Source organism: Myxocyprinus asiaticus, chromosome 16 (assembly GCF_019703515.2).
Source record: "Myxocyprinus asiaticus isolate MX2 ecotype Aquarium Trade chromosome 16, UBuf_Myxa_2, whole genome shotgun sequence".
In the NCBI taxonomy this organism is placed as follows: Eukaryota; Metazoa; Chordata; class Actinopteri; order Cypriniformes; family Catostomidae; genus Myxocyprinus; species Myxocyprinus asiaticus.
Window position 1 is genome coordinate 9,698,477 of NC_059359.1, and position 61,520 is coordinate 9,759,996.

The window sequence follows — 61,520 nt, forward strand, 5'->3', positions numbered from 1 at the left end:
GGACTGGAATTTTATTAGTGTTAACAATTACTAAAGAAATGTTCTGACGAATTATATTAAAAAAATTTTACGGAGCGGTCGTAAAGCGCGTGCTACTCTCTCATATCGAAACCCCAATACTTATATACTTTTTAACTACAAATGTAGTTAAATGTATTTTAACTACAACGAGCTTACGTCATCCCTCTCATGAGTGCAGAGAGAAGTACGGAACATTTGTAGTTATAAGTATATAAGTATTGTTTTGTTTATCGGAACTCGACAAAGTCTCATCTCCCGACCTGATATTTTGATTTTTTATTCAATAAATATATTTGTTTGACAGGGAAGCTGTGCACAAACAGGAATATATATATTCATTTATTTAAATAAAAGGGCACTTTCTCTCGTGGAAGAAAAAGGGCAAGTGCTCAAGCCCCCTTTGATGTCTGTGTGTGCATGTGCCTGACGTGGGGTAACCTCCTCGTGGTCGCTAATGTGTGCTTCTTGCTCTCAGTAGGGCACGTGGTGAGATGTGCGTGGATGCCACGAAGAATAGTGTGGGCCTCCACATGCACTACGTCTCCGCGGTAACGCGCGCAACAAGCCACATGATAAGATGCGTGGACTGACTGTCTCAGACGTGGAGGCAACTGAGATTCGTCACTATGCCACCGCGAGGACTTAGAGCTTTGGGAATTGGGCATTACAAATTGGGGAGAAAAGGGGAGAAAAAAAAAAAAACACCTGCCTAATAATGTGTAGGTCCCCCTCGTGCCGCCAAAACAGCACCAACACGCATCTCAGAATAGCATTCTGAGATGCTGTTCTTCTCACCACAATTGTACAGAGTGGTTAAATGAGTTACCGTAGACTTTGTCAGTTCGAACCAGTCTGACCATTCTCTGTTGACCTCTCTCATCAACAAGGCATTTCCATCCACAGAACTGCCACTTGCTGGATGTTTTTTGTATTTGGCACCATTCTGAGTAAATTCTAGAGACTGTTGTGTGTGAAAATCCCAGGAGATCAGCAGTTCAGAAATACTCAAACCAGCCCATCTGGCACCAACAATCATCCATGCGATTATCTAGCCAATAATCTGCCAATCATGTGGAAGTAGTGCAGGGCATAAAACCATGCAGATACAGGTCAGGAGCTTCAGTTAATGTTCACATCAACCATCAGAACGGGGAAAAAATGTGATCTCAGTGATTTGGACCGTGGCATGATTGTTGGTGCCAGATGGGCTGGTTTGAGTATTCAGATAACTGCTCTGTACAACTGTGGTGAGTTGGCGCTGTTTTGACGGCATGAGGGGGACCTACACATTATTAGGCAGGTGGTTTTAATGTTGAGGCTGATCGGTGTTATATATACACAGAGAAATAGGCCTCAGATGGAACAATGTGACCTTTTTATGCTGATGCTTGCTTATCTGCTTTGTATGTTTTCGGAACTGTCTTGAGCACAAAATGTACTTGATAAGAATGTACCTTTGTAAGCGAGAGGAAACAACCCCATATATGGAGGAATGAGGGGGTTCGAGGGGGGGGGTGTAACCAACCTTGTTTGACTAGAACCATATAACCCCATGCTTTCCTTTAATAAATCGAAGAACTGCTTGTGATATTCTGTGTCCATGTATTTCCTTCCACCGGTGAATTCATCTCCTGATCGAAGAGTGACTGTGAGGAAGGCAGAATAAAGCAGCCGAATCATATTTTACTAACAGTCCTGGTGTCAGAAAGTGGGGTATCTCTGGACAGGTAAGATCTTTTTATAATTTATCTGCCTGTCTGTCTGTGAGATATCTATTAAACATTGTTATAGAACGATTGCAGTTAAACTCCTTGTATCTCTACGATGGTCGGGATCTGTCCGTGACACAGTAGCGGGTGTGTCACTAGTCATAGATCGATAAATTCACAAAAAACGCGGTTAGATCTCACGAGAGGTGAGGATCTTTGTTATTTAAGACTGTTAAAAGGGCCAGTCCTGTGGATGAAGTGCGGCGGATTCCACTTACAGTCAGTAGGAGTTTCACTGCCGCATTCACTCTTCGTGATAGGAATGAACCTTTATAAAATCAGAAAATTGTTCATACCAAAAACCAAAACACGAGACATTTTTGTTGTTTGAACAAAATGAGACAAACAATAAGTAGACCAATATGAGGCGAAACGCCCATACATTGGATGTTTAGAAATAACAAAGGTTTTGGAAACTAGCCGTTTGTCAGTAACCTGGCCAGATGGTCAGAGGGAAAAACACAATTAGATCCGTTTCCACGAGAGGGGTCGTTCAAAAAGATAGATTTAGAAAACACCAATTCAATGGTGAACAAAGGATGGGGCAACCCAGAATGGGATTCTAAATATATGAAAAATAATTTGAGGTGACTGAGAAAGAATTAATTGACGAAGTCCCCAAATTGGCTAGCACGCACGATCTACCGGAAATAAAAATGGAAGAAGCCAAATCCACAAAATTAAGATCACAAGAAAAAGAGGAAGATGGTAAGATAATGTTAAAATGAACACTAGATTTTAAATGGGCTAACCCACAGATGTTCCGACATATGACAAAATTTCTAATCAAATTATCACACCGTAAACAAGATCTTTTGCCAGATTTGTTCAAAATGTACACTTTTGTAATCATACAAGACTCTCCATTTTGTTTACTGGGCTGAGATCTATTGCATAAAATTGGTGCACAAATAGTTTTTGACAATGCTTCTCTGCAACTCATGTTTCCTGCTGTGTATTCAGTCACTGTGCCCACAGGAGGTGTGGGGGAGAAAGTGAGTGGACAGCAACTGCTGGAGGATGATGAAGCAATAATTAACCCCAGACTATGGGCTCAGCACAAAGACGAAGCTGGCTTTATAGATGTGAAACCATATACAGCTAAATTAGCAGTTACCATTCCAGTATAATGTAAGCAATATCCACTATCGATTGAAAAAGAAGAAGGTATTAGGCCAATCATTGAGCAATTGATTGCTCAAGGTATTTTAATACCAACACACTCTCCATAAAATACTCCAATAAATCCTGTGAGAAAGGCTAACAGAACTTGGAGATTGACACAAGAATGGTTTAATTGTGTTGGGCCTCATGTATTCAGATAGAAGACAAAGGCAGGCCTAACACAGTCGTAAAAACCTAACTCAGGCCCCCACATACCAGGTCATAAATTATACTGATAAAAATCGTGCCAAAATCAAACAAAGGGAGTCCAAAACAGACTACAAATCCCATGAAGCCTTGCTCACTAAAGGATCGAACTCTCAACTCCTATTGGATGAGGCACACAACAGAACGTCCCTCAACCATGACATCATCAGGGGTAGAAATACCTCTGAAATGCTTCCGGGATTTGCTTCCAGCAACTTTGTTCACCGTGTATAGACGTAGCTCATCGCTGCTCTGAGGTACAACCTCGTGGCACAAGGAAGTAACGTCCGACTTGAAACTGTGGCCATACAATCTCCATCTCGCTGGACGAGTTGAGATTACTCTGTGTTCAACCGAACACTAACGGATCCGAAGGAGACCTCCGAGCAATCCGCATCTTCATCCGTTTGCCTGCAGAAGTGAAAAGATTAAAGATTTCTCTTCCATCTTCAATCAAGTCGACATTTCTGAAGTTCTCCGCCAGCCCGCCGAGAATCAACAGCCATGCCTGCCAACAGAGCAAGGAAACAGCCTCCCGTCATCACACAAGCCTCAAGGAACCGGGTCGGAATTAAGGACGGAGGGACACACATTCTACCTGTGTCCTCATGCGATTCAAGTAAGAGGTTTACGTCTGGGCAGAGATAGAATATTATAGGGTGTTATTCTTGTGTTTCAAGGTTTTTGCTTGTACAGTTTACGGACCGCCATGTCCGCTCATTATTAATACTCAGGGTATTAATTATCACGAATTTGCTTTGCTGTATTGTGGTCCAACCAAATTGGACTGTTGTGCATTTTCACCATCGCGGGTGAGACCGACAAACTGAGTTAACCATTAAAGAGTCAAAGAACGCGGGACTTTTACAAGCCGTCCACCGCGTCTCTGAGCGATAAACTAACAGCTGCTTTCTCTCCCACGATCGCGAAATCAGCTTTAGGGCCATCACTTTATTCTCTCTCTCTCGTACTAACCACACACACACACACACACACGCGACCCCTCACAAACACACACACCCTCATGTGTTATAGGATTATTTTGATTTCCATATCTAATCATATCACTGTTTAGTTTGTAGTTGTAAGCCGGAAGTTTATTGACTGCATTGTATTAATTATTAATTGATATTACTGCATAAATAAACTTTGTTTATATTACAAAGAGAAGTGTTTTGGTTTGTTTTGCATACGCCTGTGTCATGCTGACGTGATGTCAGTACTCAGATTCAAGCCTTCATTCATTGTTTTTTTCCTGAAAATCGATATTCTTCAGATGTCGATTTTCCTAAGAAAACAATCTAATATTGAGACTGTTATACTATCTGGTTATTAGTCCCTGATTCCAGGGTGGTGCCCCGTCAATGTTAATCCTTATTAGTATTCTATTAATTTTTGATAATTGATAATTATCTTTGATGATTGTTGAATTTGAATGATCAATATGCTAGTGTTAATTTTAATTAATATTTCATCGATGTTAACAATTAAAGATTATCTTTGATAATTGTTGATTTAAAGGATTAGAAAGAGCTAACATTGATTCTCATCAATGTTCTATTGATTTTAATAATTAATAATTGTCTTTGATAATTATTAATTATTGCTAATAACCAAACCCGCTCCTAAACGTAGCACACTACGTTTACTGGAGCCCCATATGAGGTTTTAAAGAGTTAGATTCAATTAATTAATTTAAACATTAATTAATAACTAAAGAAATAATTATTAATTATTTCTGATAGTAACACTGATCTAAACAACCAGTAAAGCCCTACAATTGAACCACTTTCTCCAATAGTCCCAGATTTACAAACAGTTATTAATTCAATACCATCAACACATGGTCATTTTACTGTAATTGATTTATGTTCTGCCTTTTTCGGTGTACCTGTTTCGCCTGTGACCCAGCCATTGTTCGCATTCACCTAGGGGGGCCAACAATATACATGGACGCGATTGCCACAAGGGTACAGAGATTCGCCGGCCGTCTTCTCAACTGTAGTGCACTGTACATTACAGGATGTGAAACTGCCACCTGACACATGCCTGTTGCAGTATGCCGATGACATCCTGGTTACTGCTGAAACATCAGAGGTTTGCAGAAAATCAGAAAAGCATCAATTATTAATTGAAGCTACAGTGGGTCAAACAAAAGGTTGAATACCTTGGACATGTGCTAACAAAGGGGACTGTATGCATGTCTGCAGATCAAATCAAGACAATTCAACACTGAACAATGATGATACAATCCAATGAAATGGACTTGGCATTTAAACATCTGAAGTAATGCCTTGGGAAACCACCAGCGATGGATCTTCCAGACTACAGCAAGCATTTCCATCTGTATGTGCACGAGGCTGGGGGGACTGCTGCTGCAATCCTTGCCCAGGAACACAGGGGTTCTTACCGCCCGGTGATGTATTTATCTAAAACTCTGAATTCAGTTGCAAAGGACTTCTCTGGTTGTCTGCGAGCAGTGGCTGCAACAGCGATGATGGTACAGGATGCAGAACAAGTTGTGCTTTCACATCCTCTGACTGTGCACACAACTCACCAGGTAGGTGCTATTATGCACAATATTTCAACACAACACATGTCTGCACAAAGATGGTCTGGTTATGAAGCTATTTTAACATCTATTGCTAATTTGACTCTAAAACCAACTAGTGTGGTCCATGGACCAACAATCCATCTGCTTAATTTGTTGGTTCAGGGCACTTTCGAGCATGACTCACATGATTGTACGGAGAGAATTCAGGTTTCCACTGCATGCAGACCAGATGTTTCTGCATCCGCTCTGCAAGAGGGGAGACACTGGTATGTAGATGGCTCATGCTATAAACCAAATGACAATGTGTACTGGTGTGGTAACGCAATTACAGAGCAATCCAATCAAATTATTGAAGCATACTCATTACCATACAAATCAGCACAAGCTGCTGAACTAGTAGCGTTAACAAGAGCCTGTCAGTTGGCAAAAGGCCAATGCATAAATATATACACAGATTCAAAGTATGCATATGGGGTAGTGCACAATTTTGCAAAATTATGGGAAGAAAGAAATGATAAAACTTCGGATGGAAAACCAGTATCACATCACAATGTGGAAGCTGATTTGATTAAAACAGCACAGCTGTCTTCCAAATAAGCAGTAATCAAAGTAGCAGGCCATGCCACTGGTAACTCAGAAGAAGCAAAGTGCAACAGGCTTGCAGATGAAGTAGCAAAGTGGGCAGCAAAAGTAATTCATAGCCCACACATAGGTGAATGGGATACCAAAGTGGGCATTGTACCAATGATGCATTCCACTTTGACTAGTGATCTAGACATCAAAATTTTGCAAGCCAACCCAACAGCACACACCTTAGAGCACTGGGCAGCCAATGAAGTATCAGATGATAGGGGACTGCTAAAAGACAAAACAAAAAGGATTAGCACTAACAAAATCAGCAGTAGTGCTGTTGTGCAGACATTATCATGGCATAGCACACATTTCAAAAGAAAAGTTGATACAGATTATCAATGAATTGCATTGCATTGCAAATATAAGGAAAACAGTCTCTTTAATTCTAGACGCGTGCTTAGTGTGTGCACAAAATAACAGCAACAAACCAAAAACACACGAATCATTACCTCATCCAGAGGCTCCATTACAACATCTGCAAATTGATTTCACACATATGCCGGCATGTGGCAATTTTAAACTACTCCTGGTGATTATAGACCGATTTTCAAAATGGCCAGAAGCCTTCCCGTGCAGCAAAGAAAATGCACAAATCGTGGTAAAAGTTTTGACAAAAGAGATAATTCCACATTTTGGAATTCCATCGGTCATTGAAAGTGACAATGGAACTCCGTTTGCTTAAAAAATAACACAACTCTTAGTTAAGGAGCTAAACATTAATTGGTATTTCAACATACCCTGCCATCCACAATCGGCAGAGGTGGTAGAACGCACGAACAGAACAATAAATGATAGGTTGACTAAGGCATGCCTGGAAACAGGCTGAAAATGGGTAGATATACTACCAGCAGTATTAACAACAACAACAACAAGACTGTCTCCATTTGAAATAATAATGGGAAGGCCTTTCCCGACCTCTTGGGTCAAAGGCCACACATGCTCTTTGTCCACAGGTGATTTGAAGGTGGTAGTAGCTGATTACATGGATTCCCTTGTCAAAACATTGAATAACATAAATAGTGATGTTTCTCTTTCTCTCCCTATGCCCACAGAAAAGCACACTCACCCATTTGTTCCAAACCAGTAGGTCCTAGTGAAGTGTCTGAAACCAACGAAGTTCGGTGAGCTCAAGTAGCTGGGTCCAACAGCGGTTCTGGCGGTAACCAGGATGGGGGTACTGACAGATCTGCAACCACAGTGGATACACCCAAGACGCGTGAAGCCTGTGCCTGGGGAGAGCCTGACTATTTTGAAAAAGAATGGTGAAAGTACTGGAGGAGCTGAACACGCAGCGCCAGTGCCTAACCGGGAACGTGAAAATTAGAAGGGATGAAGAATGAAGTTATTTATTATATTGTTCTGTCTTATGACAGTAGTCGAGACTCATATATCTAGCGGTAATGAGACATGGATAGATGATGGTGATGCACCACATAACTATGCTACCAATTTGTTGTGGAAACTAGTTAAATTACTTTATGCTGCATAGTGCATCTACACCAGCAGTAAAGGTAACCCCATAACACTTAATAAACAAGGAACACAAGTGATAGGAGACCGATATTGGCAATGTGGTCATAATTTGTACACTGCTCTGCAGGAATTATGGACAGGTAGATGTGCCATGGTAGAATTACGTGACCACACCATGGTGGTCTGAGCTATTGAGAAAACAACAAACAGAAGAAGAAGAAGTCTAAGCCGACACAATACCACAACGAGAGAACACAGATTATGGACAGGAAATTCTTTGGAGCACTGTTCCAACAAGTGGGTGTTGCAATAATACAGAAAGAAGTTGAAATGACTAGATATGAACTGATATCATTCATAAATTCGACAAAAACAACGATTGACGCAGTACGCCAAGAACTGAAAGGCCTAAGACTAACAGCGCTACAAAATAGACTGGTCTTTGACCAGTTAACAGCTGCCAGTGAAGGAGTATGTGTTATCGAGTTGCTGTACTTTAATTCCAGAAAACAATGAAGATGGACATGCCATAGAAATGGGCCTGAAAAACATGACGAAGATAGCAGCGGACTTGACAGCGAGAGAAACTGTAGATGATGACAACGACTTATTGACATGGTTAAATGGTTGAAAATATTTTTTCTTAATGCTTTAATACCTATAGGAGTAATTTGATTTGTTATAGCATTACTGATTTGTTGTGTGATTCCATGTGCTAAAGCATTGGTCAACAGGACCATTGATAACTCTTTGAATGCTAATTACGCTCTGATAAACCTTGAAGATGCTGATGGAACTGGTTATGGAACACATTGGGAGGAGTATGATGTTAATGAGTAAAAGATAGAATGTAAGGTAAACAGGATGTGATTTTTGAATAGCCATCTGAGGAACTTGTCTCTTTGAGACAAAAGTGGGCAATGTGAGAAATAGGCCTCAGATGGAACAATGTGACCATTTTATGCTGATGCTTGCTTATCTGCTTTGTATGTTTTCAGCACTGTCTTGAGCACAAAATGTACTTGATAAGAATGTACTTCTGTAAGCGAGAGGAAACAACCCGATATATGGAGGATTGGGGGGGTTTGAGGAGGGGGATGTAACCAGCCTTGTGTGACAAGAACCATATACTGCTTGTGACATTCTGTGTGCATGTATTTCTTCCTACCGGTGAATTAATCTCTTGATCGAAAGGTGACTGCGAGGAAGGCAGAATAAAGCAGCCGAATTGTATTTTACTAACAGTCCTGGTGTCAGAAAGTTTTATAGTAACAAATTAGCAATTTAGCATGATTACTCAAGGATAAGGTGTTGGAGTGATGGCTTAGGGAAATGTGGCCTGTCTAGATTTGATCAAAAATTACTTTTTCAAATAGTGATGGTACTGTTTTTTACATCAGTAATGTCCTGACTATACTTTGTGATCAGTTGAATGCCACTTTGGTGAATTAAAGTACTAATGTCCTTCCGAAACAGCAACATCTGTACATTATTCCAAACTTTTGGCCGCCAGTGTATATATATATATATATATCTATATATGGTAGTGAAGTGTAAAATCTACAGGCACCAAAATAACATCCTGTAATGCCTGAAACATGGTCACTGTGTTTGTTTATGGTGAATTTCTGGCAACCACACATGGTACAACAACACATCCCTCTGTTTTCTGTTGTTCTAGGTCAAGCAAACAGAAAAAAAAAAATCAGCAATTCTGTAATTAGCTGTAAGCACAAAGCAGAAGGAGGACACATCAATTCTTATTCAGTCTATTCCCACTATTTGCATGATTTAACATTTGGAGATGACAGGAATAAATAGCAGCTCTCTTCACCCTGTAATTGCGGCCACAATCACCAGGCACTGCCATTTACACTTAACCAATGCTCCATCTTGTTACTGCGATGTGCTTGACATTAAACACCAAAGCCTGATAAGCTTGCAGCTTGCTGGTCACGTTGCAAGTCCATTGAGGAGGTCGAGAGGAGGGGAGACAGGATGTGAGGAAAATGAAAATTTCTTCCATTTGACTTTCTCACATAGCCACAAACCCTTTGCTGAAAGCCAAGGCCCAGAAATAGTCTTTACACTAGCAATGTGATTTTGGCTCTGCAATGTCTATTATTTCATATATTGGCGAAGTTATATTTTTCATCTTTCAACAAAATAATGGATTGTTTGTTTCTTTGCCCGGAATAATTTAGCTCACATTATATATGTGCATTCCAGTAACTTTAGCATCTGGCTGGAAATTTCTCGCTCTCTTTATTTCTCTCTCTCACTCCAAGACCATAACAGCAGTAGAGAGTTCATTAAGGTGTATAAAATCTGCTATTATAATGAGCTGAGATTCATACCTCGGATTATTGTATATGTAAGGCAATCAGGCATTATCGCAAAACAAACCCCTTGACACCTTGAGTGACTCGAGACATATTACAGCGGGTCCTGGTCACCTGTTTATTTTGTGATAATAACCGGCTGACTGTTCATTATTCAGCCTATTACAAGGCTGCTTACCAAATAAATCAATGGACAAAATGTTTATTTGAGTTGAAATTATTTAATTATGTCACAAGAAAGAGACTGCAGAGTGACACAGGAGATATTAAATTAGCATGGCTATGTAGAAAATGGGTTACCCGGGACAATGGTCAATTATTCAGTTTAGCGCCCATTAAACAAAGATATTTGATCGCAGAGTGCAGAGGTAGACTTCTCAAAATACAGAGGTACAGAGAACGTGCAATAAAAGTTATTATTTAAATAATTAGATAATAGTAAGTTAAACTGTTTAACTGACATGCTGGTCATTTTAATTTAAGCTTTTTTAAACCTCAAAAGAAAAAGAAAAAACGTAATCTGTTGGTTCACTTACTAGTATTGTTAATTCTGGTTTTAAAAAAAGAGCTCTGACCTACTACTGCAAAGAGAAGAAAACATTAAAGCATATGGAGCTTGAAATAAGAAAGTTTTATATTTTCTGGTATAACTCTTTAAAACTGGAAACTTATACAGGCAGACAGATGCCGCCTTTATACTGAATCAATTTGAAACCAGTTTCATTCCAAGCACATTATGTGACATAACATCTGTAAGGAGAACTTAAGTTGATACCACCAGAATGCTTTAGATTTCTGCCCTGCTCAGTATCATCGCTTTAACATTCTGTTATCTTGCAATAAAGGCTAAATCAACATCAACCGTATCGTCCTGTGGCAGTTCCTCTCGCAGTCACTTTCAGTCTGGCTTTTTATTGTCGTGCCCTTAATTGCTTCTTTAAACATAGATTGGTCCGAATAAAAATTGTTTGGACAGAGAGACGCCAATGTCCTTGAGGCCAGACTGAATCTATGAAATGAAAACGATTTGTGAGAACTAGTTTGCATTAATGAGCTTTAAAGAGCATACATTGAATAAATTAAAGGAATGAGCTGAGTTTAACGCTCTATGGACAGCATCTGAGTCGGTGCATTACCAAAGGAAATAATTTTGACTCGTCCCTCACTTTGTGACTAACAAAAATCATGTTTACAGTAATGCACTTACAATGAAAGTCTATGGGTCAAAGCATTCCATAGAGTTTAAAAGCAGAAATGTGAAGCTCATATTTTTGTTATTATGCATTAATTCTTCAGTAAAAAAAAATGTGTGGCTGTAAAGTTGTTTAAATTGTGCTTTAAGTGTTGAGACTACTTTTCTATGCCAATAAACTCCTTGTTATGCATTACTGGTGGATTTCCTGTGGATGGAGTTTACTCTATATAAACAGGACTTGCAGGTGGTTACGTTATGTGCCTTTCTGTTGTTCTTGTGCATATTGTGCAACATATATTGGTTAACAAGCTTTAAATGGCTTGCAAGCGATTCATCATACTATTCTCATGTTAATGCATATGTTAAAGTATGGAATGCCGTTTCCTACTATTAAAAATAATAATTCAGCACACAAGTAATTATTGAGAAAGCATGTCATTAATTTGAGATACTATCTCATTACTTCAAGATATTATCTCATTATTTTATGTTAGTATCTCACTCAAAATAATTACATACTAAAAAATAATGAGATACTCAAAATAATGAGAAAATATATCAAAATATTGAGATAGTGTCTCAAAATATTGAAATACTCAAAATAATAATATAATATCTCAAAATAATGATATGCTAACTCGACATAATGAGATGCTTACTCAAAATAATGAGATAGTAACTTAAAATAATGCGATACTAACCAGAAATGATATAGTATCTCAAAATATTGAAACACTCCAAATTATAATATAATACCTCAAAATAATGAGACAGTATCTCAAAATATTGAAACACTCAATAATAATATAATATCTCAGAATAATGAGATACTTGAAATAATGAGATAGTATCTCAAAATATTGAAACACTCAAAATAATTAGAAAATATCTCAAAATAATTACATACTAACGTGAAATAATATATCAAAATAATGAGATATATCAAAATAATGAGAGTTTAGTCCGGTACAATGTCTGTTCTAATAGACTTTAATTGTAAATGTAAAATTTTGTTTGTTTTTATATATACTGAAAATTAAGTAAAAAATCAGTTGGGGTTGTTTTTAGGAGACTGTGGCTTTGATTGTCCCTGCTTGGAATACCAGACAGAATGTGAAAGTGGGAAATAAATCCACTGAATTCTCAAAGGCTGTGGTCTCGGCAGCATCGGGCTGCTGGACGCTCTGTGGCTGTCCATCAAAGTGGCTGCCAAGATTTTCAAGCATCTGATATTTGGGTAGCTTCAATTCAGGCCACACAATGACAGATCTGTGTCCTTGTTCACAAACCTTAAAGAGCAAAGCACTGGGAAATATTGGACTTTGAATTGAGATCTTGATTTGCACACCTTGGCAGCCTTGTCTTGTTATGGCATTTATGTGCCTTATCCTGTCCACATTTTAAATTTTTCCTTTGCATAAACGAAAAGCCAATTTTGCACCCATGTTCTCATTAGAGTCGACAGAGTTGGGGTAGTTGTGAAACGATAACATTTAGCAGCTTTGTGTTAGAAAGCGAGGGGCGAGAGAGAATGAGAACGAGAGAAGTCTATCAGTGTGTTGATATTCTGAGACCGACCAACTGAAGTGAGTCATTTAACTAAACAACAGAATTTCAGTGTGTTCTGTGTGTGTGTGTGTGCGCGCATGTCAATGTACACTGCCGGTCTCTTACTCATTCTTTTTTATTTATTTTTTTCTTCACATTTTAGAATAATAGTAAAGTCATCACAACTGTAGAATAACAGAAATGGAACTGTGGGAATTATGTTGTGACTAAAACAATCCAAAATAAATAAAAAATATGTTAAATTTTAGCATCTTCAAAGTAGCCACCCTTTGCTTAGAATTTGCAGACATGTACTCTTGACATTTTCTCAACCAACTTCTTGAGGTATCACCCTGGGATGCTTTTTAAACAGTATTGAAGGAGTTCCCATCTATGTTGGGCACTTATTGGCTGCTTTTCTTTATTATTTGGTCCAAGTCATCCAATTCAAAAACATTTTTTTTTTTTTTTTATAAAATTTTAGTTTTGTAATGAAATAAATTAATATCAGTCAAGTGACCCCAAACTTTTGAATGGCAGTGTATGTTGTTTTGGTCTGAATGTTTGCTAGTGTGTCTTCACATTACTGAATGATGGTACTAGAGGGCCCATGGTCACAACAATAGGAGTCATTCTCAGTCAAAGGGATATTTCATGCAAAAACAAAAATTCTGACATTTACTCACCCTCATAATGTTCCAAACCCATATAACTTTCTTTCCATAGAAAACAATATGATGTTTTGAACAGTGCTGAAGCTTTTAAACTTCAAAAAGGAAGCAAAAACACCATGAAAACATTATAAAAATGGTCCATATGTTGGAAATTTAAGTCATTATTCACTGACAATCTTCACACGACGCCCTTCATAAGAGAAGTGGCGATATCCAATTTGTAAATGAACCCTTATTTAGACTGATCTTTTCAATGAATTAATTTGTCCGATGAGGGTAAGTGATGGCAACACTTTTATTTTTGGGTGAACTGGCTTTCTGTAACATGGCTTGTAGTGAAGGCTTTCATTTTTAGAGCAAATGCTCTGGATGTCATGACAACACATTGACATGCACCTGTTTAGTGCAGATGTGCATATCTTTTTTATAAAGCTAGCTTGGCTGAGACTTTACAACTGATAATATGTGGGTTACATAATGCATGACTCAAACTTTCATAATCTCTGACCCTCAGAATCTTGACAATTGCACACTTATGGCAGCCCCCATACAGAAAACTGATATATGGCAAATATGCAAAACACAAATGAAATATATGTTCATATATGGTTTTCAGTGATATAAAAAGTCATATACTTGTACATACACTGATGAGGCAAAACATTATAACCACTCAATGGTGAAGAGAATAATGTTGATCATCTCCTAACAAAGCCACATATCAAGGCCTGGGTAGATTAGATGGTAAGTGAACAATCAGTTCTCATAGTCAACGTGTTGAATGCAGGAGAAATGGGCAGGATTAAAGACCTGAGCGACTTTGAGAAGGGCCAAATTGTTATGGCCAGATGACTGGGTCAGAGCATCTCTGAAATGGCAAGGCTTGTGGGGTGCTCCCGGTCAGCAGTGGTGAGTACCTACTGACAGTGGTCCGAAGAAGGACAAACCACAAACTGGCGACAGGGTGTTGGGCGCCCAAGGCTCATCGATGCCCGAGGTCAACAAAGGCTATCACGTCTGGTCCGAACCGACAGAAGGTCTACAAAGAAAATTTTAATGATAGTTACGGGAAGAATGTGTCACAACACACAATGCATCGCACCCTGCAGCGTATGGGGCTGTGTAGCCGCAGACCTGTCAGAGTGCCCATAATGACCCCTGTCCACAGTCGAAAGCACCTACAATGAACACGTGAGCGTCGGAACTGGACCTTTGAGCAGTGTAAGAAGGCTGCATGGTCCAATGAGTCACGTTTTCTTTTTCATCATGTGGATGGCCGTGTACATGTGCCGTTTACCTGGGGAAGTGATGGCACCAGGATGCACTGTTGGAAGACGACAAGCCAGTGGAAGGAGTGTGATGCTCTGGGCAATTTTCTGCTGGGAAACCCTGAGTCCATCCATTCATGTGGACATCAATTTGACATGCCACCTACCTAAACATCGTTGCAGGCCAGCTACACCCCTTCATGGCAATGGTATTCCCTGATGGCAGTGGCCTCTTTCAGCAGGATCATGCGCCCTGCCACACTGCACACATTTTTCGGGAATGGTTTGAGGAACATGATGAAGAGTTCAAGGTGTTGCCCTGGCCTCCAAATTCCCCAGGTCTCAATCTGATTGAGCATCTGTGGGATGTGCTGGACCAACAAGTCCAATCCACAACAGCTCCACCTCGTAACTTACAGGATTTGAAGGATCTGCTGCTAATGTCTTGGTGCCAGATACAACAGGACACCTTCAGGGGTCTTGTAGAGTCTCGGCTGGTCAGCGCTATTTTGGAGGCACATGGTGGACCAACAGCATATTAGGCAGGTGGTCATAATATTTGGCTCATCAGTGTATATTCAACATTTATTTAAAAAAACATAAAATTCTGTCACCATTCACTTTCATTGCATCTATTTTCCATATGATGAAAATGAGTAGTGACTGAGACTGTCATTCTACCAAACATTTACTTTTGTGCTCCACATAAGAAAGAAAGTCATACAGGTTTAGAACAAAATGAGGGTGAACAAATGATGACAGAATTGCTTTTGGGTAACCTATCCCTTTAAATATATTTCCAGATATATATTAAGAAGGCTCTATGAGCAAGAGAATGTCAGGCAAACAGAGAGATCACATGTAGTGCAGCTCACATGTCTGAGACAGATGGAGGAGGGTGATTAGGAGGAAACAAAAGAGAGATAGTTGTGATCCAGTGAGGGAGAAACTAATGCAATATATCTGTAGTATATAGTATATCTAATATATAATCTATGATCTCTGTGGGGGTTGAAGTTGCTTTGCAATAATGGATCAATTAATATTGTCATTTGTTGCATAATTAATGGGCTAAATGTACTGCAGGGGCCTATAATGATGATGATAAGTCATGCTTATTAAGTCGATCATTTAAAGTGATAGTTCACCCAAAACCTCTGTCAATCTAACAAATTCTGTCATTTTGTTCCAAACCTGTATGACTTTCACTCTTTCATGGAACACAAAATAAGCTTTTCTTGTTTTTCTTTTATCTTACTTTAATTGTAGAAAAAAAGATGAGGAGTGAATGGTAACTGCTTTACTTTTGTGTTCAGAAGAAAGTCATACGGGTTTAAAAAAGCATGAGGGTGAGTAAAGGATGACAGTATTTTCATTTTTGGGTGAACTACTGCATTAATTACATGTTTATTGAGCCATTCTGATCACTGAACCTTATCAGAGAGTTTGGTTTGTTAGGCCTTGGTTTGCATCTCTCTTTCTCTCTCACACTCTTTTCTCTCGCCTGCCCTTTTCACAAGAGCATTTGCAGTATTTTTTGAAGCACATGGACTGGAGCAAAGACACTGACAAGATTTGTTCTCTTTCATTAACCTTCAGTGCGTTCCATTTGCAAAAGAACTCAGTCGAATCATTAATGCATCAGGTATTTTGACAAGAAAGCAGGCTTTCTTTTAGCCTAGTTAGAATTAGTCATGAACGTCTGAAAGAGTTAAAGTCACATATAGAACAAAGTGCTGTACTTTACATGTCAAGGTTCTATTATGCACAGACAAAACTCAAGTGATACCAATCAGCTCTTGCCATGAATATTTTTCTCAGCCATTACTATCTGCACATCTTATTCACAAACAGTTTCTTAAAAAACAAAATAAAAAACAGAACAGAATGATTTCATGACTTTTGGTTCTATTAATGGTTCTCGAACGTGTATTCTTCCGCTAATCCACAAACATGCCTCTTATGAGTCGGTTCTTTTGAATATACAGCAAGAAACATACAGCACTACCGGTGTAGTCCGATTACCCAACAAATGACTATTATGAGTCAATTCTTTCGAATCTACAGCACAAAACATATAGCGTGACCAGTGTAGTATGATTCGCTCACAAATATGGTTGAGAACCGGTTCTTGTTCAGAACCAGTCCCATTCTTTTACAAATACCAGAATTGTATGATCTTCATGATGTACGGTTCCGTTAACAGTTCTCCTTCGTGCAATTTTCCGCCAATGCGGCTGGAACGCTGTTCTGAAATACTTTGACACTGTTTCCAGTAGCGCATTTCAGGAGCAGCATTGCCCTCTACTGACTTTATAGTGTAAAACACACAGTGCTACAAGTGTAATTTGCTTTTTCTCAAGAGCCGGCTCTTTTGAATCTACAGCGCACATACGAAACATACAAAAAGACCAGTGTAGTCTGATTCCTGAACAAATTACTCTTATGAGTTGGTTCTTTTGAATCTACAGTAAGAAACATACTGCAATGTAGTCGATGGTTATGGGAGGGATGTATCACAACACACAGTGCAGTCACTGCTGCGTATGGGGCTGCGTAGCGCATACTGGTCAAAGTGCCCGTGATAACCCCTGTCCACCATCGAAAGCATCAACAATGGGAGTGTCGGACCTTGGAGCAGTGGAAGAAGGTCACCTGGTCTGATGAGTCTGGCTTTCTTTTGCATCACATGGATGGCCGTGTACGTGTGCGCCGTTTACCTAGGTAAGTTATGGCACCAAGATGCACTGTGGGAAGATGACAAGCCAGTGGAGGGAGTGTGATGCTCTGGGCAATGTTCTGCTGGGAAACCCTGAGTATGGCCATTCATGTGGGTGTCAATTTGACACGTGCCACCTACCTAAACATCAGACCAGGTACAGCCCTTCATGGCAATGGTATTCCCTGATAGCAGTGGCCTCTTTCAGCAGGATCATGCACCCTGCCACACAGCACACATTGTCTGGGAATGGTTTGAGGTACATGATAAAGAGTTCAAGGTGTTGCCCTGGCATCCAAATTCCACATATCTCAATCCGATTGAGCATCTGTGGGATGTGCTGGACCAACAAGTCCGATCCATGGCGGCTCCACCTCGCAACTTACAGTAATTAGAAGATCTGTTGCAAATGTCTTGGTGCCAGATACCACAGGACACCTTCAGGGGTCTTGTAGAGTCCATGCCTCGGTGGGTCGGTGCTGTTTTGGTGGCATGCGGAGGACCAACAGCATATAAGGCAGGTGGGCATAATGTTTTGGCTCATCAGTGTGTTTTACTTCATATCATCATCGAACGGTTAAAACAACTTCTTTTACTGACCTCGTGTGAATTCTACTCATAAAATGAGGCATAAAGTCAGTGATAACACATATTAATGTCACATTAGTTAAGGTTTTACTGAACGTCCTCATATTCTAAATGCCTCTAACACCTTCTAAACGCCTCCCACAGCGGTGTGGCCGGTGTCTGAATTTTCGGAAAGTGTATAACGTTGCTCGGCTGTTTAGAACTTCTTTTTACCCCTGAATGAAGAATAAATAAAAACTTCTAATGAAGTACTGTATATCGGGGCCTTTATGAGTTGGATCTTTTGAGTCTACAGCACGAAACATACAGCAAGATCAGTGTAGTCTGATTCCCAAACAAATGACTCTTATGAGTCAGTTCTTTTGAATCTACAGCAAGAAACATACAGCAAGACCAGTCTAGTCTGATTCCTGAACAAATTACTCTTATTAGTCAGTTCTTTTGAATCTACAGCACGAAACATACTGCAATGTAGTCCGATTCCCGAAAAATTACTCTTATGAGTTGGTTCTTTTGAATCTGCAGCATACAGCGAGACAAGTGTAGTCTGATTCCTTCACAAATTACTCTTATGAGTTGGTTCTTTTGAATCTGCAGCATACAGTTAGACCAGTGTAGTCTGATTTGTGAACAAATGGGGGCATGTCACTTTATGTCACTTATCTCTGAATAATTCCCTGTAATATGTGATTTCGCAGGGAGAGAAAACCGCTAAAGTGTCCACCAGGTCATCCTTGTAATTATGGAGATTGTAGCAGCTAATCAAAATACAAATCATCTTCACTTCTGGTTTTCATTGCTATCTGCCCTTGCTTCGACAGTCACCTCCACCCACCCCCTACCCCTCTCTCTTTCTCTCTCTCCCTCTCCAATATACTCTCCATCTCGCTTATTCAATTTTAATGTCTCTGGCTACAGATGGAAGAAAGAGTTCCATATCATTCAAAGGGACCCCTTGAAGGCTGAGACTGTAATAGAGCTTTTTCCAGCATTTAGGCATGCACAGGCTTTGTGATGGGGTATTTAGGCTTGATTGAGAAGGACATGAAGCTGCAGTAGGGGCCACATTTCCCTGTGATGGAGAGAGGCTGTGCTCTTCGCTGTGTTGTTGAATGAATATCATGACTCCCTGAGTTTAAAAAGGCATGGTAATAGCAGGATTAGACCAACATCTTTGGGAGGCAGATTTGTTTTGCCTCTTCAAATCATTGTGTTTAAAAAAAAAAAATATTTTAATTGGTTTCCAGATATCTTTATACATTTGATTTGGATCACACCAAATGTTTCCATTTTCCAAGCAACTATGACACTGTACCTGTTCTCAAAATTATGCATTTTTACAATTGCATTTAAATGTAGGATCTTAACTGATGCTTCTTAGAAAAGATAAATAACGACCACATGAAATCAAAATTGGACTTTTGTGGCTTTTAGTCCATGTCTTTGAGGGCATCTGTATGGTAGTGTGCTCATAAATGCTTAACTAAATGTACTGAATGTCCCAGGGGTTGTTTTTTATTCAAACGAACAGATTTCAACATTTTTCTTTTTGTTATTTGAAAGTCACATTAAACTGACTTGGAAATTTTTCACCAGGTTTTTATCATTTATTTTTTGTACTTTTCAAATGCCTTATATGGACAGATTTTACTGTTTTAGCCTTGTCCTTTAGACTTTCAATTTTAACTCTAAAATCCCATTATAAAAATACCAATTATTACATGTTTAAAACTATGATAATCTAAACAAATAGTGGGGGAAAAAAGACATAAACCACTTCAGTATTTATTGTGTGAAAATTATTTCTATTAATATTCAAAAACATTGACTGTCCTGCAGTTGTCATGTCATTTCCACCACACCAAACAATTTGTGATTTACACTGTCAAGCTCCAAAAAGGACCAGAAAAGTACCATAAAGATATAGCAAAAGTTGTCCATATGACTTTGTTTTGTGTACTTCCATATAAGTCGTTATTTGCTAATAATCTTGCCAATAGAATATAATATATATTAACCCTACAAAATCTCTATATTAGCCTACCAAAACCAAAATAGGCCATTGAATATACCATAATCCACAGATTAGTACCTCAGACAGTTTCCTTGTTTCAAATTTGTAGTGTGATGTCAGATTTATGTGGAATTACCTTTTAACTTGAACTGTAATGGAAAAGTGAAATACACCACACAAAGCCCTGAGCTCAACACAATGCTGTAACATTAATCACAATAAATGTCCCTGGACCTTTGGATGCTTTAGCCCTTTTAAAATGGTTTGTGTCAAATGGAAACTACATACACAAGAGCTGAATGTCAACTAGTAAAAGAGCATGATAAAATAGAACTGAAAACTTTGCACTTGGAGAGCTGTTACATTAATCATTCGGCAGATGCTTCAATCCAAAGCGATTTACAGTTCATTCAAGAAATTCATTTTATCAGTATTTGTTTTCCCTGGAAATCAAACCTATGACCTTGGCGTTTCTAGCACCATGCTCTACCAGCTGAGCTACAAGAAATAATTCCTAGGAGCTGTTCTGCACTCTGATAATATTTCAATTCTTGGAACGTGGAAATAAACTACAGTGTGCGTGAAAATTCGCCGCTGGCAAATATTAATCTTGCAAGGGGTGTCCCAATAACATTTTTTAGAGAACAAGTACAAGTACCGATACTTCCTTTTCGGTACTCACCGATTCCAATACCTGTTTTGTTTTTTTGTTTTTACTGAATTAAGAGCTTTTATACAGAATCTCACAGCATGAACTAAAAAATACAACATTGGAGTTATATTTTGTCAAATAAAGTGCTGCACACACAGAGCATAGCAGATGAGAGATTTTGCTTAAATATAAGATCATCATTATTATAACAGCAAATATTACATTTATGCATTTGGCAGATGCTTTCATCCAAAGCAACTTACAGTGCACTTATTACAGGGACAATCCCCCTGAAGCAACCTGGAGTTAAGTGCCTTGCTCAAGGACACAATGGTGGTGGCTTTGGGGATTGAACTGGCAATCTTCTACTTACCAGTTTGGTGCTTTAGACCACTATGCCGCCACCACAGCCTAATAACTAACAATTTTCTTTTGGAGTGTTTCTGTGTGTTTTTGATGGTAGCTTCTCAATCCGGAAAAGCAGGTTGCTACCTGACCCAGAGTAATTATTAAACCACAAACGGCTGCTATTTCATTAAATAAATATGTAGTCTCTATGGCCTTAGTGAATTAGCGCTGTGCTAGCTGTCATCTGCTACAATCAGAGCGCACAATGCTCATGGTGGTGTTTTAGAGCTCCTTGGTATGAGCAGCTGGCTTCACATTTACATTCACACATTCTTAAAAAATATCTATTCACTTTGAAGTGCGCAGCACATGGAAACTATATATATTTATCTCATTAAATCACAGCCTTTGCAGGTCATTAAGACACTCCCTCTGCAACTCTATTTGACACACCATTTTAGCAGTGGTAATATGACACACAAAGTATACTGATATTAATGTACATTGTTTAAATATTAAAAATAATAATAGTGAAAAAATAAAACAATTTGCTTGATTTACCCTGTTAAATTAAGGTTGAAATGTGTCACAACAGTACCTATTATCACAGACCTTCTGCTCTGTGACACCACTGCCATCTCTACAGAGGTAGTTCATACAGTTGAAAAGCTGCTGAGATCAAAAACAGCTGAGATCAAAAACAGGTAATCAGAGATCATTATAGCTTTGCACTCTGGTGACCACCTTGCACTCTAAAGCATCATTCTGACCCATGTGCACGTCCCTTGATGATCATCCCTGTCCCATCAAAGTGCAGCCCTCTCTGGGCCCCTGCAGAGTTCGGCCCCGTGGTGTCCAACTGTGGTGTCTCCTGTCTTTTCTCAACCTTAATATGTGGACAATGGAGCAGAAAAAACAAACAGGTTTATAGTGACAGTGGCCAGTTTTATGTACAGATGAAATGAATGAAACACAGCTGTTTTATGATATATTTCCACAAAAGTATGTGTACCAAAGGCATCTATTTGCTTTTGTGCACAGTAGCTAACAAATTATGGTGTGTTCATATTGTTTATATATATACAGTGGTGTGAAAAAGTGTTTGCCCCCTTCCTGATTTCTTATTTTTTTGCATCTTTTTCACACTTAAATGTTTCAGATCATCAAACAAGTTTAAATATTAGTCAAAGATAACACAAGTAAACACAAAATGCAGTTTTTAAATGAAGGTTGTTATTATTAAGGGGAAACAAAATCCAAACCTACATGGCCCTGTGTGAAAAAGTGTTTGCCCCACCTGTTAAAACATAACTTAACTGTGGTTTATCACACCTGAGTTCAATTTCTCTAGCCACACCCAGGCCTGATTACTGCCACACCTGTTCTCAATCAAGAAATCACTTAAATAGGACCTGCCTGACAAAGTGAAGTAGACCAAAAGATCTTCAAAAGCTAGACATCATGCCGAGATCCAAAGAAATTCAGGAACAAATGAGAAAGAAAGTAATTGAGATCTATCAGTCTGGAAAAGGTTATAAAGCCATTTCTAAAGCTTTGGGACTCCAGAGAACCACAGTGAGAGCCATTATCCACAAATGGCGAAAACATGTAATGGTGGTGAACCTTCCCAGGAGTGGCTGGCCGACCAAAATTACCCCAAGAGCACAGCGACGACTCATCCAAGAGGTCACAAAAGACCCCACAACAACATCCAAAGAACTGCAGGCCTCACTTGCCTCAGTTAAGGTCAGTGTTCATGACTCCACCATAAGAAAGAGACTGGGCAAAAATGGCCCGCATGGCAGAGTTCCAAGACGAAAACCACTGCTGAGCAAAAAGAACATTAAGGCTCGTCTCGTTTTTGCCAGAAAACATCTTGATGATCCCCAAGACTTTTGGGAAAATACTCTGTGGACTGACGAGACAAAAGTTGAACTTTTTGGAAGGTGTGTGTCCCATTACATCTGGCGTAAAAGTAACACCGCATTTCAGAAAAAGAACATCATACCAACAGTAAAATATGGTGGTGGTAGTGTGATGGTCTGGGGCTGTTTTGCTGCTTCAGGACCTGGAAGGCTTGCTGTGATAAATGGAACCATGAATTCTGCTGTCTACCAAAAAATCCTGAAGGAGAATCTCCGGCCATCTGTTTGTGACCTCAAGCTGAAGCGAACTTGGGTTCTGCAGCAGGACAATGATCCAAAACACACCAGCAAGTCCACCTCTGAATGGCTGAAGAAAAACAAAATGAAGACTTTGGAGTGGCCTAGTCAAAGTCCTGACCTGAATCCTATTGAGATGCTGTGGCATGACCTTAAAAAGGCAGTTCATGCTCGAAAACCCTCCAATGTGGCTGAATTACAACAATTCTGCAAAGATGAGTGGGCCAAAATTCCTCCACAGCGCTGTAAAAGACTCATTGCAAGTTATCGCAAACGCTTGATTGCAGTTGTTGCTGCTAAGGGTGGCCCAACCAGTTATTAGGTTTAGGGGGCAATCACTTTTTCACACAGGGCCATGTAGGTTTGGATTTTGTTTTCCCTTAATAATAATAACAACCTTCATTTAAAAACTGCATTTTGTGTTTACTTGTGTTATCTTTGACTAATATTTAAACTTGTTTGATGATCTGAAACATTTAAGTGTGACAAACATGCAAAAAAATAAGAAATCAGGAAGGGGGCAAACACTTTTTCACACCACTGTATATATATATATATATATATATACACACACACACACACACTCACACTCACTTAGCACTTTATTAGGAACACTATGGTCCTAAGAAGAGTGTATATATTCTTTAAAGTACCTTGGAGTACCATACTAATTCCATGGTATATGACCATGGTCCCATGTCCATGAGCAAAGCATTTTACTGCAGGTTGCTCCCTGTGTGCTGGAAGTCACCCAGATAAAAGCATTTGCTAAATGACTACTTATGAATATGATAATCATTTATTTCCATGGAATTAGCTGATACAATAATGGTACTGCCACTGTCCATTTTTCTAAGGGAAAGTAGAACAAAGGAACATCTTTCTGTTAAGGTTACACAAATACCTAATGAAATGTTAATGATATCTCAAGTATAAGCACACACATTTATTTAAATATCACAATGAGAGGTTGAACATGTATAAAGGAGAGAATTTTAAATGGTTTTCTAGTGTTAGTTGGCGAGATAGTGGTTGCCTTGCAATTAAACATTCAACCTGCTAATGCAATGGCTGCAAGTTCTATTCCAAGGATGGAGGATACAGCAATTGAAGGGTTTCTGAGGTCAAAATCCAGTTCTGTCACCATTGTGCCCTTTAGCAAGGTTCCTGCAGGGGCAGAGCTTGCCTTTTATGTTTGCAAGTGAGATGGTTAGGATAGGTGCAAGCTCCAGAAACAGTACAACCTGGCAGATTGAAAATGGCCTAAAATTGTTCATGGCATATTTATTTATTTAGCTAAAGCTGCATTTTACCAAATAATACACACTACCGGACAAAAGTTTTGAAACCCTTGACCGAAATGTTTCCCATGATCTTAAAAATCTTTTGATCTGAAGACGTATGATTAAATGTTTGAAATTATATTTGTAGACAAAAATATAATTGTGCCACCATATTAATTTATTTCATCATAAATCTAAAAATTTAATTAAAAAAAATAAATAAAGTTTTTGAAATGGATGACTTGGACCAAATAATAAAGAAAAGCAGCCAATAAGTGCCCAACATAGATGGGAACTCCTTCAATACTGTTTAAAAAGCATCCCAGGGTGATACCTCAAGAAGTTGGTTGAGAAAATGTCAAGAGTACATGTCTGCAAATTCTAGGCAAAGGGTGACTACTTTGAAGATGCTAAAATATAACATAGTTTTGATTTATTTTGGATTTTGTTTAGTCACAACATAATTCCCATAGTTCCATTTATGTTATTCCATAGTTTTAATGACTTTACTATTATTCTAAAATGTGAAAAACAAATTATAATAAAGAATGAGTATATGTTTCAAAACTTTTGACCGGTAGTGTAACTATATATTCAAAAACCTTGAACAATAATGGCACCTATTGAAGCTATATGAAGCAATAGTTCCAAACACCTTTGCAATGATAAGTCTGTACTTTCTGTTATTAAACAGTAAAAGTTCAGCTCAATCGACAGCATTTGTGGCATGCCACAAAAATTAATTTCGTCTTGTCCCTCCTTATCTTTATAAAAAGCAAAAATCAAGGTTACAGTGAGCCACTTACAATGGAAGTGAATGGGGCCAATTTTATAGGAATGTTTTATAAAACAGAAATGTGAAGCTTATAATTTATAAAAGCAATGACATTAATTCTTCTGTTAAAACTTTTGTATTAATTGAGCTATAAGGTTGTTTAAATCATCATATTTAGCGTTGTTTTAGGGTTTGTTGGCATTACATCATCATGGCAACGAAGTTGTAAAATTGCCTGTAACTTTACACAGAACAGGTTAGTAAATGATTTTATGACACTAAAATAATGTTAAAACTTATATTGTTTCTTTCTTGTGACTATACTTTTGAAATAGTGAGTATTTTAACCTTTACAGATTGGCCCCATTCACTTCCATTGTAACCCAGATTTTTACTTTTTTTAAAGAAAAGGAGGGACAAGTAGAACTTAATTTTTGTGGTAATCAACATTATACCACAAATGCTGTCGATTGAGTTTAACTTGTATTGAACCCGGAATATTCCTTTAAATGCATAATGCAAACTAACTGAACAATTAGCCTACTAATGTAAAACATTTATGCTGCGTATCCTATTGTACAGTTGCATCACAAAAGTCAGTCGTATAATTATTCACAACTGCATTGTAACAACAATTGTATGTGATGTTAAGCAGCATTCCATGTTAAATGCTTTGATGAAATGCGCGTTATTTGCTCGCTGCACACATTTGGAAAGAGAAAGTGGGGACGGGTCATGTGTATCAATCACGCGTTCGCTCATGCTTCTGTGTTTCGCCTACCAATTCATCTGTCATCACGCGCTTTGTTTCAGCATCCCCATCAGCACACCTTCATCTGATGCAGGCTGCTCCTGCTGCTGCTTGCGTTTAAAAGTCTTTCCATCGATTGGAGAGGGTGAATGGGACTGGACTGGATGGAATAACCAACACGCTTTGCACGACGTCATAGGACGTGATTATACACTGAAACGCGTTAAAGACCTTCAAGTCGTCGTGATATTGTCTGTTTATATGCTCGGAGACACTAAATATCGGCGCGCGACAAGAAAACATCGGCGCGCGCTTCTCTTCAAATGAGCTCAGATTGGAGAGTCACTGGAGCCTGTTTAAAAGCAAGCAAGGACCTAACTTTATATAAGTGAGTTGCAACCTAAATATTTAATTTTTGCTTTGTTTTGTGTATATATTTCAAGAATATGACAACTTACTGACGCGCTTTGGCACACTACGATTCTCAATCTAATTGTAGGCTGATTATTGATGTCATGTTGAAGAAAGGTTCCCGGAATTTAAAGGTAAGGGTTTCCCTTTATGGGAAAACATTGTGCACAACATAAAACAAACGTTCTATTTCTATATATATATTGCTTTAAAAAGAAAAGAAAATCATTGCTCTATTCTAGAACTAGAGTTACACTGGTAGTTATCCTACATATTTAATAAATGGTTATATTATTATATATTTATATCATTTTACCAGTTCTAGGCTATATTACACATTCTATATATTATGCACTCGTTTATTCGTTATTGTGGTTACAAAGTTCTCCCAATTTACTTAAACTATATCTCGCGCTGCACCTTTCCTTACTAGGATGCAGGACAGTTGTTTATCCATCTCTCTGCATGTGGTTTATTGTTGTTTTGAAAAATGCTTATGCTTTTGCTATCCGAATGAAATGCATTCCTCAATAACTGACATGCATGAATGATTTATTCAAACACAAACCTGAGCATGGATTTCATGGGAGTACAGGAGCTGGACGTTTTTGTCGCTCGCGCTTCTAGAAGGCTAATGAATAAATCATATTTCTTGAACTGACAGCGAGCGGTGAGTGAGCCGCGGGCACTGTGTGCTCAACATGACCTGTTATTCACATACATGTTTTTAAAAAGACGAAGTCTCCACAGACCTACAGATAAATTCAGTATTTTTCCAGGCAGCACAGTGTTTGGATGGAGAATCAGAATCAGAATCAGAATCAGCTTTATTTCAAGTATGCTTACACATACAAGGAATTTTTCTTGGTGACAGAAGCTTCCAGTGCACAAACAATACAACAACAAGACAGAGATGATAATAAATAAATAAATAAATAAAAATAGAGAATAGAAAATATAAGTATTTATATAGAAATACACAATAAGACAATATATATATATATACACACGTGTATGTACAAGTACAAATCTGTTATATACAGTGCAAGGGAATGTAATGGCAGAAGAGGCAGGATATGCTGGATAAATATAAATAGACTAAGCTGTGTTTTGCACATAATTGTTGCTCATAATTATGTTATTCTAGAGAAGACAATGTTTGAATGGTGAACAACTTTTAGACAATATCAACACCTAAATCTCTGTCTAGGCTATTGGTTGTATTGGGATGCTTAGGTGGTATTTCTGTGCATGGAAATGTGTAAACAGCTTTATACTGGCAACAATTATAATTTGATCATTTAATTAAGACATATTTCTACTTTAAAATGTCTTGATACTAGGCCTAATTTTTAAATAATTTGGTTGCTGTAAATAGGCATATTAGCTATAACTTGACAAAAATATTATGTTTGTTGATAAGACAAGTGCGGTTGTGCTACTAAAAAAGACTAGTTTGAACCGATTCTCAGAACTAGTTAATTATTCCATCAAAAATTAAAAACTTGAGAAATACCATCTTAATGATATAAGAGGTTAGAGCTTTATTTAAAGGAATAGTTCACCCAAAATGAAAATTCATCATTCATTAGTCATCATTCACTCATCCTCATGTCGTTCCAAACCAGTATGGCTTTGTTTGTTCTGTGGAATGCCAAAGGACAACCCATTCTTACTTCCTAAGTATCCAATTTTGATGCTTGTGCAGAAGCCGTCTGCATCTGCATGATGACGCCAAAGGTGCCCCCTGGCGTCCTCTCATTGACGCGGTGAGAAACCCCATTGTTTTCAACCAGAACTCAACCAGTTCTCAACAATAGAAAAGACGTAACAAGCAGATAAAGTACAGTCACGATCATTTATTTATAAAAATGCTTTATAATAATATTCCAAACCATATGATGGCATTGTGTGAGTAGCAGAGTGAAACTGAAGGTCTTAATCGGTAAAAATATTCCCCCTCCGTGAAGGCATCCAGATCCTGTGTGATCCTGATTCTACCGGCACGTCTCATTCAAAAAATACATGTACATCCAAACTGAGGTCGTTGTAATCAGTCACAAGACATGCGAGTGTCAATGGCATAATCGCTGAGTCTCTGACGTCAAATCCGTGTCATTACGCTTGAGGCGGCAAATTTTGAATGTGTTAGAATGAAACTTGTGCAGGATGTTACCGTGGACACCGGGTAACCGCAATCGGTGACTAAAAACTTACATTTAGTCTGTTTTTCACATAAAATGATTGTAAGACTCTGAATACACCCGGAATGAAACGGGTCACTTCAGCAGTGCAGGATGTGTATAGACAGATTAAATAGACAGATAAACAACAGATTAAATATTAACCACTGTGAATAAATGTTGCACTTGCCAGATGCGTCGTAAAACTGATGCCAGAGGGCGCTTTTGCCGTCTGTAGATTGACACAAGCGTCAGCTTTTGACACCTTGGGAGTGAGAATGTGTTGCAAAGCACATATCCCACATACTGTTTATTAACCGGGGGCTGTCAAGCTCCAAAAAGTACAACTTTAGCCAGCCTGGTCTCATGAAATTAACGTGACAATGGCAACGTATTTGTAAACCAAAATTACGTGCTGCATTACATGTTTGGCTGCAGTTTCCCAGTGAAATGTCCAGTGGGGGGTGCGAATGAAATGATGTTGTAATCATACAATGTTTTTAGGTGAAAATTAGATGGATGTTTTAATGAGTAAAGCATACGTCCCTAACCTAAAACTTTAACCTAAACCTAACCAACAGTGTTCAAAAAGATAAATGAGAGGTGAACAAAACAGACATCCTTATTTTAAACCAACGACTAAACCTAACTGATAGTGTTTTAAAAGCAAATTCAACATTAAAAGCACATTTGGGTGTTTCTGTAACTACGGTCACTTTTGACTCTCCCAAATTTAAAAAATCATCGCCTATGAATTTTAACCATCAGAGTCTGTAATACATATAAAAAGGTACACAAAATTGCATGTAGTCATTAAGATTTTAATCTGGAACATGTTTATTTTTTATGGTTTTCATCTCTTGTTCTTACAAAAACGTTCATTACATCAAAATAACATTAATTTTATACATTTTTCTTTTTTAATTTCTATAAAAATGTAAGACATTTAAATAGATTTTTTCAAGCTTTGTGCATCTTTATAAATACTGATATTAAAAAATAATTTAAAAATAGGGGATTTCATGGTTTTCTCTACGCCATGTAAAATTTAGACAGTAACCTTAGGTGTCAATTGTTTTCATACACACAAAAGACAAAATATTTGCTTTTTATGACAGATAGCGCAATTCTAATGTGTAAATCATAAAATAATTTTTGCAAATAAAAATCTGAATAATAATTAAAATAAAGTATTGCTGCGGTAATGACACAATGTTAATGGTACATGTTAATAATGTAACCTTAACAATAGGCTACTGTAGAGAACAACAGTAACAGACAAAAACAGACGGTATTACATGTGTCAAAGATAGTAGAGTTATCGCAGTAAAAACTGGGTCAAACTGATTTTTATGTTTCAAAAATATTATGGCCTAAAGTTGATGTGGCATGATCATTAATACTACTACACTAACACAAACCCATAACACTAACAGCATCTCACCATAACATTACATTTGTGTACCAATCCCAACTATTTCTCATTTTAGGCTGAGGAGTAATCTCATTGCAACTTTGAGGCTTTTGGTACATGTTCAGATAACTAATTAAAACGAGAACAGAGTTCCTTCCACACTAATTCAGTAAGCATCATGTGTCTTGATGTCATGGTTTTGGTTCTGGCACAAGCTCAACCACACTCTCATGTGTGTACCAGACCACATCATCCTACACTGGCCAATAAAACCTATTGGCCCCAACCCTGTGCATTGTTTTGACCAAAGCACAACTCTCAGTATCAACATCTTGGATGATGCCTGGATAAGGGTCATTGTCATACAGAACGACACACCATTTACCAATCAGCACCTTGTTGACATCAGAAATAGTTTGTATCGCCTTGGTTTCCTGGAAAGCCAATGACTTGCTACTCTCTTTTAGCTCTGACTTAATGACATTATGGAACAGTAAAACCCTTTTAATTTGGCGTTGGTATGTGCGACTCTGGTGGCGAGCTTTGGTTTGGAGTGAGTCTGTTGGGCACAGTTTCTTTGAAAGCCTGAAACAATGCTTCCTGTATTTTTCGACTGAGGCCAGTGCCTTCTTGAGCTTGTACTTTGCATCTGTGAGTTCTTTGTACATCTTTGATTGCCTCTTTTTTACGCCCCCTCTTATGAGCAGCTACCACATTAGGTGAGACACCAGCAGGTCCTAGAGGAGTAATAAGTAAGTCATAACCAGCTTCATTCACAGGTAAGGCTTCTGGGAATAGTAGTGGTGTGATTGTAGCAACATACTGATTTGAGGCCTGCAGTATTTTGTGTTTTGCCCTCTGGTTTCTTTTATTTATCCTCCACTGTCCTTTTCAGATTTTTCTCTCTTTTCGTCATTTGGGAGACACTCTTTATCTGCACATTTTCCTTTCGTTTTTTTGTAACACTGTTTTTCCTTCCAGAGATACTCTTCATATTTGTCTGGGTCTTTTCTCATTTCCTCTCTGCATTTCTGTGATCTTACTGTAGATCAATTTGGTCTCATCTAGGGTTGCAAAAGTGGCATGTTTATATTTAGTTTACAATAGACTTAATATTTGCAATATAATATACAGTATAATCCTTGAATTTGTCTCTACCGTGACACAAGGTCTTTACCGCGACACCTAAAGCTGCTGCGGTAAAGACGTGTTGTGGAAATGACATTTTTGCTAATATTGCAGATAATTGGCAGCTAGCAAGGTCTGCTACATTAGTTTTGACTCTTAGCATCTAATATACATAAATTCAACAGAAATATATACATTTATTTTTAAAATGTAGTTTAAAATACACAATTACTAAGCTATATGGTAAGGACACACAATAAATACTTCAGAAGAAAAGATGATCTTTACCTTATTTTTCTGGATCTTGTGACTGACCTGTGGGTGGCCCACCCTGTCAGCCATGTGCTCACATGCTAACTTCTGTTTCATTACAAACTAGATTGGTTTGGCTTTGAAAAAAACATTTTACTATGACATTTGTTTAGTGTTGCGGTAAGGACTCAAAAGTGTGGGACAGGTGCATTTAGATGAAAAAATCAAAAGAAAGAACTTTGACGTCGTACAATCAGTAAACAAAAGAAAGAACTTTAAGATGGTGTAAAGTAATATTTATATGAAACAATTTCATTTTAAATAATGTCATATTGTAATTGAATTAGCTAATTTTACGTATCTCAACATTGAGACCACAGTTGTGGGACATGAACAAAAATGGTGTTTGGACCTATAAATGCTTCATCATTTTTTATTAAATCACATTAATCAGTATTTATTTTTTTTTTTTTTTATGGCAAGGTGTGTAATGACACTGTGTTTATATTTAACAAGCATCATATGACAAATTTGAACATAAATCTAAAATTTCACTGCTGGGACTTAAAAATGCCCGTAGTTGCAGAAACACCCATTTACTGAAGCATCGTGTCGCTTCAGTGCCACTTTTGCTTTACTTTCACTCCGAGCGTCCTCGGCTGGGCTCGAGGCCAACACTCTATCAGGTGAGCTACAGCAGAAGTTAATCACATTGGAATAAGTGTTTAAATGTAAGTGGGTCTGTAATACAAGCATTAATATATATTGTTTTTCAAATGATTTGTTAGAGTAAAAGTGTTTTGATATCATAACTAAGCAATGTGTGAGTAATAGAGCGGAAAATAGGTGTTTATAAAGTTATAAACAGCCATAGTTCCCGAGATTTGTTTGAAAGTCAATAAAACGCTCTGTTGTTGTAGATCTTTTAGTGTTTATTTCAACAGGAAACTGCGGCAAACCATAGAAAGCAGCACGTAAAACTCGGTTTGCAAAAATTTTGTTATAATAACATTCATTCTATTAGACTAGGTTGATTTTAGCAGTTCAAACAACTCATGCACTATATTCCAAGTCTTTTGAAGACCTACAATAGCTTTATGTGAGAAGCAGACTTAAATTTAAGTCATTATTCAATGAAAACCTTTCCCTCTCTAATCTTATTATGCTTCCGCACATTCAAACTTGGCACATTGCGATCGGTTATGAGACACGAGAGCCAATCGCGTTTGGAATCATTGATGTCAGAATCTTGACAGAATTTTCATTTTTAGGTGGACTATTCCCAAAAATGTTAACTGTTTAATAACTGTTATAGGAAAAAAAGAATAAAAATAACAGTTTCAGAAAAAAAAAAAAAAAGATACAAAATATGTCGGATCTCATTAACTGCACCATTTTAGCACACCTTGTAAAAAAGGATAATTTTTTTCTCCGAAAACCCTTCATGTTTTACCAGCACTTCACCACACTGTTAACAGAAATATATTTCCTTTTTGCACTCTCATTCTTTTATTTTTTTTCTCACTAGTCTTAGTAGAGATTCGCTTTTGGAAATGATCCTGCGCCCTTTTGACTTTGTTCAGCCAACATTTTTCAACTGGAACCAAACTAAAAGGAAGATGAATTTGGGGTACACGACATACTTACACCAAACATTTACTTTTTTTTTCTGGATGTTGTCCTCTTTAAGTGTAGTGATGCACAGCACTACAAAATGTAGGCTACTTAGGAAACAATCACAAGTCAAGTATTGAGGCTTTATTAGGTGATTAGGTCGGCAATACAATTAGGTCTTTAAACGCATATTTACATTGAGATTCCATTATAGCTTTCTCTCAGGAGACAGTATAATAGATATTATCCGTGAAAGCTATGATACTTTGGCCCTTTCCCCACATATAGTCATTACCATCGTTGACATTCACAGAGGAGATTAGCTTCAGCAATGCAGCTTGCGTTTTGCTTTGCAACTCATAAAGTTTTAGTTCTTGTTGGTGTTGCACTCTGCCTGTGCGTGTCAGGGTCGACTCCAGGTTATACTCAATGTCCATTACATCTGGCGCACACAGAGTCGCTTATTTATCACAGCTTACAGTCCATTACTATGTAGTCAGAACTCATTGGCAGCTGTAAAGTTAAGTGAGACATGGTTTCACTCTTAGTGTGAAATGAGGTCAGGAAGAACTGGTGGCCAGGTTTTTTTTTAATTTATTTATTTTACTGCTTTTAATCAACAAAAGTGGTCTTTATTTTCTCTAATAGAAAGGTTACAATGCATCTTGGAAAGGCTTTTTGTTATGTTGTTTATTTTCCCAAATATCCTGGAAAATAGTAAGTTGATCTTTAAAAAAAAGTATAAGGTTATAATAAAACTGTGCAACTGTTCACTAACAAGGTTTTTGTAGAGATCAAGATTTTGTAATGACAGAGATCACAGGACTAATTGGGGCTTAGCAACGTTGAGTTAGTCAGTGTATTTTTTCACTATACTATCAAATAATAGCTGTTACATTAGTTAACATTTAGTTAACAAGAATGAATGATCCGAATCTCTCAGTAAACTTGTTAGCAAAACTGCTAGTGTGTTTTGTGTGTACCTAACATTATATGTTCTTTAAGTTATCAAGCAATGATTAAACTAATTATTTATTGCATAGCGTTAGCTAGCTAACTGCTAGTGTGGTGAATACCTAACTTAAGATGTTCTTTTACTTATGAACAATAAAGAAACTAATTATTTATTGCAGCTAGCATTAGCTAGCTAACTGGTTTATATTTTGACATACATGTAGTCTCTGTAAATCAGTATATGTATAGAGACAAGCGATATCCCTTATTTGAACTTCAGCTTCATTCCTTAATGTAATGATAGTTCTTCAGGCTACAAGAGATCCATAGTGCTTCAGTAATTGATTACCTTCTGGCACTGTAGATTAATGAGTAAACTATAAAGCTCAATTCAGGTTTCCCTCAGGCATTCTTCTGTTCGAGACGAAATAGATACATAACATATAACCTTAGGCTGCAATTAAAGCCAAAACGAAACAGGACAAGCAATTCTCCTTGGGGACGGTCTTTGACTTTGGAAAAGGCTCAAACTTTTTCAAATGGGTCTCAGAAGAGTGAAGTTAAAAATACCTCTCTTAAAGGGATATTCACCCCAAAATGAAAATTCTGACTTCATTTATCAGCTCTCATGTTTATTCAAACCCATATGACTTCCTTCTGTGTAACACAAAAGAAGATGTTATGCAGAATTTAAGCTTCAGTCACCTTTCACTTACACTGCATGCTTTTTTTTTTTTAACATACAGTCAAAGTGAATGGTGACTGAGGCTAACATTTGGCTTAACATCTCCTTTTTTTAACAATTAAGATAGAAAGACATATGGGTTTGGAACAATATTAGGGGTGAGCAAATAATGACAGCGTTTTAAACTTTGAGTGAAATATCCCTTTAACGACTCCGTCTTTTCATCTTTGAAAGGGGTAATAAGAGCTTGAGTATGATATGAAAACAGTATTGTCCAAACTCTCATCTGCTCTACACAAGCAACCTAATGAAATAGCATCAGTGAATAAAAAGCCTTGGAAATACAGATCTATTTTTGGTCCATGTCGGACAGCTTACTCTTCTCCATCGTCTGTGTATCTGTTGTTTTGCAGAGAGCTGCTATACACAAGCAAACGATTTTATCACTTGAGATGAAGATGCCCTGCATTGCTGATAAAAGGGCTTTGTAAATACACAAGTGGATATTGTGAGCTCACCTCAATTCCAACAACCTACACGGTGGAAATTCTTTCATCCTGCTTTCTTTCATCATTTTTCCAAATCGTATTGTTATACTGAGTGCATATATTGCTTAGATTGGTACTTCACATTTTCACAGTAATATATTGTGGACTGTTAGATAGATTTTTTTGCTTAAAGTGTTTTTTTCTCCTAGTTTCATAAACAACCTTTCCATGGACCTTAGTCAGGGTAGATGTCATATTTCATTTGTGGCAAATCAAAATGAGCAATCTGATCTTGTTGAATCACGTTCCTATACACCGATCAGCCACAACATTAAAACCACCTGCCTAATATTCTGTAGGTCCCACTCATGCCGCCAAAACAGCGCCAACCCGCATCTCAGAATAGCATTCTGAGATTATATTCTTCTCACCACAATTGTACAGAGCGGTTATCTGAGTTACCGTAGACTTTGTCAGTTCGAACCAATCTGACCACTCTCTGTCAACAAGGCATTTCTGTCCACAGAACTGCCCCTCACTGAATGTTTTTTGTTTGTTTGTTTGTTTGTTTTTGGCACCATTCGGAGTAAATTCTAGAAACTGTTGTGTGTGAAAATCCCAGGAGATCAGCGGTTACAGAAATACTCAAACCAAACCATCTGGCGCCAACAACCATCCTTGCGATTATCTAATCAGCCAATCGTGTGGCAGCAGTGCAGTGCATAAAATCATTCAGATATGGGTCAGGAGCTTCAGTTAATGTTCACATCAACCATCAGAATGAGGAAAAAATGTGATCTCAGTGATTTGGACCGTGGCATGATTGTTGGTGCCAGACGGGCTGGTTTGAGTATTTCTGTAACTGCTGATCTCCTGGGATTTTCACACACAACAGTCTCTAGAATTTACTCAGAATGGTGCCAAAAAAAAAACATAATACATTTCTACAATGGTATCTGAAACGGAAAACTATTGATTTTAAATGATGCTGCATCCAAGCCGCTAGGTGTCAGTGTAAGTCCAAGATGACACAAAGACAAAAGTTACTGAGTGCACCTTTAAAAACTTCATCTGTCTGGGGGAACATTTAACTCGCTTTTAGCCCCAATCAGTGGACATTTTAGCTCAGAACTGCTGCGATACGTGCAATGAACCACATAATATAATTTAGCTAGTCACATAATTTTCATGAGATCAGGCTGAAACTGAGGCTGTGAGGAACAGACATACAGTCCATTCAATATGTTGTACAATTTAGGTCCTATGGGACATTATTATTATTTATTTTGTTTACTTATAATGTTTTATTGAGTTTTTAAGAAAGTCATATTTTCAGTGTTTTGTTGCTGACCGATCAACAACAATGTACTCAAAAGCAAAATTTTCATCAAATTAAATATGGTGCATACTCCGAGTGAGGGGGGTTATAATGTTCATTTCCATCATTACTGCTGCCAAGATCACCAGAAAATGCATACAAACATATCTTTTAAATAATATTCTGTAAACAGCCAGCTTTCTGCGAGCAGCAATAGCTTTGTGAATAAGGCACAAACAAGCCTAATTTACATAGAAAAGAGGCTTATTTTGTGCTGTACAGAATAACAGTTACCTAATTAATACATACACATAGTGCAATATAACATAGCATTACATGTAGGTTTTTACGCTGAAATCCTGCATTCAAAAATGTCACAGCTGTTTAGTGAATTTGCCCCGGAGGTCCATTATGTGCTACCTTGGAATACTGTGCAAACTGTTATCAGCTTTTAAAGATACATCACATGTAAGTTAAACCATTTGTTGCCGCCTGCTGTGAGTTGCAAGGTACAGTGGTATGACATATCAAGGTTACTAAATCCAATTTACTGGCAAGACAACCTTCAGACCTTTGCTTATGTCAGCATTAGTAAACGTTGAAGAATCACATGGATGGATGTACTGTATGTAGCATGTAGTGCAGTTCGTTAGAAACAAACTTGATGCAATTACCACACACAGTAACCCAAGGTGAACTCTCCAGACATCGTTGGTAATGACGATCCAGTGTATCTCTGAAACAGAGGGATTATGTAAAAATTGTTGAAACAGTGATTATGCAAATCAAGGGAGCGGTGAGTTAGTGCTCGATGCCACTCCACTCAAATTCTCAATTGCTGGATGAGTTTGCAATAGAGTAGGGTTGCCAAGTCTGCATTATTCCCTACAGAATTGTGATACTTTCAAACTGATGCAGCGGGTTGATGTTTTATTCTGTGGTTTCAGAGTGTGGCATATCGCACAAACTAGATGTGAATGAAGGGGTTTTGAAGGGTTTTCGAACCAACATGGCAACAGCCAATATTCTGCAAGTCAACAGGCCTTCATAATGGGTAATAGAGCTAAATATGAAGTAAAAGCAGCACAGTACTGTATGCATTTATACTATACAAGCAACCACCTAAACTATTCTCTTCCTCTGTTGCAATGTATTGCATTTTGTTACTTTGTAAATAATACAAATGATAGAAAACATCAGAACTTTTTTTTTTTTTTTTTACTTTCCATTTTAAATTAGCAAAAGTTTTAAGGAATGTTCCGGGTTCAATAAGCTCAAACGAAAGCATTTCTGGCATAAATGTTGATTAACAAAAAAATATTTGACTTGTCCCTTGGATATATATATAAAAAAAATCACGGTTATAGTAAAGTAATTACAATGGAAGTAAATCGTGCTAGTCTATAAGCATTAAAATACACATTGTTTCAAAAGTATATCCACAAGACGTGAAAATTATAAGCGGTCACTTGATTTTAGTGTCATAAAATCTCTTACTAACTTTATCTGTATAAATTCTGTACAATATACAGGAAGTTATATACAATATTACAACTTTATTGTCTTGACGACATAATCCAGGTAAAATGTATGTGCCTCACTGTAACCCAGATTTGTGCTATTTTTAAAGATAAGCGGGGGTAAGTCAAAAAAATTATTTGTGATGATCAATATTATGCCACAAATGCTGTCGATTGATCTTAACTTGTATTGTACCCAGAATATTCCTTCAACACATATAATGTTATGTCTTGTGGCTATACTATTGAAACAGTGTGTATTTTAATATTTATTCACTTCCATTGTAACCTTTACGTAACTACGATGTTTGCTTTTCTTAACAAACAAGCGAGGGACGAGTCGAAATTATTGTTTTGTGGTAATCAACATTATGCCACAAATGCTGTTAAATTGTATTGAACCTGAAGCATTCCTTTAATGCTGATACTTACATTCTAATATATGACTGCAAATTAAAGGAAATCTGAAAATACTTAATATGGATTCTAAAATCTGTGGTCTATTTTGAATTTTGGTACTGGGCTTGTTTTTTTGTTTTTTTGGTCATTGGGCTGGTTTTGTCACATAGAACTGGCAACCCTGAATAGAATTTTTGCCCTTGAGGCAGTAAAAGGCTTTTCTCAGCACTGATGGTAGATCATAAAGTAAGCGAAGACGGTGAATTTTACATCCATGCAGCGGTGGATAAGTGTTGTGTGAAGGACAGAGCCTTTGAAGAAGATCAGTCAAAGCCATCTGGCGAGGTTGTCTCAATGGATCTTTTCTTGAGCATTATCTAATCTATCATGGCAATGGAGCCAATTATCTATAGTCTATAGTCTATATCTTCCTCATCTCTGCTACAGTGCTGTCTGGAGTATATCATTCAGCTAATAGGATGTGGAATTAAATACATTAAAATCTGACTTTCTGCTAATCTTCCTTCAAAGGTCATAAATATGTTTCTATACAGTGGGGGTGCTAAGGCAAGCATCACTATTATTATTGCTCAAACTTAAAGGGATAGTTCCCAAAAATTCTCTCATCATTTACTTACCCTCATGCCATTCCAGATTTGTATGAAGCTCCAGAAATCAAAGTAATCCATAAGACTCTAATGGTTAAATCCATATCTTCAGAAGTGAGAAAATAGGTGTGGGTGAGAAAAAGATCAATATTTAAGTCCTTTTTTGCTATAAATCTCCACTTTCAGAATGGGAAAGTGAAAGTGGAGATTTATAGGAAAAAATGTATTTAAATATTGACCTGTTTCTCACCCAAAGTGATTGCAGCACTTCAGAAGACATATATTAAAACACTGGAGTCTTATGGATTACTTTTATTCTGCCTTTATGTGATTTCTGGAGCTACAAAGGTCTGGTCGCCATTCACTAGCATTGTATGAACCTACAAAACTGAAATATTCTTCTAAAAATCTTTGTTTGTGTTCTGCAGAAGAAAGAAATTCATACACATCTGGGATGGCATGAGGGTGAGTAAATGATGAGTGAATTTTCATTTTTGGTGAACTATCCCTTTAAAGTTGGGTGTTTTTCAAAACCCCTATCCCCAAATATTAAACTTTGGTGCTTAACTTGTCTCGTTTGTGCTACTAACACAAATAATACCTCAAACCGGGCTGCTTTTTGAGGAGAGATGCAGAAATAAGTGGTTGCACTTTCATGGTGGACAATAAGATGCCAAAATAATTCCATAGACTTACATTGAAGGAGATATCCAAGCCGCATCTAGAACCCAGAATTTAATATAGATTTGGGGGTGGGCTCTTTTGTCCAGTAAGCAACCACTTAGCAACCATCCAGAACACCATAGCAACTGCATAGCAACTCCTTTGCAAACACCCGTGCATCTTTCTTCAGAACATATAACAAGAATAAATTGATTTTTATCGACCTGAAATGGAATGTGTTCGATTTTTAAGACAACAAAAGGATAACTCCTTAGAGCCATAAGAGATACTGAAACCACAACCAAAAAGAGCCAAAGTGCTTCGATCTCACACAGCTTGACAAGGTCACTCTGGTGCATCTCAGCAAGAGACACAGAGGATCAAGTGTGCTCTCTCCAGTTGGTGACATTTTATGCTGACCCCTGCTGCAGCTCAGCATTCCAGATTGTGATGAAGTAGCAGATTAGGCAGTCTGACAGTAGCGCAGTTGTGGCTGAGCTGCTGGGGTCTTTAATGTTGCACAGGGGCAGACCGGCCATCGGGAGCGCCGGGCGTTTTCCCAGTGGGCCGCTGGGTAATTTGGGCGGTCTGCTGCTGCGCAATTACCAGCCCGTCCTACAGGCAACATAGGCGCCCACCCTGGGCTCCAACATGCCCGCGCAGACCTCATAACAAGCAAAAATGTAATAAACTCTGCAAGACAAGTCAATACAATGGCTTTTATTTTGAAATTGCTTACACATCGGAGTGCATATTTGTACGAGCACATCAGTTCTGTACCTCGTGTGGACCTCATTATTTGACATACAAATCTCAGTAATGATGACAACCAAAAACAACATATTAAGTATAAGATGAGCTCTGAATAATCACTAAATGACAAATAACTGCAAGTTACAACAAACACAATAACAGCAGCATAAATAAAATCTGCAAACAGTAAAGCTATGAGCAGTACATAGTCATTTGCATAATTTATTCATACTGCAAAGCATTTCTGGGAGCTGAAGCACGGCTTGCTGAATAATACTCACGCCTGATAAACATGCAGAAAATAAGTCATGAAAAATATTACTTTGTACCTATTTGAGTCTTTAAGGCTTAATTTGTTTAAAGGATAGCAGAAACAGCGCTTGTCAAAGCATAGGGCTTTTCACTTTTTCTCAAGAGTAATTTGGGGAAGGAATTAAAACACTGCAGATATAAAGATGCAAAAAACTCACATAGAGTGAAAATATGATCTGTATCATATATGAACTTGTAAAAATCAATTTACTCTTGTTATCGACCTGAAATGGAATGTGTTTGATATTTAAGACAGCAAAATGATAACTCTTTAGAGCCATGAGAGATAATGAAACCACAACCAAAAAGAGCCAAAGTGCTTCGATATCACACAGCTTGATAAGGTCACTGGTTCTGGTGAAACTAGTTAATGCAGTCCTGCCAATTACAACACTAACTTTGCGTTCTAACCAGGCGTAACATGTTTACAGTGAGAAGTAATTTGTCTGTCCACACAATGACGATAAATTACAGTAGAACATTCTTGATGTTTTATACACAGGTTTGTGAAGTGTGATTTTGGACCAATCAAGACAAGTCAAGTCATTTTTATTTGTACAGTGCTTTTCATAATAAACATTGTTAAAAAAAGAAAATCTTGAGAGGAGCCAGACTCAGCTAAGGGAGCCAGTCCTCCTCTGGCTTAAGAAATGTATACTGTGTATGCCTATATTACTACTATATTTTTTGTGAGTGCAAACTGTATACAATTATTTTTTAAATCCTTATTCCACTACAAATGACTGAAAAAGTGTGCACTGTAAAAAGTGTCAACCGCAAACCGATTTTAAAGGAATATTCCGGGTTCAATACAAGTTAAGCTCAATCGACAGCATTTGTGGCATAATGTTTATGGTGTGTCCCTTCTTTTCTTTAAAGAAGGCACAAATCTGGGTTCCAGTGAGGTATTGACAATGGAATCCGTTAACGATAAAAAAGCCACAAGACATAAACAATATGCATGTTAACATGAAATGAGGGACGAGTCGAAATTCATTTTTGTGGCAATAAACATTATGCCACAAATGCTGTCGATTAAGCTTAACTTGTATTGAACCTGGAATATTCCTTTGAGGGGTTATACTAACCCATAAAATTTGTTTTGTTGGAGTAATCTAATGCATTCAGGTAGATTCGGTGATGTTAAATAATATTTTTGACTTGAATAAAACTATTTCTTAGTTTATTAAAAACCCTGGGATGGGGCTTGGGTAGCTCAGCGAGTATTGACGCTGACTACCACCCCTGGAGTCACGCGTTCGAATCCAGGGTGTGCTGATTGACTCGCAGTTAGTGGTTCTCGCTCTCAATGGGGCATGTAGTAAGTTGTGCGTGGATCTCGGAGAGTAACATGAGCCTCCACATGCTGGGAGTCTCCGCGATGACATGCACAGCGAGCCACATGATAAAATGCGCGGATTGACGGTCTCAGAAGTGGAGGCAACTGACACTTGTCCTCCGCCACCCGGATTGAGGTGAGTAACCGCGCCACCACGAGGACCTACTAAGTAGTGGGAATTTGGCATTCCAAATTGGGGAGAAAAGGGGATAAAAATAAATAAATAAATAAATAAATAAATAAAGAACACTGAACCAAGTGGCCAGTGTAACCGGTACTGATCGACTCATCCCATGTGGGATTTGAACCGCCGTATCCGGCATATGAGGCGTGTGCATTAACAAGAGGCTAAAGGCTACATCCCCTAGCGTCAGTCGCTAGTGCGCCTCTTGAGGCCAGGGGAGTGAGGTTTACACACTGCACAGCTACCTACCAGCTGGCTATCATTACATCAGCAATAACTCCTGTTGTCATGGTCATAGATATTTAAGGGAAAAGCTAGATATATGATCGATTGTTGTTTTATTGCATATTGCCTGGTTACGGCACGGAATTCATAAACAACAACCGATGTGATGTTTTTTATTAAGCTTGTTCACGGTCCTGTTAAAAAGTGTCTAGGGACAGTTTGTTTTCTAGGCCCTTGATATTTGTTAAACACCCTTCTAATCTCCTGCAATAGGAAATCTGTCAAGGCAAAATAATGTCAAAACAAACAGATATTATACTTCAACAACACATACAATAAATTATTGGCCAAAACATGCAGCTTTTAGTTGATCTTGGCTGGATTAATCATCTATCACTTTCTTTATCTCTCTCTCTCTCTATCACTCTCCCTCTCTCTCTCTCTCTCTCTCTCTCTCTCTTTCTCTTTCTCTCTGTGGACCAATATATGTACTGGATGAGTGATCAGCGAACTCCTAGAGAGTGCCGTCTGCCCCCATCTGCCTCATACTGTCTTGCTTTGTGTTCCCCACCGAGCCCGTCATTAATATTGCCTTCACATGTTTGCAATCTAAGAACTCACTAGCACTAACTCACACCTGCTGTCTGTAGTGTTGGATGATGCTTGAGCAGAGAGGGAGAGCCGTATTGTCACTGTGAACTGTGAGTTAATAGTAAGTGAACATGATCAAAATGTGGAATTAAATGTTATATGGAGATATGAGGCCGATACAACACCATGTGCAGTTTTTTACCCTTTACTTTAAGAGAAATTGTGGCCGTAAAGATATTGTACCTGACATTTTTTTGCATGCAAAATACACATAGCAAAACATTCTTGCTGAAAAGACTAGCTTTAACCAGCATAAAATGTGGGCTGGTTTATGCTGGTTCTGTGCTTTCTTGCTGGTTAAGCTTCATAAGTAGCTTGGTGAGGACACCAGCATACAGAATCCAAAGCAGAATATACTGTATGCTGGTCTACAGCAATGGTGGTCTTTTTAACTGGGATATTAAAATTCACACTGTGTACCAAAATATAAATTATTCATGTTAGAATCTTGCTGGTTATTTAATGGGTAAATACATAAAATTTGTAAATAAAATGTGTGATTTGCATTTTCCAAAATCCGAAAAATCTTGTTTTGCTTGGTGTGTTTATAAAAGGATTGCTAACCAATTAAAATAATGTTTCTTTTTGCCTTTTCTTATGCATTTATTCTGTTACTGTGAATCTTTGGGACGATTCAACAAATGTCAAAACAAATGTTAACTTGTGTTTTTTTAGTGTTGATCTCAGTAATGCTCACTTGCATTTTACTTTATGCTTCAAGACATATTCAACGCAATAACTGTATTGATTTGTATAACAGAATCAAGGACTAACTGTGTAAATCCGATGTTCGGTTAGCAAAAGATGTAGAGCGACACAATTTAACTCCGGGCTTAATTAAGGCTGGTTCCACGTATAGACAGACACATTTATCTCACTGTTTGTGGTAAATTGCTCCAATCTTTGCTCTATATTGTGGGTTTTCACCTAATGATCTTTATGTGTTTGCTTTCGATAGTTTGAGAGCTCCAGCTACTGTGTTGGATCAGAGACGACGTCTACGGCTTCAGCCCTCCAGGCCATGAGTAGTTTCAAAGGGAAGGATGTGGAAAAACAGGGCATCAAGCTGCCAAAAAAATGGGTTGATCATAATGACAAAGTACGTTCAGTTGTCTGTGTTTTATACATGTGATTATATTCCTTAGGGTGAAATATTTGCTCTGGCATTGATTTGTTTTGACTACAGTTCATAAGTGAATGATGCAATGCTTCATGATGTATGAAATTTGGTCACTATTTAGTTTAATTCAGACTTCATTTATGTGCATGCACGCATGAACTAATGTCAAACACAGAATCACAACAACACTTTCTCTGAGTTGACAGAGAAAGTTAATAAGCAGCTTCATTCACCAAAAATGTAAATTCTCTCATCATTTACTCACCCTCATGCCATCCCAGATATGTATGAATTTCTTTCCTCTGCAGAACACAAAGATTTTAGAAGAATATCTCAGCTCTGTAGGTCCATACAATGCAAGTGGATGGTGACCAGACCTTTGAAGCACAAAAAGCACATAAAGGCAGCATAAAAATGATGCATAAGACTCCAGTGGTTTAATCCATGTCTTCTGAAGCAAGGCTATTTTCGTAAACTAAAATAAAACTAAAACAAAAACGAAAATTATTGATAAAATTTTTTTCGTAAACTGAAATAAAAGAAATATTTCAAAATAAATGTAAAACTAAATGAAACTAACAGCAGTTATTAAAAAAACGAACTGAAATAAAATAATATTTCTCAAAACTAAATTATCGTTTGCGTAATCAACGAGCTCTCATCACATGGTGGGAAAATCTGATCTGTGTGTGTGTTTGAGATATGTTCATCTTCAGTGCCGCAGAGTCATACACTATTGGGCTGTTTAGGTGAACACCTGCTGGTGGCATTTTGGCATGTAATGCACATGAGTTTAGATGATACTGAAAGACTGATATATGAAGACATCTCGGACATGAATTATGGCTGGTTGGAAGTCTTTATTTAAAAACAATATAAAAAAATATAGATGAAGTTACTGTTTACAATGATCTGCCCAGCCACTTCTGGGTTTTTTTGGTTGCCCAGAAAAAAGCTGCTGTCTATGGGCATTTCGCTCAAATTGCGCTGAAACTGCCCAAAAAGTGCTGTTTGTGGGGTTGAAACAGATTATTGGAGATTAATGCTTCTTCAAATTTCCACCTGATCATTGCATCAGGAAAAACTAAATGATGTAAAACTAAATTTACATAAATGATGAAAATTCACAGGTCACCGTCATTGTCTGCTCGATTAGACACAATTGACTCACAGCAGCTGTTGGTGGATATTAACTTTTCGAAGAAATCACACAGACTCCGATTGCAAACGGCTGTTTTTAATTTCCAAAGTGCTGTCGCTGTGACAGATATGAGGTCAAATCTAATCTAACAGTGATCTTATATGACCAGATGTAACGGAAGGAACGGGACTCATCTCCACCGCAGCGCATGGGCTACTGTTTGTGAAAGGATAAGTGAATAAAAATAATGTCATACAGCAAAAGGTATGTCTTTGCATTTATTTTGAATGTAGTAAATAATATTGTTCTATCGAAAATGGCTGTTATTATGTTTTGATATGGAATAGGATCATATTGAATAAAAGATTATTTATTGTATGTGGGTTAATAATTTAAGCAGTTAAGACACATATTGTATGTCTGATGGTAGTTTTCATTTCTAAGTACACAAATTCTTAGGCTTTAGAAGTGTGTTGAACGTGTGAGGATGTATATTCATCAACCTGTTACATGTCCGGCATAATCATACAGGCTCAAACCAAGTTTAAACTTGTTTTGCTGATAATTCAGAAAGGAACCCACATAAATTCTTCACTGTAAACCATAGACATTCCTTTATAATGACTTCTTAATATTAACAGACATTATTACATTCTATAAAGCTTAAAAGATTATTAAAACTGCAGCGCTGCCTATTTCCACCATTGAAATCTGCAGCTCGAAAGAACCCGGAAGTGTGGTTTCCTGCGGTGTGACGTCAGAGTAATTTAATCTATAAATATTTTCAGGTCCTACTGTGGCGAAGGCTGGCAGACTGGCGTAACAGGTGCAATACTATGGCAAAGGTGCTAGCGGGTTAGCATTAGCCCATGTAAACATTACAAATTACAATGCAAATATCTTTCAATCATTATCGAGTTGTTATAACAGCTTCTTTTACTGATTTCATGTGGATTCCATTAATAGAATGAAGCAGAAAGCATCATATTTCTAGAGTCCAGTGCCAGATCCAGAACTGTTCAATAGACCTACACAAATACCAGCGATTGCTTGGAAAATATTGACAAACCATACATTTTCGTAGTCACCTATATATTCATGACATCTTTCATCAGACTAAACAAAATGTTTTCGCTTTACCCAGAGTTTATACGTATAGATCCAAATGAGGAAGTCTGTTCATATGGTCTCTGATGTGATTTTTTTTCTTCATGTCCATATTTGGATCATTTCTGCACTGCAGTGGCTTCTGGCTTCATGGTTGAAGGAGTAACATACTATATTTAACAGACGACCACGGATTTCAAGATTATACGAGACACGTATCATATCGTATGCAGTAAATGTAAACATATAAGCAAAGTGACAGAGAGCCTGTCATCGGTACAGTGACCATCAACAGTTTAACGAGATTTCTTGTTTAACATTAATTTGAGTTCATTTGAAATTTTCATACATTTAACTTTTATACTTTGATTTGCTTTTGTTTGGTTCTTTGTGACTTTGTTGAATCTTAAACCATTATGTTATTGTTATTATGCACAAGTATGCTGAGTCTAAGTACACTGTGCAAATATTCAACTGTTTCGTTTTGTTTTAACTGTATTGTGTATGTTTGCCAAGCTTAAATTCAAATGTCTTGCTTTGGTCTACACTCTGGAAGTGTTCGGTTAACTCTCAAAACTATAATTAGTCAAACTAAAACTGAAACTAAAATATATAAAAATGAAATAGAAATGTGTTTACAAAATAAAAACTAAACTAAAACTAACAAAATAATTAATGAAACTAACTAAAACTAAACTGAAATGTATAGCAAATTTGAAAACTATATCAAATAAAAACTGATTTGAAAATGCAAAACTATAATAACCTTGTTCTGTAGTGATATGATTGGTGTGGGTGAGAAACAGATCAATACTTGAGTCCTTTTAATTATAAATCTTCACTTTCACTTCCACATTCATCTACTTTTGTTTTTGGTGATTTACATTCTTTGTGCATATCGCCACCTACTGGGCAGGGAGAAGAATTTATAATAAAAATGAACTTAAATATTGACCTGTTTCTCACCCACACCTATCATATCGCTTCTGAAGACATGGATTAAAACTATTGGAGTCTTATGGATTACTTTCATGCTGCCTTTATATGCTTTTTGACCTTCAAAGTTTTGGCCACCATTCACTAGCATTGTATGGACCTACAGAGCTGAAATATTCTTCTAAAAATTTCTGTTTGTCTTCAGCAGAAGAAAGAAAGTCATACACATCTTGGATGGCATGAGTGTGAGTAAATGATGAACTACCATTTTTGGATGAACTATCAGTTTAAACCTGATTGGATTAGTTTTGTCAACTAAAAACCAATCCTTGTAACCCTGAGTTTGTTCAACTGGCTTCATGGTACAGGCCCCTGGGTTCTTGTACAATGTTCAAACCAGGAAGTAATCTCGTTCAGATAATCAGTAATGAGCATGATTTAGAGATTATTTTTTCCTCTAAGATGACATTTTGTTCTCCACTTATGGTTAGGCTTAGGGTCTGGGTTTGGGTTAGGGGGTAGAGTTAATAAAATCTGTATTTCTGTTCACTGTACTACATCATTTACAACTAAAAGCAACTCCCTTTACAACTCACAAATGGCGCCCCTCTGGGGGCAGTAGTTTGAATTTCGCTAAGCACAGACCGAGTTTTGCTCAAGAACTGTCAACCTACTGTTGCTGAATTCAGAGTTAGATAGTCTGGATCAGGATCTGATGGATTTTTGGAACTGAAAATAGTTTTTTCAATTCAGTATTTTTAATAAGATATGAACACGTAGTACACTGGATATATTGTAGTAATTATTGTTTATGATTAAATGACATAAACAGAGCACTGAATAGTAATTTTTAGATCAATGCATCATATTCATCAGTTATTACAGTGCTTGCAAGACAGCACCATACTGAAATACATTGCTTTGAGGTCATGTATATGTTAGTGTTCTCTTAAAAGTTGAAAAGTAGTAGTAGTTGCACCTTTAAATTACAGTTTTATCATTTAAACTAAACATTCTGATGATAATTGCCATTTCTGACTGCTATTGTTTGTTTTTGTTACGTTGTTTCATTGTGTTCCATTTTTTTAAATTTTTTTTTACTTAACATTGTGTCTCTTTTATCTTTTTCCATTCTTCTGTTCTGAAATGCATGCGATGTTAGATCCCCACAGACCGCACGATGGTTGTTGGGGGAGTCGTGAGAGGAGGAGACTCCTACAATCCTGCAGGAGGACCTTTGAAGAAACGGCGCCAGCGCTATGTGGAGAAGGACGGGAAGTGCAACGTCCACCATGGAAATGTGCGTGAAACCTACCGTTACCTAACGGACATCTTTACCACACTTGTGGACTTAAAGTGGCGTTTCAATCTTTTGGTGTTTACACTCGTCTACACCACCACATGGGTGTTCTTTGGTCTCATTTGGTGGCTCATCGCCTATGTGCGTGGAGACCTGGACCATGCTGACGACAATGACTGGATACCTTGCGTAAATAACCTCAATGGGTTTGTCTCAGCTTTCCTTTTCTCAATTGAGACGGAAACCACTATTGGTTATGGGTACCGTGTCATTACAGACAAATGTCCTGAGGGTATCATCCTTCTTCTGGTGCAAGCCATCTTGGGCTCTATTGTCAATGCCTTCATGGTGGGCTGTATGTTTGTTAAGATCTCACAGCCAAAGAAGCGTGCTGAAACGCTTATGTTCTCCAACACAGCTGTGATTTCAATACGGGACAGCAAACTGTGTTTGATGTTCCGTGTCGGTGACTTGCGTAACTCGCACATTGTGGAGGCCTCCATTAGAACCAAGCTGATCCGCTCTAAGCAGACCAAGGAAGGAGAGTTCATCCCTCTAAACCAGACGGACATCAATGTAGGGTTTGACACAGGGGACGATCGGCTGTTCCTGGTGTCACCTCTGATCATTTGTCATGAGATTAATGAAAACAGCCCCTTCTGGGAGATCTCTCAAGAGCAACTGGCACGAGAGGAGTTTGAAATAGTCGTCATCTTGGAAGGAATGGTGGAGGCCACAGGTGAGGGTAGATCATGGAGAATGAGAGAGAAAGAGAGAGTGGTCAGGGTTTAGCTGGTTAGCATGGGCCAGTTAGCCTCTGCTGTTAGATGCCATAACTAAACCATTATGTGTTACATGCTTAGTGTAAGCATCTTTCTTCATTCATGGCCATTCAAAAGTAGCCATGTGTTCTGACAAAATAAAAGTTGAACAAATGAATAATACATTTTCTTAATCCATATTTTTGTGTTGTACAGTAAAAACATCTAAATATCATTAAAACTAGATACATTTGCTTAAGAAGCTAAATTGCATCTTGTTTTAAAGATGTTGAGATACTATTACTGGAAAACAAGAATAAAATGCTGATTAAGAAAATTATTTTTGCAGTGCGTGGCGCCATCAGGCAATCAGCATGTCAGGTTGCAATAGAATGCAACAGTCTGGTTCTGGAAGTAAAAATCCCATTCATTTTTCCATAGGGGAATTTTATTATTAACGATAACTTATAAACCTTTAAAGGCAGACCGTGAGCTCTGAGGTTGTTAATCAATAGTATATGCTTCTGCTGAAGCCATGTTATTTGATCTTTAATTAATTTTTTAATTTTCTTTATTTAACACACATTATACATTTTGCACATATATAGTGAAATTCTTCTTTTTCACATATCCCAGCTAGGCTGGGGTCAGAGTGCAGGGTCAGCCATGATATGGCACCCCTGGAGCAGATAGGGTCAAGGGCCTTGCTCAAGGGCCCAACAGTGGCATCTTGGCAGTGCTGGGGCTTGAACCCCTGACCTTCAGATCAGTAACCCAGAGCCTTAACCACTGAGCCACCACTTAATCATGATTAAAGCATTTACCATTAATAAAGCATAAACCAGCATATACACTGGTCAGAAAAGGACGCAACCTTTGCAATGTGTCCGCCCGGAGTCATTACACTGATGGACACAATAAATCACACACACAACAGCCGTGTCAGTGATTAAATGAAAGGGAAAGGACCTCTTAATGCTATTTGATGTTCAAAACAAGCCCAGATGGGCCTTGTGACAGAAATCAAGTACTTTGCAGCCTAAGTAAGGCACATTTTAATTACCACAGAAGCACGTCAAGTCTTAACTATTACGAAAATGCAGAACGCCACGTATTTTGCCAGCGCTTTTCATGTGGAGTTCAAAGCAGCGCTTGACACTGGCGCTGACGCTCTGACGCAAATCATGAATAAGGCTTCATGATTGCTGTAGCAAAGCGGATAGCCAGGGAATGTCATTAAGTACCACAAATGCAACCTATGTGGTACTAGTTCTTTCAATTAGTCGAACTCCCACTTAGACGTTGCAAAATGTTTAATATTACTTGAATTGCTGCTATTTTAGTGCATTTCTATCTTTATACTGTGGGAGGCTTTGTTTGGAAAATGTTTTATATTGCAAAACAAAAAAGCATTATATTGTTACATATTTTGTTTTCTTTCCTAAGAAGGAAAATATTTATATATAGAGTAAAATTTCAGCACTTTCAAAATCTTTGATTAATCGTGATTAACTATGAATAGTTATGCGATTAATCGTGATCTTAATCGACTGACAGCACTAATTTGTATATATTTGAATATTTTGCAATATACTTTAATCCTTTAAGCTCGAGTGGCTGAGAAAAAAATATTGTCAAAATATTTATAACTACAGTCTTGACCAACACAAAATAGGTATCGTTTGAAACCTTAGAAGCTCTACTTTCCAATGAATGCAATGGGGAAAAAAATTGCACTGTACATATTATTGTAATCAGCAAAAACATTAACTCATTAAATAGCCATGTGTCATATGTTGTTGGAAAGCTCTCAAAGAGTAGAATACAACCAGCCTATTCGTTTACTCATTTACAAGACTAATCACAGACAAAAATATAGCGAGTAATAGCTAAATATATGTCTTTGACATTTGTTTCATGTGAACAGGTGTTGCTTATATGCAATGTTTTAGCTTATAACTTGACAAAAAATAAAAAGAACATAAAATATCACATACCATTACTTAGAGGCGATTATCTTTCAAATGAGCCCACACACAAGGTAATCGGATGCATATATCATTAGATAATCCACACAAATCACAATGTTACATATGGCCACCAGGCGATAACGCCAAGTAAATGATACAGGCTCAATGAAGCAGACTCAGTCAAAAAGCACTCATTCTGTGAAATCTTATTACCAAAATCATTTCTGCATGCTATGCAAACCTTTAGTCATTGTAGTGTTTGCATGTGTAATTATTTCTTATGTACAATTATGATGTTTTATTTGGTTGAGGAGAGGCTTTTGGACACAATGTTAAATGATTTTTATAATGCTATAAATTTTGATTGCTTTGTCGTAACAACACAAAATTTTGTGATACACAAAATTTTCAGATACAGTTGACATGATTGGGAACAAAAGCAATTTTTCAGAGCCAGCTTATTTACACCCAGAGATATATAATATTGTAAAGTTTTCTTTACAATGATACCAAACACTTGACCCTCCTTGATTTTCTTTTTATAAGCCTTTCATTTTGGGTGTGCCACTGAAACAGGAAATCTTTAAAAAACACCCTCAGAGCTTAGAGAGTTAAATAGATTCATTCTAAGAATCAACAACTTTAAATCAATAGTTTTATATTTTTCTGCTTATAATTCAATTACGTCACTCACAATGCTTCATGCGATTGTAGTTCATGCCCTCATGAATGACATTAAGTATTCAGTCTTGTATCTTTGCCTTTTTCCAAATACTTTTTTTGATTCACCTCTGAGCTGGTTGGTTTGGTTCATGGCTCAGAATTCTTTCATGAAGTACTTTATGAAATTCCTATGCAAAAAAATAAAATAAGAATGAATGGGGAAAATACTTCTGGAACTAAGACGTCTGAAAAAGTAGGAGTAGACTGTGGTGCTCTATTGTCCTCCATAGTTAAGTAGTCAGATGGCATTTCTGGCTCAGGTGATTGGCTGGCTGCAGAACTGAGCACCTGTGAGCAAATATTTTAAAATCACTTACCTCTAGGAGTTCATGTGCCAGCCAAGCAACTGTCATTTGAATAGGAATGCTAACAGATAGCGCTCTCCAGGTATTATACACACATCAGCCACTTTATTAGGGACACCTGTACATCTACTTATTCATGTGATTATCAAATCATGATGTGCAATGCACATCAATTCACATCAACCATCAGAATGGGGAAAAATGTGATCTCAGTGATTTTGACCGTGACATGATTGTTAGTGCCAGAAGGGCTGGTTTGAGTATTTCTGTAACTGCTGATCTCCTGGGATTTTCACGTGCAACAGTCTCTAGAGTGTTTAGAGAATGGTGTGAAAAACAAAAAACAACCAGTGAGCTGCAGTTCTGTGGACAGAAACGCCTTGTTGATGAGAGAGGTCAACAGAGATTGGCCAGTCTGGTTTGAGCTGACAGGAAGATAACAGTAACCTAAATAAACACGCATGTCAACAGTCAAGCCATGGTCTAAATAACTGAGATCACATGTTTCCCCATTCTGATGTTTGATGTGAACATTAACTGAAGCTCCTGACCCATATCTGCCTGATTTTATAAATTACACTGCTGCCACACGATTGGCTGATTAGATAATCGCATTAATAACGAGATGTACAGGTGTACCTAATAAAGTGGCCGGTGAGTGTATAGCTCCTTTGGTCAAGTCAGGGCATTATTTAGATGAGTGCAGCCTGCAAGTCAAACATGATAAGTGACCAGATTTGCCCCGCAGTTCCCCTGGCAACAGAATGTTGACAGTGGGATTTGATGTGGAATTTTCATGGGAATCTCAAATTATATTGACAGTGAATTTATGTGACAGCAGTTGCAATTACACCATGCTAATTAGCTTTTGCATTGTGCTAAGTGTCAGTATTAACAGATATGGCTGCCTGCATTAAACAAAAAGATGGAGGACTCAGAGATGTCAGTTAGACTATGGCCTGTCAATGGAACTGCCTTAGGGAAATTAGTGAGCAGAAGACAATTGAGGGAACTCTAATGCAATTCATGATAAGATTTACTCTCACACATACACACTCAAAAACACACTGCCTTCTACCTCGAAAATAATGAATCATTGCCCAGGAGTGGGTAGCAAACGAGAAGCTTGATTCAGCCCACAATGATCAGTTGTTTAATGCTGTTTGCAGAATTGTCTCACATTTAAAGCTCAAGGACATCCCACTTTCAGTCGGATATAGGTTTAACCTGTCTATAATTAGAGGTCGGATATTAGTAAATGGATCAGTATCAGGAAACGAAGCTATTCAGGTTAGTAGTGTGCCTTAAGGCCCGATGAAATTAGAAAGCTATATTATAGAAATAATTATTGATTTCCTAAGTAAAGTTCTTTTCACAGCTTAAAGGGATAGTCCACCCAAAAATAAAAGTTAATTCATTACTTACTCACCTTCCTGTTGTTCTACACCAATATGTCTTTCTTTCTTTTTCTGTATATAAATGGAGAAATTTTGAAACAAAATTGTGCTCAGTGATGTCATAAAATGGCAGTGGATGATGACCACCTCTTCATGCTTTAAAAGGACGCAAAAGTATAATTTAGAAGTCTAATAAATTATTCAATGTGACTCATGCCTTGTTCCGAAGGCATACTATAAGGTTTGGTGAGAAACAAGCCGAAATCTAATTGATTATTTAGTGAAAATCTTGACCGACCATCCCGCTGCCCTCGCTCACGGGATGTTTGGTACAAGGGGACCCCCACAAAGATATTAACAACAGAAAATGCAACACAGCTGCATACAAACCAGAGGACCAAACTTATAAAACAAGTATGAAGTGTTTGAAGTCACAGAGGAGATGTATTTCTATGCCAAGCCTTATATGAAGTACTCATCGGAATCAGAAAAAGTGTTATAAAACATTTCAAGATTTCAAAACATACAAGTTTGGCTAAAGAATATTATTCACATGAATATTAATTGGCTCATGAATATTAATTACACTACATCGCCTAGTAGTCTTATCTAATTTGCTGAAAGCCATAGTGGGATTACCGAATACCGCTTGTGCGTTCGTTCAGTACACTGTTGATGAAAGGGTTGGCAGAGGTTTCTGTTCCAAGCAAAAAGGATGTTTAAAAATATATTGATTATCTTTCCAAAAACAAAAAAAGGGGGTGGGGTGGGTTGGGGGATTTTGTGGAGGCGGTCACATCATCCCATTTTAGAAATTTGTCCAAGTTATAATGGTTGCTGAGTCCCCGGAATTACGCAATTAGTAAAGTGTTATGGAAGTTTAAATTTGGTAGCTCATGACCAATCATGGTAATGACATAAGGGCATAGGTGAATTACGGACCGGGCCAATGGGGCCAGTGCCCAGGTGCCCTTGACTACCATTGTATAAATGGGCTGTTGAACAATGGGCTGTTTTTATACCCTTCATTGCTATAACTGCATGTTTGCCCTACATCACAAAAAATAACTTGGCTTAGGTGGTTGGGAAAAATAAAATATTGACATTTTATTTTTGTGGGACAAAAGTACTTAGAGTACAAAAGAAAGAAGAGAGCATCTTAAAACTGATTAAAGGGCTTGTGTGTACGTTTTGACAGCCGAAGCATTAAAAAGCAGACTCTTAGATCATTTAAACATTCTGTCAATGTATTGTAGTCTAGGGGATTTTGGCTTAAATGATGCCTTCACAGGGCTTTTTTGATGGTAGAATAATAATGGTAGCCAATCTGTAGGATCATTTCAAACTGAATCTCCAATAAAATGACCAAATGACCACTATTTTTGAGCCCTACACCTTTCAGCCGTTCAAAGCTCTCACAATGGAGGGTAAAGTCTTTGAAGGAAATAGGGTATAGGGATGATCACTTCTGAACGCACCCCATCATTCAGATGAGTTAGAAAAGATATAGCAGCGCAAACCAAAACTGCCTGAACTCTTTGCCAAGCTTCACAAAACCCAGGCGTAGATGCTGTAGGAGCCTACTCTATTTGTTAAATTCTTCAATATTTAAAGTGTTTGATGAAGTTAAAATATTTCATAATATATTATTGCCCCTTTAAATATATACAAATATATACATGTTTACACATTTATCATACATTGTTACATGCTTGTTTTTTGTATGCATAATTTGTAGTATTTACATAATGTATAACAAACATTAAAATGGTACTGTCTCTTTAAGAAGACATACGGCTGTTCAGCATACTTGTTTCAGTTGAGTGGTTTCTTCACCACATCCATGCTATGTTTGAATGAATCTGACTGTAAATAACAGAACAGGTATTAAAAGAGACTTAAATAAATGGGCGCCGTATCATGGCTGACCCTGCACTCTGACCCCAGCCTAGCTGGGATATGTGAAAAAGAAGAATTTCACTGTATATGTGCAAAATGTATAATGTGTGATAAATAAAGAAAATTATATTATAATTAATTATAAATGAAAATCGACTGCATAGAGCTCAACTTTAAAAGAAAACTGGCCCCGGGGCCCTTGCTATTCATAATCCGCCCCTGCATAAGGGAGGCACTGAACAGAGAGTGAACTCATATACAGAATCCAAGACTAATCACTATAATATTTGCTCTCCTTACAATTCCTTTTCAACTGAGCAACACATTAAATGCAGAGCTGTCCACGGGGGGTTGCTCTTAGCTGAACCTGCTCGATGTGGCCCTCAGAGGCTTACAGATGTTTGAAAATCACTTTCCTTTAATAAATTAAAGCTTTAGTACCAGTGAGGCTTTTTTGGTTGTAAAATTGTTTAAAAATTGGGAATTAGTCCCAGGGAGACTAAGGCCTCATCATATCATATAATATGTTTTCGTTTGAAAACACACTCATTTTGCAGCGTTTACGCCTCTTATCCATACTATAACAGTGTTTTAGTGTTTTCCTCCACCAAAAATGGAGCATTTTGAAAACACTCTCCTGAACCGCATACTTTGGGAAATGATGATGATGTAAGGAAACGGAAAACAGGTTTCAAACAGATTAGTGTGGGTGTGGCCTAACAAACATGTTGTTCACAACAGAATATTTTTTTAAATGACTTGATCATAAACTAAAAATGTCTGAACGGAGGTGTTAAAGTCAATTACAAATTATTAGCACATAGAGGGAAGCTTCCATTGCTGTTTCATGATAGCACACACTGATTATTCCACTATATTATTAAATGCAATCCCCATCTAGTTGGACTGAACTACTGTACACTATGAATCTCATGAATGTTGATTACTTTGATGAATGATGTCCACAGAGTTTCTCCTGTGTATCATATACTGTATTCATTATAACAGCTTAATTATATATTCTTTTTATTATATATTGAAACTGAGTTAAAGAGATGCTTGTTGGAGGTGTGTTTTGTTGCTCTGTCTGTCAGTGCAGTTCTCTGGAGTAATTGATGCCGTTGTTCAAGGTTCACTTAATCAGATGATGAAAATGCTTGTATTTTATTTTTAGGTAATGTGTGCATATATATTCAGTAGTGCATGTGCATGCATGTCTGGGCATTTCTTTGAAAATGTTCTCATCAATTAAATAACATTATGGTTTATTCCTGTAAAAATAATGATAAAAACATTACTTACATTTAAAGGTCAAAAGCACAATGATCTTTAGCGAGTTTCAGGAGATGGAACAGGTAATTCCTCAGTTCATGTTAAAGTGGATTTTGTTGAGGTCTTAATATTGTAAAAACTGAATTGATCATATTACAGTATCTTAAAGGGATAGTTCCCCCAAAAATGAAAGTTCTGTTGAAACACAAAATGGTTACTCCTCTCTTTTCCGTTTAAAAGGGTTCCCTTTCCCTTTGATTGTTTGGAAAAGAACAGCAGAATATTCTTAAAAACATTCCTTTGCATGTAGGAAGGCAGAACGTGAAACGATGTGAGTAAATTATTACAGAATTAAAATTTCTGGGGAACTATTCCTGTAACTGGAATATTTCAAGCATTACTGTTTTATGTCCACACTACATTGTCATTTTGACACATTTTTGCTCATATGTTGAAGCAGCTCTCTAATGCAAGTTGGTTAATAATTAGCATTCTGTTGATTTAATTTTCCAAAAGTCTAATCTCTCAATGTAAATTTTCATATCATGCATGAACTATTTATGGCTGTCCACACCAATGTTAGAAGTTTCATGTTTTTATTATGGAGCAAATTTGCCCGCTGGAATTTCTTTTCTAAGAGGGCAAATTATTTCTAATATATAAGGGATAGTTCATCCATAATCATAATTTCCAAAATCATCATGTACTCACCTTTATGTTGTTCCAAACCCAAATGACTTACTGTGCTGTGAAACACAAAAGGAGATGTTGGGCAGAATGACAGCCACCATTTACTTTCATTGTATGGAGAAAAAAAAAAAAAAACCCGCAATGACATTGAATGGTGACTGAAGCTAACATTCTCTTTAAAATCTCTTTTTGTAATTCATGAAGGAAAGAAAGTCATGGGGGTTTAGAACAACATTAGGGTGATTAAATGATAACAGATTTTTCCATTTGTAGTGAGCTATCCCTTTAATTAAAATGGTCACTGCAGTATCTAAATGCCTAGGACAGAATATTATTATGAAGTATTTCAAATGTTAGAAAACAGAATTTAAAAATGCCTTTTTAATATCTGGGGCATTTTTGTCAATTTTTGCCCCAAACCATGTTTAAAGGATTCGTTCACCCAATAATGATAATTCCCTCATGATTTAATCACCTTTAAGCCATCCCAAATGTGTATGTCTTTTCTTCTTCAGCAGAACCGAAATTAAGATTTTTACAAGCACATTTCAGCTCTGTTTGTCCATACAATGCAAGTGAATGGGTGCCGTAACGCTGCTGGCTTGACGGTCCAAAAGTCATATTTAGGCAGCATAAAAGTAACCCACACGACTCCAGTTGATAAATAAATGTCATCTGAAGCAAATCGATAGGTTTGTGTAATTAAATAATTAAATTAATAATAATTTAAACGTTTTTAACTTTAAATCGTTACTTCTGGCCAGCGCTGGGATGCTGTTTGAAATGACCTAACTCTCGCGTGACGTTTGTTCCTCTGTTGTATACAAAGTGCACGCCTCCGACTTCTCACGTGAACGCTCCATGATGGGTCAACTGGTAGCAGGAAGAATTTTTTAAAAGTTAATAAATCTTTAATTATCTATTTATTTTTTACACAAACCTATCGATTTGCTTCAGAAGACATTCATTGATCGACTGGAGTCATGTGGATTACTTGTATGCTGCCTAAATATGACTTTTGGACCATCAAACAGCGAGCAGTGTCATGGCACCCATTCACTTTCATTGTATGGACAAACAGAACTGAAACATGCTTATAATAATCTTAATTTCGGTTCTGCTGAAGAAGGAAAGACATACACATCTGGTATGGCTTAAAGGTGAGTAAATCATGAGAGAATTATAATTTTTTGGGTGAGCTAATCCTTTAATTACTGAGGCGGGTCCATACATACTATGGTAATTCATGAATCAACCTCCCTTTTTTCTGTTTTTATTTTTATATTCTATGCTCTTCAGTCTCATAAACACACTTTCCTCTGCCTTTTTCCACAGGAATGACATGTCAAGCCCGCAGCTCGTACCTCAACTCAGAGGTGCTTTGGGGAGAGCGCTTCACCCCTGTGCTCTCATTGGAAGAGGGATTTTACGAGGTGGATTATGACACTTTCCACCACACCTACCCCACCCCAACCCCGTCCTGCTCCGCACGGGAACTAGCAGAACTGGCAAAGAAAGGGGAAGCTATCCCCCTGCCTCCTATTTCACCCCCAGCCACCCTGGGAGAGCCTGTACACCCAGAGGAGATGCCTGATGAAGGTAAACTGGAAGGAGAAGCAGCAGCAGCTGCTGCAGAAGAGACTGTTAGCAATGGTGATGTGAACAGAATGGAATGTGGACATGAAGAATGACCGAGTCCGTTTGTTTTGTGATAAGGCTTATGCTGCCCCCGTGTGGACAGATGGAACATTGCAGCGTCATTGACGAAGAAGACAAGAACTTGCACCTGCATTTCCGTTTGCTTCAGCCACATAAACTGAAGTATTGTAAAAATCTATAGGCCTATAGGTCTACATTTTGTCAGAGAGCTTACATTGGTACTCTTATTAATAACTGTTTTCAAGTATAGTACAAAATCAGATAGTATTAAATAAAAATTTTGATAAAAAAATACTTATATTTCAATTCTGTCAAGATTTACTCACCCTTATGATTTCCCCCATGGAACACAAAAGGAGATATACAGGGCCGTACACACCGAACGCGTTTTGTGTCCATCTGCTCTGTTTTTCAATTCAACATAAAATTGCTAGACAGACGTCTGTATTTTGCTGTTTTTTTCAGCGTCTTGTGCTGGAGTCTGCATTTTATTTTAGACATAGTGTCAAGTTATTTAAAACTCATCTCGAGACCTGCATTCTGTTCAATTAGTTGTGCTGCATGCGCCTAGTTTTGTGTGTGTTTGTGCAATAACGCATTCAGTCTGAATGTTAGAGACTGACAATCTCAGTCAATATTCGCTTCCATTGTATGGAAAAAAGAGAGCAGCGCAAACATTATTAAAAATGTCTCATGTTCTACAGGGGGGAAAAAAATTAATATGAGGTTGGAACAACATAAGGGTGAGTAAATGACAACAGATTTTTCATTTTTGGGTGAACCATCTCTTTAAAACCTCATTCAGCTTGAATTTAAATGTAATGTATTTGATTAAAGGGAAAGTTCACCCAAAAATGAAAAATTTGTTGTCATTTACTCAACAGAGTATCTTGCCATCCCAGATGTGACTTTCTTTCTTTTGCTGAACACAAGGATTTTTAGAATAATATTTCAGCTCTGTAGGTCCTCACAATGCAAGTAAATGGTGGCTAGAATATTAAAGGTCCAAAAAGGAGAAAAAGGCAGCATAAAAGTAATCCATATGACTCAAGTGGTTAAATCCATGTCTTCAGAAGTAATATGATAGGTGTGGGTGAGAAACTGATCAATATTTAAGTCTACTATAAATCTTCACTTTCTTCTTTTGTTTTTGGCTATTCACATTCTTTGTGCATATCGCCACCTAGTGGGCAGGGAGGAGAATATATAGTAAAAAAGGACTGAAATATTGATCTGTTTCTCACACACACACCTATCATATCACTTCTGAAAATATGGATTTAACCACTGGAGTGGTATGGATTACTTTTATTATGCCTTTACATGTATTATGGACCTTCTGGTCATCATTCACTTGCATTGAATGGACCAACAGAGCTGAAATATTCTTCTAAAAATCTTTGTGTTCAGTAGAAGAAAGAAAGTCATAGACATCTAGGATGGCATGAGGGTGAGTAAATGATGAGAGAATTTACATTTTTGGGTGAACTATCCCTTTAACTCACAACACGTGAGATTACATGCACATACATAACACTTTTTCAATTATTTGAGAGATAGATATTTTGAGGACTCTGTGACATAGCATGGTGTACACAAGCAACAAAAAGTTGGGTATAAACATCCAACAAATTGGAACGCACAATGCAATTGATCATTATATTTTATTTAAACCAAGATGTGTGTGTCAGAGAAAGTATGAAACATTGTACTAATTGGTTAATTGTGTCATTTTCCATATCTTCTCTTTTTACTTTATGATTCTGCTTGATAAGTGCCCTCATCAATTATTTCAAGCCCTCTTTTTGCTCTTTCTTTAATACACCAGACTTAATAAAGTTCATTCAATTTCTGTTTTATTTTACAATAAGTTACTAATACATTATATTTATATATATATATATATATATATATATATATATATATATATATATATATATATATATAAATAAACAATTCCTCCTCCTCAGATATAATGAGCTGCATGAGATCCCAAGAG

The 61,520-nt window shown here is 37.5% G+C and overlaps 1 protein-coding gene across 1 annotated transcript; it reads left to right on the top strand.

Moving 5' to 3' along the window:
• Positions 1 to 26,225: 26,225 nt before the first annotated feature.
• Positions 26,226 to 60,540, top strand: LOC127454202 (G protein-activated inward rectifier potassium channel 4-like). The gene is made up of 4 exons (XM_051721245.1): positions 26,226 to 26,528; positions 44,200 to 44,340; positions 48,708 to 49,584; positions 59,198 to 60,540. The coding sequence occupies exons 2-4, from the start codon at positions 44,263 to 44,265 to the stop codon at positions 59,551 to 59,553; spliced, it is 1,311 nt and encodes a 436-aa protein (XP_051577205.1). The 5' UTR covers positions 26,226 to 26,528; positions 44,200 to 44,262; the 3' UTR covers positions 59,554 to 60,540.
• The last annotated feature ends 980 nt before the right edge of the window (positions 60,541 to 61,520 follow it).

What these genes read in the sequence shown, in the direction of transcription:
- LOC127454202 (XM_051721245.1), top strand. Translation starts at nt 44,263, where the DNA reads ATGAGTAGTTTCAAAGGGAAGGATGTGGAAAAACAGGGCATCAAGCTG. An exon ending in GGGTTGATCATAATGACAAA is followed by an intron (nt 44,341 to 48,707) that starts GTACGTTCAGTT and finishes ATGCGATGTTAG; the next exon opens with ATCCCCACAGACCGCACGAT. An exon ending in AGGAATGGTGGAGGCCACAG is followed by an intron (nt 49,585 to 59,197) that starts GTGAGGGTAGAT and finishes CTTTTTCCACAG; the next exon opens with GAATGACATGTCAAGCCCGC.